General features: G+C 32.7%; 2 protein-coding genes and 1 long non-coding RNA gene across 5 annotated transcripts; 1 reads left to right on the forward strand and 2 right to left on the reverse strand.

Annotated features, from left to right (window-relative positions):
* The first annotated feature begins 6551 nt into the window (after positions 1 to 6551).
* LOC120131618 lies at positions 6552 to 7438 on the forward strand. Its single transcript, XR_005516932.1, has 3 exons — positions 6552 to 6580; positions 6686 to 6838; positions 7216 to 7438. It is a non-coding gene; the product is annotated as an uncharacterized LOC120131618 (long non-coding RNA).
* Positions 7439 to 21424: 13986 nt separating this feature from the next.
* LOC120131428 (dof zinc finger protein DOF1.4-like) lies at positions 21425 to 22758 on the reverse strand. Its single transcript, XM_039148417.1, has one exon. The coding sequence runs from the start codon at positions 22329 to 22331 to the stop codon at positions 21519 to 21521; it is 813 nt and encodes a 270-aa protein (XP_039004348.1). The 5' UTR covers positions 22332 to 22758; the 3' UTR covers positions 21425 to 21518.
* Positions 22759 to 61770: 39012 nt separating this feature from the next.
* LOC120131638 (E3 ubiquitin-protein ligase RMA1H1-like) lies at positions 61771 to 65000 on the reverse strand. Of its 3 annotated transcripts, none has more exons than XM_039148589.1 (2): positions 63047 to 63137; positions 61771 to 62590 (listed from the first exon to the last, which is right to left on the reverse strand). In XM_039148589.1, exons 1-2 carry the CDS (start codon positions 63111 to 63113, stop codon positions 61872 to 61874), a joined length of 786 nt encoding a protein of 261 aa, XP_039004520.1. In that variant the 5' UTR covers positions 63114 to 63137; the 3' UTR covers positions 61771 to 61871. The 3 variants fall into 3 exon arrangements, with proteins under 3 accessions (XP_039004520.1, XP_039004522.1, XP_039004521.1); XM_039148591.1 differs by lacking the exon at positions 63047 to 63137 and adding an exon at positions 64996 to 65000 and having other exon boundaries at positions 61774 to 62572; XM_039148590.1 differs by having other exon boundaries at positions 61774 to 62590; positions 62867 to 63085.
* Between the last annotated feature and the right edge of the window lie 7089 nt (positions 65001 to 72089).

The following is a 72089-nucleotide window of genomic DNA, read 5'->3' on the forward strand; positions in this document are numbered from 1 at the left end:
GACGAGACGTCCCAATCTTTCAAGTGGGTGCTACAGACCTATTTCAGTTGTCACCGATGGGGATAGGGCAATGCAGAGGGCTATCAAATCTGTTATCCCTAATGCTAAGCACATATTATGTTCTTGGCATATTTCTTGCAATGCACAAGCTAACATTGGTGACCCAAAATTTACAGCAGTATTCTCAAAATGCATTGTTTCCTGGTGGACAACCGACGAATTTGATATTCAATGGCGTTCAGTTGTTTCAGAGTTCAACGTTGAAAAGCATCCATGGGTGATTGAGAAGGGAAATACTCGGCACTTATGGGTACAAGCATATCTAACCGGTCATTTCTTTGCTAATATTCGCTTAACACAAAGGTGCGAGTCTATGAATGCTTCACTCGCAATTGCATTGAAACACAAGAAGACATATTTAGATGTTGTTCGTGCAATTGAAGATGGAATTAGTAGAATGCGTCTGAACGAGTTGAAAGCGGATTACTTAAGTTCCCAGACGAAGCCCTTCCTGATCACAAAACTGGTTGAATTTGAAAGTCATGCTTCTGAGATTTATACGCACGAATCTTTTCGTGCGTTCCAAGAAGAACTTCAACGGGAGACATTGTACCGGATTCAGGAAGAGATTGAGTCATTATCAGATGAATGTCAATATTTTTATTTGAAAAAGTACAAAGAAAAAAATAGGACATTTGAAATTAGTTTTGATTCTCATATGGAAACCCTAAATTGCTCATGCAGAAAATTCGAGACAGTTGGACTTCCATGTCACCATCAACTTCACGTTTTGAAGCACTTGGATTACACATATTTGCCCGGTCTTTGATTCAAATTAGGTGGACTAAGGATGCGAAGGCTTCTGCACCCAGTTTTGTTGATTTTAATGTGCCTCCAGAAATAATGCAAATGGCAAGGTTTGCTTCTCTACGTGCAACAACAAGTATATTATGCTATGCTGCATCAAAGACAGACGCGTCTTTTAAAACCGCAAGAAAAAGATTAACAGAAGAATTTGAGAACTCGCTTGGTTTGAATGATTCAGTCAATCAGAGCAGTGTATTAAACAACGTTCGCGACCCTCAACGAAAACAACGCAAGTGAAAAGAAGTAACAAAGAACAAGGTCGAGAAGAAAATTAGGCGATGTGGGTTCTGCAACGGTGAGGGACATAACAAACTAACATGTCCTCAAGTCAAGCTGGGTTTGAATACAAGCACGCAGCCTACTTCAACTGATTTTTTTGAAGATGAAATGGACTGGTCATTCAGTCCCGCACATGATGTTAGAGACATTTGGAATAATGCAGACAACGATCTCCATATATCCTAAGTATCAACATGACTCCTACTCTGTATAGGAAACATGTACAATAACCTATTGTTATTACAATTAACCACATCATTCAATCATGTTTGAACATTACAACTATATTCTTATAAAATTAAAAACAATTCTTCAACAACTGAATACAACTATTATATGTAATGTTCAAAAGAAAGCTTGTCTTACCAATTCGTAGCTTACCATTTGGACCCTGAAAGAGTGTTTTATTGGCTATGCAGTCAACATGATTATGAGCTTCCTTTATCATTTTGCATTCAGTCAAACTGTAGAGATTTGAAATTTGTAATGAATTAAAAGATCTTAAACACTTGAATCCAATTACCATTTCAAGAACAATTACATGAATACATTGATACTTACTGGTCGCTTTCGATTTTCTTTAATCTTGATACGATGGGGCTCTATTTGAAGGTCATCACCGTCGGAGTAGAAGAGTTATCTACCTTTAGGGTTTTTCGTTTTGGGTTTTGTATATATAAGAAAAAAACACGCGTAATTTTCAAAAGTATCGACACTAATTTAAAAAGTGTCGATACATTCTGTAGACCTATTTTCTCATAAAACCGGTAAATTTAAACCGGTTACATTGTAAAGTGACATATTACATTATAATTGCGGGTTTCGATGTTTTTAGGATCGACACTTTTTTAAATGTATCGACACTTTTTCGTGAACTTGTTTGGAAAATTTATTATGGACATAAAGTGTCGACACAAATGTATAAAGTATCGATACATTATGTATACCTTTTTTTAAATAACCAGTATATTTAGACCGGTTACATTGTTATGTTACCGATTACATTATAATTATGTGTTTCGATGTTTGTAGGATCAACACTTTTTATAAATGTATCGACACTTTGTTCGTGCACTTGGTTTGGAAATACATTCTGGACAACATGTATCGACATAAATGAATAAAGTGTCGACACATATTGTAGACCTATTTTCTCATAAAAACGGTAAATTTAAACCGCTTACATTGTAAAGTGACCTATTACATTATAGTTACGGGTTTCGATGTTTTTGGGATTGACACTTGATATAAATGTGTCGACACTTATTTGTGAACTTGTTTTGTTTAGAAAACACATTATGGACACAAAGTATCAGTACAAATTTATAAAGTGTCGATACTTTATGAATACCTCTTTTCTCATAAACCGGTATACTTAGACCGGTTACATTGTTATTTTACCTATTACATTATAATTACGGATTTCGATGTTTTTGGGATCGATACTTTTTATAAATGTATCGACACTTTTTTCGTGCACTTGGTTTGGAAATACATTCTGGACAACATGTATCGACACAAATGAATAAAGTATCAACACAAATTGTAGACCTATTTTCTCATAAAACCGGTAAATTTAAACCGGTTACATTGTAAAGTGACCTATTACATTATAGTTACGGGTTTCGATGTTTTTGGGATCGATACTTGATATAAATGTGTCGACACTTATTTGTGAACTTGTTTTGTTTGAAAACACATTATGGACACATTATGGACACTTTTGCCTTTGTTTTGTACCCCAAGACGGCTGCAGCAGTCGATACCCCCAGAGGGAATGAATAATCGACATATTTAGCAATACATTGTTTGACATCAAATTACTCCATCAAGGATCGACACAATTCCCTCCGAATTGGTCGATCCTTTACTCCTATCAATGATCCAAATCTCATTTCACTCAGCACATTCAACTGATCATTCTTTTAAGGTGTTCAATTAATGAATACACCATTTTTATGCTGCACCTTGTCGACGCATCCTACATTTTTTAACAATATATAATGTTATTGTTCTTATATATCTTGTATCAACGTATTTACAAGTTTAATGAATACCTTCTTTTCATGTGCTTTCCTCCGTTCTTTGTATTCTTTACTATCATTCCTTGACAGTGTGATGTAAGGTTCCTTTTGAGCATCACTCATCGAATTCCATTTCGACCTCACATCTTTTTTCACCTAATATTAAGCATAAACGTTTCTTAATCAATACATTAACGTTAAATAATACTCAATGTCAATTTCATTTTACATACCGAACCTCTGTGTGTGTCATCTTCCTTCATCCTTTTGCATTCGTCCATACTGTCAACATTTAAAATTTGTAATCAATTTAAAGTTCCTAAATACTTTAATCCAATTACCATTTCAACAATAATAACAAAAATAAATTGATACTTACTAGAAGTACATATATCCACCCTTTGGTTGCTTTCCACCCATTGACTTCATTTTTTCCTTCATATATCAGTTTACGCAAATCAAATCAAATACTTGTATACAAAAATCGATAACTACACTTGTGGTAAAACGGTTGGTCTTCAATAGAATTTGAATGGCCACTACAACAAGTATCGGCACATTTATACAAACCTCAAATATCATTTTCTACCTATAATATTATATACAGGTATCCATATTTATTTTCTACCTATAATATTATATAATAATCGGTCCCAAAACCTCCCTATTTCCTTCAAACGAATGGGAACACTCAATACTCAAAGTATCGGCACATTTATACAACTTATAATATCATTTTCTACCTATAATATTAAATAAAAATATCGATATTTATCATCTACCTAGAAGATCACTTTCTACATGTAATCGATCCCAAATGCTTCTTTACTTCGAAAACCCCAAACAACAACACATAAAAACCCTAATTACTGTAATAATAAAAAACTAGAGTTTCAACAACGTATCTTTCGATTTGAAATGCAGCAACAAACAAAACAAACTTCAACGTAGAAACGCCTTCTGAAATGCAGCAACAATTATGTTTCGATTTCAAAAATTCTATCTATTTTCAGAGGAAATTTAGCTATGCCTTTATATTTACACCGGATATGTTATTTATATTTAATCGATACAATTACATAAGTGTCGATACTTTTATGTGAAGTGTCGATACTTTCGAGAGGATATTTACCTATTTCTCTTAAAGTATCGATACTTGTTTACGCGTACTTATTAAAGTACCGACACTTTCAACATAACCGATAGCGTTTACCGGTTTTGTCATTTCGATACCGGTTTTATCATATTTTTACCTATTATATTGTTATGGATCGATACATTTTCTTAAAGTATCGACACTTTTTAGGCGCTATAATTTCTTCTCTTTTAAATTACGAAAGTGTCGATACTTATATTAATTTATCGACACTTTCAATATATCCGGTATCTTTTTACCGGCTTTATCATTTCGAGACATCTTTTGTCATATTATTACCGGATATATTACTATGGATCGATACATTTGTATAAAGTATCGACACTTTTCAGGCGCTATAACTTCTTCTCTTTTAAATTACAAAAGTGTCGATACTTATATTAATTTATCGACACTTTCAATATATCCAGTAGCTTTTTACCGGTTTTATCATTTCGAGACCTGTTTTGTCATATTATTACTGTTATATTACTATGATTGCCACATTTTTATAAAGTATCGACACCTTTTAAGCGATATAACTTCTTCTCTTTTAAATTACAAAAGTGTCGATACTTATATTAATTTATCGACACTTTCAATATATCCAGTAGCGCTTTACCGGTTTTATCATATTTTTACCTGTTATATTGCTATGGATCGATACATTTTTAATTTGTATCGACACAAACCGACAAACTAAGTTTGCCGGTTTCCAAATTTTTTAATATTTTCTTCATGATTTCCACCTACAACATTGTTATTACTCGATATTTCAGATATACTAAACTAAATTTATTAAATATATTATAATGTATCTATAACACTATATATTAATCGTATATTAACCTGACTTTCCTAAGACAATCCCCTTTCGATCCACCTCTCTCTCTTAGCTTTCTCTTTCATTCACGTTCATTTACGGTTGTTCGTCATCTTTTTCAAACAAAATCTACATCTTCGAGATTGTGACCAGCACTTCCATTAACTCTTCACTTTAAGCTTTACGCTTTTCCCAACACTTCCCCAATAAACACCAAAACCAAACCCAAAGCTTGGATTTTACTTCAAGAATATCGTTACCATGCTTTTTGTTTGAGTTCTCAATCAATGGACTCAACTACTATTTTTGATCATGCTTTATTTCAACTCACTCCAACTCGAACTAGGTAAGCTACGATTTTATATTTGCAGTTTCTTTTAATGAAATGACTGAACTGAACTGTGTTTTTTTGCTGTTGTTGAAGATTTGATCTGGTACTCTTCTACAAGGGGAAAATGAGAAATTGGCTTCTGGGCTTTTTGAATCCTTCATTTGTCATCTCAAATTTGCAAGAGATCAGATTTCAAAATGTGGGTATTCGATTAATTTGCAGCCACCTGCTCCTGGCTCATCCTGGTTCACCAAAGCTACTTTTGAGAGGTAATTTGCTACTGATTCATTTGAATTGGAATTTTATTTGAAATGAGTTGCATAGTTTATTAATCTGATTTCTCTGTATGTCCCATAATTATTATCTGCGCATTTAGTCTTGGGTCTCTTTCTATGAACAAAAATCAATTCTGATGCTAATTTATCTACAAAACTCAAGTGTTGGCTAATCTTCTGGGAATTCAAGCATTTAGTCCTTGCATTTCTTGGATTCTGATAATTCTTCCCAGCAGAGCAATCTGATGGCGGATTCTAATATGTTAGTTCATAAGGGGGTGCAAACTTTAAAAGGGAACAGTCTGAAAAGCATTTTTACTAAATTTATTTTTTGTTTATTTTGCAGATTTGTGCGCTTTGTTAGCACACCAGCAGTTCTTGAAAGGTTTGTCACCATAGAAACAGAAATCTTGCAAATTGAGAGATCTATTCTGGCTAATGAGTTAGCTAATGCCAGTGGGAGGCATGAGGAAGGTATGCTCGATGACTTCAATTTTTGCTACCAAAAGTTTCCATTTTGCTCAAATGTCTTTGTTGGTTCAAAATAAAAATTGCATAACAGACTCAGTTTAGTTTCAAATATCTGCTAGGTATCTCCTAATTGATTTTTTCTCTCATATGGTCAGATGCAAATGGTCATACAAAGAAATCAACTGATTTGACAAAGGTATTCCTTTTACTTTTTTTTGAATAATTCACAAGACTAAGTGCAATCTTTTTTTTTCCTCAGAAATTCACATCTTACGTTTTTTAAAGAGTTTTATAGTGTTCTTTTATGTTCGTTTGTCACCATGTGATGGGAGAACTCAAGATAAAAGATGAGATTAAACAGGAAGAGAACTCCAAGTAACTTATTTTATCCTTAAATGGCCTAACATTGGTCATACTAATTCATACTCCTAGTTCATTGGATGCCGTTGATTTGATTCATTCAGTCATTTTTGTGACTAGGGTTCAACTTCAACGGCTACTGGAAACTCGAAAAGCCCTGCTATGGAAAGAACACGCAATGACTTATACTCGTGGGCTGGTTGCTGGGTTTGCAATGGAAAATATGGAACATCTTATCTCGTTTGCAGATGCATTTGGAGCATCCAGGTTAAGGTAAGAAACATTAACTACAAGTATTATGGGATAGTTTTTATTTTTGAAAGCATAATCAAATACAACAATGGGTAAACAAGAAAGTGTTTTAAATTCATTAAATCAAATGACAGTATTTGAATAGAACCCTGCTTTAATAGTTGACTTCATATTCTTCTACTTTTACCACTAACTAGAAATTGAAGTTACATCTTCATCTGTTCATGCTGAACTCGTTTTCTGCACCTGAAGGCTGAAAATTTCTTTGAAGTAGCTTCAGATGCACTAAAGTTGTTTTAGCTATCATAAATGAGTTCCACGTAAACCCATAATTTTGTCCCTTTTGCCTGACATTCAGCCTTCTTAGGGTCTTATACTTGAGCATTGATTATTTTTAGGGAAGCATGCATTAATTTCAAGGAATTATGCAAGAAAAAGCATGTGGGACCGTCTTTGGATGGAAGAATTAGCTGCAGTTGAGGCATGCTCACCATCAGAACTGCCAGTGTTGGGAACATCTGGCATTGTGCTTACAAATGGAATTAGCATCTCTAATGATCACACTTCAAATGAATCTTCAGCAGGATCAACATCAGACACGTGCAGGAGCTGTGGATTCCAAGAAAGGTATTTCAGAGGCTTATAGCTTTTCCTTGCCTTTTCGTTACAGATTCTTAACAATCATACTTAAAGAATACATCTCATTATCATTATCATTACCGTTCCTGTTGAATCACCTTCTCTTGTCTGTGTAAATGCAAAACATTTACTTGATTGCCACTTCGGATATAGTCTTACTTCTTGCTTGACATATTGGATAGGCATCCATAAGTCCTCTCGAACTTAACTTAATGTAAAATATACTTTTGGATCAGAATCCATGCTTCTTAAAACATGCTAAGATGCCAAGCGTATCATCTCTTATTTGCACTAAATTTGATTTTTTTTATATTCCAATAGATAATATTTGGTTCCTTTGATGTACATTCATATGAGAATTTGCCTGCATCAGTTCAGACACCATCATCAACTACCTCAAAAACTCAAGTTTCAATGCAATGGCTATATCAGATGCCTCAGCATATGTATAATTTTCAAGGCCAGCTATCCCAGTATCAAGGATATCCCTTTCATCCTATGCAGCCTGTGCCACTTCCATATCCAATGAATATGCAGTGGCCTCCTAATTTGAATCAGAAATCAACTTCCAAGCTAAAGAATAAATTGTCAAATGGGAAAAAACTTGATTATTCAGGAGAGGAAATGGAAACCGAGTCCAGTGGCTCCGACTCTGGAAGTGAGCTGGATTCAGATGAATACTAGTTCCCTCCAAATGGAAATGAATGGGATCCGCATGAAGATGATGATGAACCTACTATACGGCTAGATTATACACTACGACGAAAAAAATCCAGTCGTCCATGGTCAACCCTGATTTTTTGTGACGAGGATTTGGTCGAACATCAAGAAAGAAGCAGACAACCGAATTATGCTTTATATGTAGGAATCCCGGACACACGAAGAACAAATGTCCCAAGCGCTCAGGTCCACGTATCAATTAAATGAGATTTTTGTATTATTTCTTTTTTAATTAACAACAAATATTACTTGGTTTTCAAATTCTTTTGATTTCTTCATGCACCAAATCATGCATTTCAACTTTTTCCAACATGATTTTTACCTCATTAAAATATCTCATATGTGACCAAATTAGCCTCAACATAAATATAAGTTGTAATACTATATCTCTAAGCATATAAATTCTGAAATCACTCCTATTTACAAGTCAGAAATAACACTCCAATATTTATCAAACCATTTTTTCTTATTTCACAAAACCATGATTTTTAACCATTTTCAATGTCATTTTTACCAAACTTAAAATGTCTCATATATGATGATATTATACTTACTTTAAAGATAGATTACAGCATTACGCGTTTATACTTAAAAATTAAAAAAATCAAAATATATTTTTTTCGTTAGTACCTCGCGGTTTGAAAGGCGTGAGATTGTTGTTTTCAAAAAATTAATATCAACTTGTCTTATAAATTTCAAAATATATTATAATTATAACATTATTAATTATTTGTTATATTTAATATATTATACACATAATTTTTCATTATTTCAAAATTTATAAAATATATATTTTAATTATATTTATTTATTATTATATTTAATAATCAATATTATTAATTATTATTATATTTATTTATTATTAATTTCAATTTGAAAGATCCTCGCGCGTTGCAGGCTGCGAGATCTTTTATAAATCTCGTAATATTTTGGTTTTTAGGCTATCTCGCGCTTCGCAATGCGCGAGGTCATTTTATCCAATTCTTTTATTGGCTTACCTAGGAAAGCCTGCACACGTCGGACGTATCTCGCGTGTTGAAAGGTGCGAGGATTTAAAACGATATTTACAGGAAGCGAGGTCATTCTATGTAGACGATTTGAGCGTTATTCTTCTAAATAATTCTTGAAGGGCCCTATTTATTTAAATAATTATTTATTTGAGGTTTTTAATATAAAATTTATTCAAACAACCGTATGATTACTTATTTGATTCATTTTTTTACCGAAACAACAGCCCCATCCACAAATGGGAAGTTCTACTGTACAGCGGTTAAAAAACGGCGTGACTGGTTAAACAAGTAACCGGTTAAAATGTAGTCCGGTTATGTTATATCATTTAACCGGAAATATTATCAAATACAATAACATATTAGGTAGCTCTTTTATAATGTAATAAGTAGCGTTTATATAATAAAATAGGTTAATTACTTAATTTGTTATTACAACATATTAGGTAAACGCCTAAAATGTTACCAAGGATAACATAGTCGGTTAATTATTGGAAACATTATCAAGCACAATAACATATTAGGTACGCTTATATAATGTAATAGGTAGCACTTATATAATAAAATAGGTTAATTATTTAATTTGTTATTACAACATATTAGGTAAACGCCTAAAAAATTACCAAGGATAACATAACCGGTTAATTACTGGAAACATTATCAAGCACAATAACATATTATGTAGTGCTTATGTAACAAAATAGGTAATTACTTAATTTGTTATCAGTTATGATAAACTTGCCTTAGGAATAAATGTTAACAAAATTTAAACTACCTATAACATTAAAATATCTACCGATTTTTTTTAAGGTTGTTAATAATGTAAACGGTAAAAAAATAGACTCTACCTATTACATTAAAATACCTAACGGTTTTTTGAAGTTTGCTAATAATGTAAACGGTAAAAAAATAGTGCTACCTATTACATTAAAATACCTACCGGATTTTTTTAAGGTTGTTAATAATGTAAACGGTAAAAAAAATAGTGTTACCTATTACATTAAACTACCTACCAGATATGTTGAAAGTATCGATTCAATTTAAATAAGTATCGACACTTTTAGAATTTAAAAGAAAAGCAGTAATCGCGCCTATAAAGTATCGATACTTTATAAAAATGTATCGATACATAACAATATAACAGATAAAAATATGACAAAACCAGTTTCATTATGACAAAACCGGTAAAGAGCTATTGGATATGTTGAAAGTATCGATACTTTATAAAAATGTATCGATACTTTACAACACAACAGATAAAAATATGACAACCGGTAAAGATCTACTAGATATGTTGGAAGTATCGATACTTTATAAAAATGTATTGATACTTCACAATATAACAGGTAAAAATATAACAAAATCAGTTTCATTATGACAAAACCGGTAAAGAGCTACCTAATATGTTGAAAGTATCGATACTTTACAATATAACATGTAAAAATATGACAAAACCAGATTCATTATGACAAAACCGGTAAGGAGCTACCTAATATGTTGAAAGTATCGATACTTTTTGTAAAAAAAATGTATTAATACTTTACAATATAACAGTAAAAATATGACAAAATCAGTTTCATTATGACAAAACCGGTAAAGAACTACATGCTATGTTGAAAATGTCAATACTTTTTGTAAAAATGTATCGATACTTTACAATATAACATGTAAAAATATGACAAAACCAGGTAAAAAGCTACCTAATATGTTGAAAGTGTCAATATTTTTTGTACATGTATCGATACTTTACAATATAACATGTAAAAATATGACAAAACTTGTTTCATTATGACAAAATCGGTAAAGAGCTACCAGATATGTTGAAAGTATTAATACTTTTTGTATATGTATTGATACTTTGTTGAAAGTTATGTAATTTATGTTTCAAAAATTTTTAATAGTGCTTCATGTTTTCCACCTATAATATTAATTTAATAATTTTATTTACACAAAAAATTATTGGATTGTTTAGATATTTTATAAAATATTATTTAAAATTTAAATTTAACAATTTTAACCAAAGATAATAATAAATATGTAATATCTATGTTTATTATTTTTAATTTAAAAATAATATATATAGTAACATAAAAATAAATCATTAGACACATATAATTACTAAATTAATATCTTAAAACTCACTTAAAAGATAACCTTAAATTAATTTTTTTCACAGTGAAATAAGTATAGACACTTATATATATGTATCGATACTTACCGATAACCAAAGTTTACCGGTTACCAAATTTTTAATAGTTTTTCATATTTTCTACCTACAACATTATTAGCCTGTCATCATAATAGGTAGAGCTAAATCGAATTTGTTAAATATCTTTTAATGTATCCGGTAACGCCGTATATTAACCGTATATTAATATGTATTTCCTGACCCCTCCACAAATAGACTGGTTGTTGTTCAACTGTTTCTGTCATTAATTTCAGTGCCCAATTAACCAAAATCTTTCTTTCTAATGAAAAGAAGGTACTAAACTTTTAGGATACTTTGATTTTTGTTGTTAAAAATTTTGAATTTTGTATTACAGCTATTAAACTTTTAATTTGTCTTTATTACAATTAATTTCGTTAGTTGTCATTAGATGCTGGCGTGGAGTCTTCTTAAGAAAATCTTAATTTTTTATTTATAAATCTTAATTCTAATTTTAATCTTACTTAGAGGGGACGGGAATGAGGAACTCCAAGGGAAGGGAAAAGAATGCTTGGGTCTATAACCCATGACCTAAGGAAAATATAAGAGAATAAAAATGAACAATTTGATCGACGGATGAAATGTCCTTGCTCAAAAATCCTATTTTTCTAAAATGGCAGTCATTATAAAAAGTTGATTTTTTTTAACAAAGCATTGTCGATTAATTTTAACAGTGTAAAGGTTTTATTTAGCCAAAAGATTAACATAATTTAATTTCAAGTAGACCTGAAAATTAACATTGATCAATCTAAAAGTTTTAACTTTCTATTAGATTGTCAATTCATTTCATTATTGTTTATGTCATTGTTCGACAGTTTCTTTGATAAAAAAATATCACAAAACTATTATTCTTCTCCTCCTCCTCTTTATTTCATTTGATTCAAACTCGTTAGAAAACCGTTTAATCTTATCGAATCCCAAGTAAATTTTAATTGAAACTAAAAGATTGTAACATCCCAAAATCAGGTCTAGTGACTAAAATGAAAGTTTTGAAACTTTGAGGTCTAATTTTGAAAGATTGAAAAGTTTAGGGATTTAATTGGAGAATTTTGATATTGGATTTAATAGTAAAGGTTGAAAGTAATCAGGGTATTATGGTCATTTTATAAGGAAATTTTTTATTTCCCTTTATATAAGACATATACACATGGAATGAGGGAAATGAGAGAGAGAAATCTGGAAGCTTGCTTCTTCATACGTGAGAGCCAAGCAAAGGTGAGATTTCTTGTTACTTAATTTCTTGTTGAATTTAAGGTTGATTTATGATCATTAGATGATAATTAAGCTTAAGGAAAGCTAAGTTATTTTAAAATCAAAGGATGAAGGAGTTAGGAGAGATTAAAGATTTGGAGTTTTTGAATGAAAACTTCAAATAGAGTTAATAAGTAGAATTAAAAGTTAAATTTGACTTGTCATCAGCAGAATTAAGAAATATGAAGTGTTAGAATTGAATTTAGAACAAGTATAAAATTTGGTATGATTCTTGAATTTCATATGGAGGATGAGAGTTTGAGGATAAAGATGTGTTAAAGGTTTAGAAATGTGTTTGAGTATTTATACTTGAGTTAAGTGGGTGAAAGGGGTTCAAACATGAGGTGTTTGAGTTGAAATGAAGTAATTTTCGGGCTTAAAAAGTGATTTATGGGCTAGGGGTATCGGTACATATTCATCAGGTACCGATACTTCAAGAGTAAAATTAAGGAAAGAATTCAAGTGCTATCGATACCAAGGGTACCGATACCTTAAGGAATGTATCGATATTATCTTTGAACGAAAAATTACAGAATGCAATATGGGTATCGATACCTAGGCATGGTACTGATACCTCAGTTAAGGGATGTATCGATACCCTATAGAGGGTACCAATACTAGTTTAAATAGAAAATGAAATTTAGACTTTCTATTAGTTTAAGAAATGAAGGATCAAAGTATGATATTTGGATTATTGATATGTATAAATATATGATTGTGTAGATATCGATCGAGAGCAACGTTCGGACAAGTCGACAAGTAATAGTCATTGAGAAGAGATAGGGGATCGATATTGGCTAGTGAGGCTAGGTGAGTGCATATTAGTTAGTATAAGATGGTCAAGGGAAATAAGACTTGCGACGAGTCTATTTCCTATATTAGAATGCATCAACTCATAAATGTAAGTATATGTTTATAAGAGTGTATGTGTTATATGCATGTGTTACATGATTTGTATGATTATATGCTAGTGTGATAAGACATATGAACTGGTATAAGTGATCTATGCGATATATGAACATAAGAGATTAATTAACATGAATTATGTGATCATATGAGATATATGATAATGAGATATGAAATTCCATGAAAATGTTATATGACATTTATGATAAGAAGCCATGAGCTTATATGCATATGTGATATGAATATGAAAAGTGATATATGAAATGTCATAAATGATATTACCCATGTTACGCGATAAGAGAGCTAGGGGTATTGTTGGCATGCCAAGACCCGAGGGTTCTACGTGGTCATTCGGGACATATATGTAATTATGTGGAACATATATGTGGTATTTCGGTACACTTATTTGGTCAATTGTATTATATATATGGTTCTTAAGGAGTGGTCCTTCGGGACATATGTGATATGTGGTCCTTCGGGACATAGTGGTCATTCGGGACAAATTCTAAGTACCCCTAGTGGGAATTATATGAGTTGTGGTGACAGCATAAGTGCACAACCTCAGTGAGCTCACATATCTTTAGTTCTCCAAAGTGTACATGGGCTAAACAAAGAAATAATATCAAGAAACTTGATATGATAATATATCAAGAAACTTGATATGATAATATGTGTGTTACTTGGTGAAATGATATATGTATTGTAGGATGTGTATAAATGATGAGTACATGATTATAAGATAAAAGAAAATAAATTATAATAATAAGAATGAAGATTATGTATGTGCATATGTGAATTATATATGAACTGGTATATGCTTGTGTATGATATAATAGTAGTAATTGTTCATGCATGATTATAAGTTAGAATTTCCTTTATATGTTTTTATGCCTCACTAAGTCATCGACTTAGCATGTGAGTGTTTCACACGTAGGTTCAGGAAACGAGAAGAGAAGCGAAGAGGAGTAAGACAGGTCAGATTCTCATTTCCACATATCAGATCAGAATTGTAATTGAGTATATGTATTTTGTTGTATAGAGTGTAGTTGGCATGTAGTCTAAAGTTTTAAATTGTACAAGCTCTGATATGTTTCGTAAAAACCAATGGATTTTTAAATAAATAAAAAATAATTATTTTCTTGAGTTGTGAATTTAACTTTTAGTCATTTTGTAAAGAAAATGTTGAAAAAGTCGATGTGACACCTTAGACTCGGATCCGGGTCAGATACGGGCTGGGGTGTTACATTTAATGGTATCAGAGCTAAGGTTTAACCGATTCTAGGCTTAAACCGAAGTTAAATGAGTTTAAAATGGTGTACATGCCAACATAAAGTGACAAATTTATGATCTGATAGTGTAAGGAGTATATTGTCTTGCTAATAGAATTAGATTGATAGAAGTAGGATAATGAGAGTTTCGAAAGAAGTGAAAAGTGATAGACCTGATGGTGATAGCAATTCACCTGCCCAAGCAGGATGAAGAGCGAACACCTCAGGAAGTGCCTCGTAAGATCAAATGTGGATTTCAAAAAGTTGAAATCATGTTAGAATAGCGTCAGAGGGTTTCTACTGTTTTGAATCGAAAAAGTAATAGGGAGTAGTTTCGTTATTTCGTAAATAAGATAGAATATGGTGAACAAGTGTCACCATAAGAACGTTAAAAGATCAAATGATGTGTTTAGAATTTGTAAAAGAATTCAAGAATAAGTGCATCAGTGACAAGTTTATAAGATAAATGAAACCAGAGATATGAATTTGAAACAAATGGATAATATTGTGTATAAGCAAGAGTGTGGATATGATAAGGGTTTGTATTTTATATGGAAAAGAGTTAGCGTTAGCTAACAAGATTATATGATGAAAAATATATTGGAATTATAAGATTTTACGATATTGTCAGGTTAAGACAACCAATATGAAGTGGATTTGGATACAATTGTATATTTGGATACAATTGTATATTTTGATCATATAAATGTGATATAGTAAAGGAGGTGATGATTCGTATGTTGAGTGAAGCTAAGGATTGATAAAAGAGTTTAAGAATGGGTACATCAGTAATCAGTTTATAAGACAAAGGAAGTTGGAATGTTGAGTTTGAACAACGAAAATTACATGGTGTATGAGAATGAATGTGGATTTGATAAGTTAAGTAAACTATTGTTGAGATAATTTCGATTGGAAATGATATATATGATTGGTTGATTAGGGCTTGTGCCCTAGATTAAACAGTTGCTATTGCTTAGCTGTAATAATAAATGTGATAGAGTTGTAAGAGTTGGGAAAGATATAAAGCTAAGTTAATCAAGTATGATGTGGATTTGGATATGGTGGTATATTCTGATTATGTAAAGGTGGTATAGCTAAGAAGATATAGATTTAAGAGTTATGAAGATGTAATAAAGATGGGTACTCAGAGATAGTGATATGAAAAGAGTATGAGAACACGAGGGAAAGATATGGTTTAGTTATGTTATAAGGAGATCTTGAATATGAAAGGATAAATGGAGAAAGAAATGAAAAATATGGAGTTTAAAGGATCAAGTAAGATAAAAGTAGATTATAAGTTTGTTATAGAAGTGAGAAAAAGTAAGTAAGGTTATTGTTTATATGATAAATGACAGTAGATGGATGTATAAAGGAGACAGGTAGTTGAAGAACTATAGGAAGGAAAAACAAGTTTCTGACAGTAACAAGAAAGATTAAGTAAAGGAAATAACATAAGAACATTATAAGATATGTTATTATCAATGTGTGTAATGAAAATTTGAGGACGAATTTTCTTAAAATGAGGGGATGATTGTAATATCCCAAAATCAGGGCTAGTGACTAAAATGAAAGTTTTGAAACTTTGAGGTCTAATTTTAAAAGATTGAAAAGTTTAGGGATTTAATTAGAGAATTTTGATGTTAGATTTAATAGTGAAGGTTGAAAGTAATAAGGGTATTATGGTCATTTTACACGGAAGATTTTTATTTCCCTTTATATAAGACATATACATGTGGAATGAGGGAAAGAAGAGAAAGAGAAATCTGGAAGCCTGTTTTTTCTTCTTCCTTCTTCATACGTGAGAGCCAAGCAAAGGTAAGATTTCTTGTTAGTTATTTCTTGCTGAATTTATGGTTGGTTTATGATCATTAGATGATAATTAAGCTTAAGGAAATCTTAAGTTATTTTAAAATCAAAGGATGAAGGAGTTAGGAGAGATTAAAGATTTTGAGTTTTTGAATGAAAACTTGGAATAGAGTTAATAAGTAGAATTAGAAGTTAAATTTGACTTGTCATCAGTATAATTAAAAGTATGAAGTGTTAGAATTGAATTTAGAACAAGTAAAAATTTGGTATGATTCTTGAATTTCATATGAATGATGAGAGTTTGAGGATAAAAATGTGTTAAAGGTTTAGAAATGTGTTTGACTATATATACTTAAGTTAAGTGGGTGAAAGGGGTTCAAACATGAGGTGTTTGAGTTGAAATGAAGTAATTTTTGGGCTAAAAGTGATTTCTGGGCTAGGGGTATCGGTACCTATTCATCAGGTACTGATACTTCAAGAGTAAAATAAAGGAAGGAATTCAAGGGGTATCGATACCTAAAGAACAATATCGATACCAAGGGTACCGATACCTTAAGGAAGGTATCGATACCATTTTTGAACGAAAAATTACAGAATGCAATATGGGTATTGATACTGAGGCATGGTATCGATACCTCAGTTAAGGGATGCATCGATACCTATAGGGGGTACCGATACTAGTTTAAATAGAAAATGAAATTTAGACTTTCTTTTAGTTTAAGAAATGAAGATCAGAGTATGATATTTGGAATATTGATATGTATAAATGTATGATTGTGTAAATATTGATCGAGAGCAATGTTCGGACAAGTCGACAAGTAATAGTCATTGAGAAGAGATAGGGGGTCAGTATTGGCTAGTGAGGCCATGTGAATGCATATTAGTTAGTATAAGATGGTTAAGAGAAATAAGACTTGCGACGAGTTTATTTCCTATATTAAATGCATGAACTCATAAATGTAAGTATATGTTTATAAGAGTGTATGTGTTATATGCATGTGTTACATGATTTGTATGATTATATGCTAGTGTGATAAGACATGTGAACTGGTATAAGTGATCTATGCGATATATGAACATAAGAGAGTAATTAACATGAATTATGTGATCATATGAGATATATGATAATGAGATATGAAATTCCATGAGAATGTTATATGACATATGTGATAAGAAGCCATGAGCTCATATGAATATGTGATATGAATATGAAAAAGGATATGTGAAATGTCATAAATGATATTGCCCATGTTACGTAATAAGAGAGCTAGGGGTATAGTTGGCATGCCAAGAGTCAAGGGTTCTACGTGGTCCTTCGGGACATATATGTAATTTTGTGGAACATATATGTGGTACTTCGGTACATTTATTTGGTCCATTGTATTATGTATATGGTTCTTAAGGAGTGGTCCTTCGAGACATATGTGATATGTGATCCTTCGAGACATATGTGATATGTGGTCCTTCGGGACAAATTCTAAGTGCCCCTAGTGGGAATTATATGAGCTGTGGTGATAGCATAAGTGCACAACCTCAGTGAACTCACATATCTTTAGTTCTCCAAAGTGTACATGGGCTAAACAAAGAGATAATATCAAGAAACTTGATATGATAATATGTGTGTTCCTTGGTGAAATGATATATGTATTATAGGATTTGTATAAATGATGAGTACAAGATTATAAGATAAAAGAAAATAAATGATAATATATGATAATAATAAGAATGAAGATAATTTATGTATGTGCATATGTGAATTTGATATATGAACTGATATATGCTTGTGTATGATATAATAATAGTAATTGTTCATGCATGATTATAAGTTAGAATTTCCTTTATATGTTTTTTATGCCTCACTAAGTCATCGACTTAGCATATGAGTGTTTCACACGTAGGTTTCGGAAATGAGAAGAGAAGCGAAGAGGAGCAAGACAGGTCAGATTCTCATTTTCACATATCATATCAGAATTGTAATTGAGTATATGTATTTTGTTATATAGAGTGTAGTTGGCATGTAGTCTAAAGTTTTAAATTGTACAAGCTCTAATATTTTGTAAAAACCAATGGATTTTTAAATAAATAAAAAGTAATTATTTTCTTGAATTGTGAATTTAACTTTTAGTAATTTTGTAAAGGAAATGTTTGAAAAGTCAATGTGACACTCGGACTTGGATCCGATCGGATACGGGCTAGGGGTGTTACAAAGATAAAACTTTACCATTTGTTATGGTAGACGTCAAATCAGTTTGAAATTAAATACTATTAATCTTTTACTCAAAAGTGGATACTTTTCACCTTTGAGATTGATCAACAACCACTTTATTCATCAAACTTGGTGATGATTGTAAATTTCAGACCTTAGGTTTGTTGTTGAAAAAAATTTAATGTGTCACATCAACATTTCCTAATGACAACCATCATATTGAAAGTGAAACAAAAATTTAGTGATTGTAATGTCAGTCTTAAAATTTTGGGGACTAAAGTGGAGGCTCCTTAAAATTTGAATGACCACAAATGTAATTTACCCTTCAAAAATATGACTAACTGTTTGCTTCGCTACACCCGTAGATAGAATACTATGAAAACAGATTAGGATTCGATTCAAATAACTCACAACTTTATCTACTCGAGTCAAAAATAGTGTGGATGTTTATTGTTTACATTTTAAGATCAACTTCAACACGCAACGGATGAGGGAAGTCATGCTGCCTCTCTAAGACCGTAACACTGTGGATCTAAGTGGATGGAAGGCCAGATCATATTGAAACAAAGATTTTGATGTCAACTAAAATACTGATAAACATCAATAAAATCCACATGCACATGGTTTTGGACAGGCCTGAAGTGAGGGGGGGGGGGACTAATACATGAAACAACTTTACAACCAGAATGGTGTCAGGACAAAGAAAAGAGAATGATTCAAACCAAGTGGTCATAAATTATGAAGAAACGAATCCATGTAAATCTTAGTTGTATTCAGATATCTAGAAATATGCATATCCAAGGAATCTTCAATCACATCCATTTTTGCCAACCATAGCTGGAAGAGACCCCATCACATCCCCTCTTATTCCCATCATAATATAATCAAGGGTAAACTATACTAGAGACTTACCAACTATAGCTTCTTTTCATTTTGATCACTATTTTTGAATTCTTGTTAATTAGACCATCCAACTATTTAAATACATTCAATCAGGTCACTTGCTGTTAACATTTAACGGAAGTGTTGATGTGGCAGTTAATAAAATTTGTATAATTATACATTTGGTCATTGTTACTTACATATTATCTCAATTTGGTCTTAAATTTAATATTCGAATCTGATCATGTCACATGTCACTACCCGATTGGAGGATTTAATTTATTTTAATTTAATATATTTAGTTTCCACCAATCAGAAGGTGACATGTGTCATCCTCTGGTGGAAAGAAAATTAAGAGTGGTAAAAAGGGCACAAGGGATTCAAACCAGAATCCATTAAGGGAGAAGACAGAAGCCCAACCATTAGGCCAAGTTTATTTTTTGGTTTAAAGATGACTACATATTATATATATTTTATTTCCAAATATAATCTTAAATGCTTAACTATAAAAATATATATTTTATTAATTTTTATTAATTTATCGAATATATTTTTTTGGTTTAAAGTAGGCCAAGTTTGTTATTTGAGGTAAGAATATATATTTAAAATATTTTAAAATATTTAAATTCATAACTATAAAATATATATTTTATTATTTTTTCTTAATTTATCGATTATATATATTTTTGGTTTAAAGTATGCTAAGTTTATTATTTAAGTTAAGAATATATATTTAAAATATTTAAATTCTTAACTATAAAAATATGTATTTTATTATTTTTTCTTAATTTATCGAATATTTTTTAATTTAAAGTAGTCCAAGTTTATTATTTAAGTTAAGAATATATGTTTAAATTCTTAACTATAAAAAATATTTTTTATTATTTTTTCTTAATTTATTGAATATATATTTTAAAATATTATAAAAATAAAATGTAAATATTTAAGTTAAGATAAAAAAATATTTTATAGTTAAGAATTTAAGATTATACAAGTAAACAAGATATATACAATATGTAGTCTACTTTAAATAAAAAAATGAACTTGGCCTAGTGGTTGGTCTTCTCCCTTCTCCCCCAATGGTTGTTAGTTCATATCCCTTGTACCCCTGTTACCACTTTTAATTTTCTTTCTATTAGAGGCCTCTGGTTGGTGGAAACTAAATATATTAAATTAAAATAAATTAAATCCTCCAATTGAGTGGTGACACGTGTCATGATATTTGGTATTAGTGACACGTGACATTATTTGATTCGAAGATTAAATTTATATTTTAATTTACTTAATTTAGGACCAAATTGAGATAATATATAAGTAACAGTGACTAAATATGTAATTATACTAATTTTATTAACTGCCACATCAACACTTCCGTTAAATGCTAACAACAAGTGGTCTAATTGAATGTATTTAAATAATTGGATGTCTGATTGACAAGAATTCAAAAATAGTTGTCAAAATGAAAAAGAGCTATAGTTGGATGGTATCTAGTATAGTTTACCCTATAATCAATAACCTAAAATACACATTCATACATTTATATTCTCGCATTATCTTATAAGAGGTAGAGTACAAAATGTACACCATCACCCTGAAGCTGAATTTAAAAAATATATATATGGCAGCTTCCTCATTTTTATCAGTTACAAGTTGAAAGGGGAGATTATAAATGGTAATGATCAATCTAAGAAAGAGAAAATAAACACCCAAATAAAATAATAAAAAAGAACGTCCTTTCATCGAACAAGAAAACCCAAATCAAGAAGAAGAAAAAACTATAGAGAATGGATATATGTTTAAAACTCCTCCTTCATGGTTTGATATCGGAATCATCCCATGGCATGTTGAGATCAGTAGAGACAAGTGCATCGATATCGTCCCAATTCCAGTAGTTTGCTATGTCCATGTCACTGCTCGTGATAGGTATTTGCCACGTGTGTGAAATAGTGGCACTTGGGGTTGGCATGATGAAGCTGGTGATGGTTGGATCCTCCATCGTTTCACCAGTGTAGTTGTAGATACTTGAAGAATGAAATGATGTTGACACCGTTTCAAAAGAACTTGAGTTTGAACTTGAAAACGGGAATTGTAAGCCGTGAGTTTGAGGCAGCGACGGGGCTGTTGAAGCCGAACCCAGAATCACACCATTGCTTGTACTGAAACTTTTGCTGTCCAAGTTGTTGCAATTGAGAGGATTCTGCAGCAACGACGAAGATGGTGGAACTAGATGACCCATCGCCGGAAATTGCATAGTGGATATGTTCTTTTGGTCAGCAAGTGGAAGCTGAAGATCCTGCCTTTGTTGCTGTGATAGTTGAAATGCCATGAAGTTATTGTCAACACCTGAAGCAGTTGAGGTATTGAAGGCAATACTTGTTTTGGTAGTTGTGGCAGCTGAAGCAGTGATAGAATTCGATTTCTTGAGGCGCTTGTTTTTACTGCCACGGCCAACAGGAACATTGCGGAGAGTGCCACCTTTAGTCCAGTGTCTTTTACAAGCCTTGCAGAAATGCCTAGGCTGAGACTTGTTATAGTTGTTGTAATAACAAAACTTGGTGTTGGTTGAATCACATCTGGGACACTTGAGCTGCTCAGATTGCTGCTGCTTTTGTGGATGCTTCATTGCCTTGGGCAACTCCAGAGTTTGAGCCTGCAACAAAGATTGTCTCCACCCACTGGAAACCTCTTTAGAACTCAAGCCCCATATTGATCTGCAATTGGAGGAATGATGAGGTGAAAAGTCAATGGAATTCTAGCCTTTGGATCGAAGAGGGGCGAGGATGATGAAATTGTTCCTTGTAAGCCAATTAACAGGGTGATGTTGTGAAGAAATTTGATATGGAAGTGTGTTATTGTGAAGCGCAAGGAAATTCCCCGGAAGGTGATGAGAAGGGAGCATGCTTTGACCCTCTATCTTTAATCTAAGCTCTCTCTTCAATATATGCCACCCTATTAACTATTATATTTAATCTAAAGAGCAAGTAATTATTAAATATTAGGGGGAAAATCAAAAACAAAATTTTAGTTGGGAATTTTGGTTTGCTTGATAAAATAGGGGGGCGGAGGGGGTTTCTTCAATGTAAATCTAATTCAAATAAATTTTATAGTGCGGAATGAGAATTCCCCTTAGTCCTCAAGGTGACTTGGATGACACGTGGGATTATCTGGACCCTTCATAGTGGACCGATAGTATCTAAGGCCTGTAAAGAGAAGATAGAGCCTCATGCTTGTACGTATACTTCGAGAAATTATTAGAGAGTCCAACCTCACCACGTTTACAACAACATTTATTTATGTCATTTTTTCTAAAGTGAATAACTCTTTTTTATATGTAAATAAAAGATATGTGATTATTTAAAAATTACTTTGAAATTTGTAATTATCATTCACTTAAATCATGAATGACGTAATAAATCGAATCTATAAAATAATTTCTCGTTCACTTATAAGAAAGAGGTTGCATGCACCATATAAATTTAAAAGTAATAATCTTTTACTTAATATAATATAATAAAAGAGTATTTAATTCATAATAAATAATTTATATCATAAGTGAATCACGTGATGATACGGCATGATTGAACTTTTAAATTTTAAAAAATATAAATATTAAAATTGATCAAATTAAAATATATAAACTAAATTTATAATTTGTATATAGAATAAATGCTAATTAAATAATTTTATTTTATTTAATGATTATATAAAAAAGTTAAAATAACTATTATAATAATATTTCTATTAATATCTTAAAATTTGTTTTTTCATTTTTTATAATTAAATGTATACTCAATTAACTAATAACATCAACTAAATCGATCTCTTAAATAATAATATAAATAAAATATATTAAAATTCCATATTAAATACAAATAATGTTTATATATATATGCACTTGAGTCATGTTCAATATTTATATACGTGAAATGTTAAAATATTAAAATATTGATCATAAAAATATAAAAATTAGTTTAATTCTACATTATTAGGAAGTAGGTAAAGAGAAAGCAGTAAATCATTTATTGATACACTGATTACAATATAGGGGCTGTTGTATTTATATACTGCAAAGGTAGCTTAACAGAATAACCTCTCTTAACAGCAAGCTTAACAGCTTCCTAACTGCCTAACTTCTTCTAAACGACTAGTGCCATCATGGCACGTTCATCATGGCAAGCAGGGCTTGCTTCATACTGCTAATATTCTCCTGCTCCTTCTTGTCTTCTGAATTAGGCTTGATGAACACATATTTTGGATCGAAATTCTTCAAATGCAGTTCTAGCCAGTGGCTCAGTGAATCCATCTGCTATTTGATGCATAGCTGGAACATAACTGACACTTAGCTGGTCTGCTACTACTTTCTCACGTACAAAGTGGACATCAAGATCAACATGCTTTCATTGAGCATGGTATACTGGATTCGCGCTCTTGGCCTCATCACTTGTGTTGTCACACCAGACTACTGGCTTGTGACTCTGATGAATGCCAAGATCAGATAGTAGTGCTTGAACCCACATTATATCAACAGATGTGTATGCTACACTCTTGTACTCGGCCTCCATTGTGGACCAGGAGACGGCTCTTTGTTTTTTTTAACACCAAGTAACGAGGCACTTGCCAAGGAAGACCCCATACCCGGTGATAGATCGCTTGTCATCAAGGTTGGCTTCCCAATCTGCATCAGCAAAGGCGATTATATCTAGTCCATGACCAGTTTGTGAGAACAATAACCTGAAATTAATTGTTGCTGATAGGTAACGAGTATTCTTTTCATCACAACAAAGTGTGTCTCTCTCGGTGCATGCATATGTTGAGCAACTTGTCTCACACTAAACGAAATATCAGGTCTTGTGTGGCAAATATATAGTAGTGAACCAACTACACTTTGTATTCACTAGCATTCTGAATTAAGTCACCTTCTTCATGAGAGAGTTTGGGAGATACAACCATAGGTGTAGCACAACTTGCTGCATTCGACATTCCAGTTTTCACCAGCAGCTCTAGGATGTATTTTTTTTGACTAAGTACAACTGAGTTATTGCAACGTTTGACTTCAATTCCTAGGAAGAAGCTTAACTCCCCTAGGTCCTTTAATGAGAAACAACTTTGTAACATCGAAACAACCTGCTCTATAGTATTGGGATTTCATCCTGTAATTACTATGTCATCCACATAGACTAGAGCATAGATGTAGTTACCATCAGCTTGCTGAATAAACAATGACGAGTCTGCTCGAGACGCTATAAACCCTATTTATAGCAAATTCTCTTAAGTTTGGCATGCCAGTTGCGGGGTGCTTGTCGAAGTCCATAGAGTGCCTTCTTGAGTTTACACACAGGGGCTGGTTGCAATCATCTTCTTGTGAGGTTTTTGCATGTACACCTCCTCACATAGATATCCATTGAGGAATGCATTATTGATGTCAATATGTCAAAGCTGTCATTCATTAGAAACTGCTATAACTAATATTGTATTGAACATTGAAAACCGAACTACATGACTGAAACTGTCCTTGAAGTCCTGGCCTGGAACCTGTGAAAACCCTTTTACCACCAGACGTGCTTTATATCTATCACTGATCCATCAGGGTTGTATTTGACTCGAAAAAGCCATTTACATCTTACAACCATTCTGTCTTTAGGAAGCCTAACTAATGTCCATGTACCGTTGTTAATCAAGGCTTTGTACTCTTCATGTACTGCTGCAGCCCAGTAAGGGGATCGAAGAGCATCACTAATTGTGTTAGGAACATCATCATTATTCATGGCACTTGAAAATACCTTAGGCTTGAAAATTCCACATCGACTACGAGTCATCATATGATGAACTCGAGTCTAAGCAGCATCATATGTTACCTTATGTGTCATTATCTGGTATGCTGCCAGCATCTGCACCCACATCGACCTCTGCATTAGGTGCAGTTTCTGCTGAGTAGTAGCATCAAAAGTATGTTGCAGGGTATCATTTGGAATATGCTGAGGTCCATCATTGTTTGTCTCTAGTGCATTGGGAACCACTGAATTGTCATCCTCTTCATGCACAGTGGTTGTATTAGGTAATTGTTGTGGATCTTGACAGCATGAGTTTCTGAACTTTGTAACAATTCGAAGCGGCTGAGCGTTTGGTTTATTGTTGACTACAGATTCCAAGGGAACACCGCTTCCTTTTCCTGCAAACGGAAAGATAGATTCGTTAAACATAACATGGCGAGAAATATAAACTCAACCATCGGGTGCTAAACATTGAAAGCCTTTGTGTTGCAGGCTAACTCCCAAGTAAGTGCATTCTTGTGATCTGAAGGATAATTTATGTTTTTGAAACATTCTTAGATGAGGGAAGCATTGGCAGCCAAATACCTTCATCACTGAATACTCGGGTTTCTTCCCAAATAGCTTCTAAAATGGTGACATATCTTGTAATACTCTTGTTGGCAGACGATTAATTAAATGTACTGCAAAAGTGATGGCGTATGACCAATACTTGATTGGTAAAGATGCCTGGGCCAACAGTACTAAAGGCAGCTCAACAATATGACAGTGTTTCCTCTCTACTACACCGTTTTGCTCAGAGGTGTGTGGACACGTGAGCCTATGCAGAATGCCATCTCGAGACAGCAATGATGAAATACTGCGGAATTCACCACCCCAGTCTGTCTGTAGTGCTTTGATGGTAGTCCCAAACTGGTTAGATACAAGTTTTTAAAATAGTTAGAATGCTAAGTATACTTCATCTTTATGTTTCAATATGTAAATCCATGTGTGGCGAGTGAATGTATCCACAAAAGAGATGTAAAACTTAAAACCATTGGAGGACACATGTGGAGGTCCCCATAAATCTGAGTACACAAGTTCAAACGAGGAAGTTACCATTGTACTTGATTCATTGAAAGGCAATTTATGGCTTTTGCCTACATGACATGCAACACATTCTTTGTTTACATGAGGACGAATTTTAACACCTAGTTCACAAGCTATTTTTGTGAGAGTCTTAACAGCTGGATAACTAAACCGTCGATGCCATAGCTTGTCTAATCGAATTGAAACTCCACTGACATTAGCTTGTGCAACATGAACTTCTAGGGGTTTATCCACGGCAAAAGAATACAGGCCATCAGTTTCTTCACCTTGAAGCAGCAGCATTCCAGTAACTTCATACCGAACACAATATCTATTTGCGTGAAACTCAATGAAGACATCATTGTCCTTAGCAAGCTTTGAAATCGAAAGCAGATTCTTGGTTATTTGAGGCACATGCAGCAAATCATTCAAGAACAGTATAGGTGACGAGGTATTTACATGAGCATGACCAACCAAATTAACACCAAGGGACATACCATTCCCAATTAAAAGCTTACATGGACCTCGATATTCAGATGAGTTCAGAACCTTATTGGCATCTGTAGTAATATGTTGCGTGGCTCCTGTGTCAACCACCCAACGCTCTGACTGCAGAGATGTGACATGAGCTTCTGGTTGATCTCCTGTAAATGAGCCACTTCTTTTCTTTGCACAACATTCATAGCCATCGTCAGCAGATGAACTTGTAAAATTGTTAGAAGAGGGAGCAGCTTTGTACTCATATTGATACTGGCCTTGATAAGCAGAAGTGACACAGGAGAAGTCTTTGTTAAATCTGTGTCAACATCTATCAACAAGGTGGCCAACTTTTCCACAGAGTTGACATTGAACTCTCGATCTGCCTCGACCTCTACCATTGGTTCGTGAATTGTAAGAATAGCCAGATCGTTGATTAGGATTATTAGAAGAGTTTCTTACTTCACTTTGTGCAACATTTGCACTCATCAAAAGATGAATTCCGACGGTGAAACTGATTCACATTCGAAACTGCCGACAGAAAAATCGATGTCAAGGAAGAATAAAGTAGCTTGTTGATGCATGAGTGACGCTTAATGATCGAAACAGCAGCACTGTCAATGACGGTGGAATAGCAATCTCACTGTGGCAGCAACTGCGTGAGAGAAAGGAGTCTGATGGTGCAACAGCGGAAAAAATGGTGTCAGAATCTTTTTAGCGAATGATACCATATTAGGAAGTAGGTAAAGAGAAAGCAGTAAATCGTTTATTGATACATTGATTACAATACAGGGGTTGTTGTGTTTATATATTGCAAAGGTAGCTTAACAGAATAACCTCTCTTAACAGCAAACTTAACAGCTTCCTAACAGCCTAACTTCTTCTAAACGACTAGTGCCAGCATGGCACGTTCATCATGGCAAGCAGGGCTTGCTTCATCCTGCTAATATACATTAGTATAAATAAATTTCTTCCCATATATATATATATATATATACATCCAATCCAGAAGATACGTAATTAATAATAAAAGAGCGGACATGCTGCAATAGCATGCTTTTCAAGGAATATATAAATATTACAATAGCTCATGCTTCACATCCTATGTTAATTAATTAAGTAGAGTCATTTAATTTAATAACGTTAAATTCAATTATCTTCTTTATTGATGACAAAAAATTCAATGATGATTATTTAAATTAAGGTTTTTATAAAATAATTATTTTGCTAATATTTTAATTACATCTATGTTTTGAAGATTAGTGGCATGATTAAAACTCAAATATTTTAATATATAAAAATCAATCAAGCATTTAACTATATATATATCCGTAAGAAGAAGAAAAATTAAAGAGAGGTCAATGGCAATAGGCCTTGTGGGCAGGGGGCGAACCTTCATGGTCAAGAACATCCTAGGTACACGCTAATTATTTTTTTAGATATTAATTAATATTGAAAAAATATATTTTTAAAAAATAAAAAATTATTAAACCCTTTTTATTAAAAAATTATATTTATAAAAATAAAAATATTTTAACCCGCTATAATGATTTTAAGTTCCATCCCTATTCGGGACCTGGAAGTTTTAAGTTAAAAGGAGTTGGCAGCACGTGACGAGTGGTTGGTGATGCAGCCCTAGAGGAGAGGTCTGTGATGATCCTTACATGAGATTTTGCACTTGTGGGATCACCCATCCATATATGTCAATGATCAGGTCCAAGTTGCGTCTACAAATTCCCTAAATTATGGCTATTTACAGTTCAACAATAAAGTATGATTATGTGTTATAACTACCGATTAATTTAATAGAATATAATATTATACTTTTTTACTAGTATAATTACATCAAAATTTAATTTAACTACAACTAAAATTTAAATTAGTATATAAAAATATTAAATAGTTATATATCCATATATGGTTGCAGGGTCCATCTGGTGTCATATTAGCAGTCACCGACCATGAAATATTGGGTGGTGTTGGTTTCTCGAAAATTATGGCGTGTATCTAAAGTCAACCACTCATTCCATATCTGTTCCTCATATACTGAACACGCCTAGGTGTAGCGCTAGCGCTAAATAAATCATCATATACGCCGAGAGAAAATCAAACAACTTTATTATATCCAGTGATTAATTAATTTTAACGCTCTCAAGTGCTGAATGTTAGGAATACCCAAACTCTGACTTTAACCAGTAAATATAAATATACAAGTTTTGATTCTGCATAAAGCTCGCGGCTAGCCTCCATCAAAGTCTCTTGAGAATATGAAACTATTATTATCATTCCTGCAAGTTGGCCGTCGCATAAATTTGGACCATGAAAAGCCACGTGCAAATAATTAATCCACGAGTGAAGCATAAAAAATAAATTTAGTATCTCTGAACTTCAAGTGAGAATGTGAATGGGAAATGGAACTTTTGGTCGGTTAGGTTAGGTCAGGTAAAGTTGATGTGTATGCACATCTTCAACACTTTTCCAAAACGACAAAACACCGAATGTCTCGAGGTTAGCCTCACGATTAAGCTTTAAAATTATTAATATAAATCACACGGATTGTAAGCTGTACACCTACGATGTTAATAGTTCATATTAAAAATAGTTTCAAAAGAAATGAACCCGTTTTCTTAATATAAAAGATGATTAATGTTTAAATGTGAGATACGAGGAGTGGGGACGTTGACGGCACGTATCTGAACTGAACAGAACATAACGAGGGAGTGGGCTACCTTGGTGGACCACTTGAGCACTTGATGATGATAGTTGGAAACATGAATGTTCAAAGGTTGGTGCAAATTTGTTTGAGAATTGAAATCATTTAGAATATTGACAGGGAATAGTGACTCATCAGCAACCAGCCAGCCGTGTTGATCACGAGAACAAGAAGTTAAGGGCCAAATCCCTATGAATTTTTGGTTATCGGGAAATAGCTGGAAAGTGACGCACGATCGCAAGAATCATCAAGTTGATCGTTCGTATGGATTTATTATTACCATGTTGATGGCTAAATTCGGCAAAAGGATGAGACTTGTTGGGAACAACAATGTTAGTCGAAAGGATATCTGGCAAAAACTGTCGAGATTAAGCAAAACCTAAAGCCAGTTTTCATTATGAGAAACGTAGCCGAAAGTGACAAATTTGCAGAACGTTCTCGCTTGGGGATTGTCTCATGAAAGGCAGATTAATATACGGTTAATATACGCGTTATCGATACATTAAAAGATATTTAATAAATTCGGTTTAGCGCTACCGGAAATGTTGACTAATAATAATGTAGTAGGTCTAAGTCATGAAGAAACATTAAAAAATTGTGCAACCGGCAAACTTAACTTGTCGGTTCGTGTCGATCCAAATTAAAAATGTGTCGATCCAAAACGATATAACAGGTAAAACTATGACAAAACCGGTATTGAAATGATAAAACTGATAAAGCGCTACCAGATACATTTAAAGTGTCGGTACTTTATTATAAGGATTGACACTTCGTGAATTTAAAAGGGAATCAGTTTTAAATTCTATAAAGTGTCGATACTTTTAAAAAAAATGTATCGATCCAAAATGATATACCAGGTAAAAATATGATAAAACCGGTATCAAATGATAAAACCGGTAAAACGTTACCGGATATATTGAAAGTGTCGATACTTTATATAAGGATCGACACTTTGTGAATTTAAAAGAGAAGCAGTTTTAGCGCCTATAATGTGTCGATTCTTTAAAAAAATATATCGATCCACAACGATATAACAGGTAAAAATATGATAAAACCGGTATCAAAATGATAAAACCGTAAACGATACCGGATATATTGAAAGTGTCGATACTTTCGTAAGTACATGTAATAAATTATCGACACTTTCAAAGAAATAGGTAAATATCCTTTCGAAAGTATCGACACCTGACATAAAAGTATCGACACTTTTGTATTTGTATCGATTAAATATAAATAACATATCCGATGAAAATATAAAGACCATATCTAAATATCCTCTAAAAATAGATAGAACGGACGAGTTTTTGAAATCGAAGCGTAATTGTTGCTGCATATCAGAAGGCGTTTCTAAAGCGAAGTTTATTTGTTTGTTGCTGCAGTCGAATCGAAAAGTATGTTATCGAAACCCTAGTTTTTAATTATTACAGTAATAGGAAATAGGGTTTTTATGTGTTGTTTGGGGTTTTAGAGCAAAGAAGCATTTGAGAAAGATTACAGGTAGAAAGTGATATTCAAGGTAAAATATAAATGTCGATACTTTTATTAAATATTATATGTAAAAATGATATTATAGGTTGTATAAATGTGCCGACACATTTTGTAGTGGCCATTCAAATTCTTTTGAAGAAAACCGTTTTACCACAAGAGTAGTTATCTATATTTGTATATTGAATAAAGTGTATGTAACAAGTATTTGATTTGATTTGCGTAAACTGGTATATGAAGGAAAAATGGAGTCAATGGGTGGAAAAATTGTTGGTGGCGCAGATGACTTTGAAATTGAGACCGAGACTCGAAAGCAACAAAAGGGTGGATATATGTACTTCTAGTAAGTATCAATGTCTTTTTGTTATTATTGTTGAAATGGTAATTGGATTAAAGTATCGATAAACTTTAAATTGATTACAAATTTTAAATGTTGACAGTATGGCCGAATGCAAAAGGATGAAGGAAGATGGCACACAGAGCGGTTCGGTATGTAAAATGAATTTGACATTGAGTAGTATTTAGTGTTAATGTATTGATTAAGAAACGTTTATGTTTAATATTAGGTGACAAAAGATGTGAGATCCAAATGGAATTCAATGAGTGATGCTGAAAAGGAAGCTTACATCACACAGTCAATGAATGATAGTAAAGAATACAAAGAACGGAGGAAAGCACATGAAAATAAGGTATTCATTAAACTTGTAAATACGTTGATACAAAATATATAAAAACTATAACATATATATTGTTAAAAAATGTAGGAAGTGTCGACAAGATGCAGCATTAAAAGGGTGAATTCATTAATTAAACACCTTAAGGATAAGGGTCAGTTGAATGTGCTGGGAGAAATAGGTTTTGGATCGTTGGTAGGAGTAAGGGATCGACTTATTCGAAGGAATTGTGTCATCCTTGATGGCGCAATTTGATGTCAGACAATGTATTGCTAAGTATGGTGATTTTTCATTTCCTCTCGGGATCCCATGTGCTGCAGCCGTATTGGGGGTAGAAAATGAAGGCAAAAATGTTGTAGAAGTCTGTAAGAGTAAGGACTGGAAAGCATTGCCTCCAAATATGGTTTGAAGCAGAAGGTGACATATGTTGAAATTGAAGAGGAAATAAAAGTAGATCTTACGTTGGGGATGAGTGAAGGCCAGAGTTCTATTATACCTTGTCGGTATCTTTCTTTGTCCAACGGGTCATACGTCAACGAACAAGGAACATATGAAGCTCATTTGCGATGAAGGCTTGAAGGGTGAATTCAATTGGGCTGAATATATCCATTCAGATTGATTGAATCAATAATCACCTTTAAAAAGGGCAGCCAGAGATACCTCAAAGGGTGCATAGCAATCTTAGAGGTAAATGAGTTGAAGAACTTTTTTGTGTTTTTATATAAAAATATAAATTTTATTATAAATGCAGGTTGCACTGTTCGATTTTTGGTCGGGCTGTGAGGCAGTGACGGCTTATGAAAGAACCGGAGTGGCACGCATCCGTGCATGGGGGAAGGAAGAGGTGGTTAGAGTGATGGTGAAGTTGAAGTTGGATAGAGCGAAGAAGCAAGAAAGGGTAATAAATGTAATTAAATAATATTAAGAATATAATCAATGTCTTAATATTGTAATTTAATTTTGAAGGTTATTGGCAAGGATGTAGAGGAGGCAGAGAGAGAAGAAAGGAGAGATGGTTGTATTGGGGGATGACGTGAGTGGGACGACGGTGAGGGAAAACATAGTAACTTCGACATTTTGATGTATGAATTGGCTGATATCAAAACAAATCCAATTTGATATCATGCAAAGACAATCAAGAGTCGAAGAGAAACTTGATAGAGTCGAAGAAAACTTGAGAGAGTCGAAGATACACTTGAAGGCATAAGGGGGTAGTGGAAGGAAAAATAGATGGAGTGGTGAAAGAAGTAGAGGTGTTGAGGGGTGAAGTGGTGAAAGAAGTTGGGGTGTTAAGGGGTGATATTAAGATGGTGATGGTTGAAACATTTGAGGGAGTGGTGAAGGAGGTTGTGGAATTGAGGAGTGAACTTACGGGGGTGAAGGGGGTGGTTGATAAATACTTGGATGAAGGAGATCAATTGAAGGGTGAAATAAAAGAGATGAAGAGCTATGTAGAAAAAAAATACGATGAACTGAAAAATATGAAGAAGAAAAGAGGGAGAAGGAAGAAGAAGAGATGGAAGAAATGAGGAGGAAGGAAGTCGATGTCGTTTATACACGGAGAGTGTTATAGCAGCATTTGGATTCAAAATGTCCTGCACCCCAGAAGAAGAAGCAGAACGTAAGTTGAATAAAAGAAAACTTAATTTGTTTTTATTATGTTGTTGTGACAAAAATTTGTATGCAAAATTGTAGGTTGAAAAAGCGGATATTACAAGAGGAATTGATGACATCGAAGCTGCAATTTGTGATTATTTATGGAATAGTGAGTTAGAATCGGAGTAAGTGAAATATATTGCTTTGTGAGTTATATTTAAATATTTCATGACAACATATTAATCCTAATGATTCATACAGATTTCTGTAATCTCAATGGGAAATCAATTCGCTAGTGTATACGACGTTGCAACGTTGAAGCCTACGGAATGGGTTGGCGGTGTGGTAAGTAGAAAGTAGAAAATGTTAAAACTTATTGAATATGTTATGATTGTGTAATTAATTTTGTTAGGTTATTGATTTGCTCGCCTGGACAGTATGCTATGATTCTCAGAAGTCACTTCGGAGGATTGGCTACCTTCATACCACTTAGCGGTGAGTTAAATTAATAAATGGAGATAAGTAGTGTTATAGACGGTAAATTAATAATGTTTGCGTAATTGCAGCAGCAGGCGTTGGATGCCAACACAAAGAAAGTGTTGACAGTATTGCTACCTTCTGGGGTCCCATATTGAATAACTATGTGAAATTCACCGACTGTGAGAAGGTAAGACACCATACCAATTGCAAATGATGTTTTCGGATATAGAATGTTGAATTTTGTCAAATTGGGTGTGAAATTTGTTGCAGATCATGATCACAATAAACTACCATAATTCACATTGGTATCTGTTGGTGTTGGATATGGTAGATCGTGTTGCAACAATATATGATAGTATGTTTACAACTGAAGCAGCTAAACAGAGAGTGAATGATGCTAAGAGATTGGTATGTATGTATGTATGAAAGGACATTATGTAAATTATAATGCATAATTTTTTTGGATCATAACTTCTTCTATTTTAATACAGATTAAAATATTAGATTTTTATAATAAGAAACGCATTTGGGTTGAATCCTGTAGATCTCTAGGAAAGTATCCCTTGAAAAATTTCAAATTTGTGGAGCATAAGAAGAATAAGCAATTGAATGGGTATGAGATGTTATCACAAATAGAAAGCTTAATTTATGCAGTATTCATCATAATTGACATGTGTGGTTTTCAAATTTTGTAACAGACATGATTGCGGCATGTATGTGATGATGTGGATGGAATCGATCGGTTCTACAGGGGCAACTGGTGATTTTGTAAATGGAAAGAAAAATTCGTTTGTGGTAAAATTGTTAAAAGTCGTAGATTGAATGATGTAGTTTACAATACTTAATGTTCTGACAATTTGAATATAGGTTGTTGGAGAGTGGGATCGATCGCGAATATTAAACGATCTCGTAAGCCACAATCAAAATCAATGAAGACAGGAGATAACAAAAGCTGCCATGATACATAAGAATAATAAAATGATGCAATGATGTAAATGTAAGGTTAATTTTATATAAGATTTATAATTTTGTATACGATTTATAATTTTGTATGTGAATATAATTATGAATGAGATGAGAAAAGTTAGCAATATGTTGTTTTACATGTTTCTTATACACATTAAGGGTCATGTTGATACTTACGATAAATGGAGATTGTTGTCTGTATTATACCAAATATCATCATAATTGTCATCATGTGCGAGAATGAATGGTCATTCCATATATATTGAAGGTATGTACAATAACTACAAAATTCACTTTAAAGTAAAAGGCAAATTTACAATATGGCAAACAGGGTGCAACCATAAAGTGTCGATCCATATATAAAGAGTGTCGATCCCATAAACATCGAAACCCAAAAGTATAATGTAATAGGTAATTTTTCAATCTAATCGGTACAAGTATACCGGTTTTATGAGAGAATAGGTCTAAATAATGTATCGACACTTTTGTAGTTTGTGTCGATATTTTTGGTCCAGAATGAATGGCAAACAGAGTGCAACCATAAAGTGTCGATCCATATATAAAGAATGTCGATCCCATAAACATCGAAACCCAAAAGTATAATGTAATAGGTAATTTTTCAATCTAATCGGTACAAGTATACCTGTTTTATGAGAGAATAGGTCTAAATAATATATCGACACTTTTGTAGTTTGTGTCGATATTTTTGGTCCAGAATGAATGGCAAACAGGGTGCAACAATAAAGTGTCGATCCGATAAACATCGAAACCCATAAGTATAATGTAATAGGTAATTTTTCAATCTAACCGGTACAAGTATACCGGTTTTATGAGAGAATAGGTCTAAATAATGTATCGACACTTTTGTAGTTTGTGTCGATATTTTTAGTCCAGAATGAATGGCAAACAGGGTGCAACAATAAAGTGTCGATCCATATATAAAAAGTGTCGATCCGATAAACATCGAAACCCATAAGTATAATGTAATAGGTAATTTTTCAATCTAACCGGTACAAGTATACCGGTTTTATGAGAGAATAGATCTAAATAATGTTTCGACACTTTTTTAGTTTGTGTCGATATTTTTGGTCCAGAATGAATGGCAAACAGGGTGCAACAATAAAGTGTCGATCCATATATAAAAAGTGTCGATCCCATAAACATCGAAACCCATAAGTATAATGTAATAGGTAATTTTTCAATCTAACCGGTACAAGTATACCGGTTTTATGAGAGAATAGGTCTAAATAATATGTCGACACTTTTGTAGTTTGTTTCGATATTTTTGGTCCAGATTGAATGGCAAACAGGGTGCAACCATAAAGTGTCGATCCATATATAAAAAGTGTCGATCCCATAAACATCTAAACCCATAAGTATAATGTATTAGGTAATTTTTCAATCTAACCGGTACAAGTATATCGGATTTATGAGAGAATAGGTCTAAATAATGTATCGACACTGTTTAATGTTTTGTCGATACTAATTTAAATATCAAGTGTTTTTCCACCGTTCATTATATATAGTACTCTAAAATCGAAAAACCCTAAACATAAAGGCAAGCAGGCAGAAGATAACTCTTCCTCTCCGAAGAATACTAGCGTTATCATAACAGTGACGATCAGATATTCAGGTAAATTTATCGATATTTTATGGGTTTGATTGATTTCTATATTGGACGTTTTTTCCTGAATGTGTTTGTGTTCCATTGTAATAGCATCCAACCAAAATGGCTCTAAAATGTCAGCGTCAGAAGCGTTGTCTTTCTCAAAGCTCTTCTCAACCCAGTTCTTCTCAACCACAACCTCCTTCTGAAACAAACGATTCTTCTGAGGAAATCAGGTCCTTCGAAACTCTGAACTTTAGATCCGATATGGAGAAACAAAGATGGCATACGAGTTTTAAAGTAAGGAAGATTCATCCCAAACGTGTCATTGACATGGGATTCTTGTTTGATGATAAATATGCATTTAGTTTTAAATCTACATTTATATCTTGGGGTTGGCTTGAATTCCTTGGTGTAGAACCAAGATATTATCCCAACCTAGTTAGAGTCTTCTACAACAATGCTTCCTTACAGCACGAGCCTAATAAGACTAATATAATAGGAATTAATACACATGTCATGGGGAAGGATATATATATATCTCCGGAACTATTGCGGGGGTTTAGGTGTAGCGAATAAAGGGGATTCAGATGAAAATGGTGTAGATTGGTCTACAATTAAACGGGTTGCTAGAAATAGCCCAATTCACCTCGATGTAGAGTCGAGAGTGTTTCACAAAATGCTCACATGGTATATCCGGCCTAGTGGGGGAAAACATTCAACGCTTTGAGACAGCGATTATTGGTGGATAGCAAAGTAAAAATCCAAATCCAAAACGGCTCCAAACATTGCAAAACTCATATTTAATACAATTGTATATATGGTCACAAAGGGAGCAACAATTTCAACTACACTACCATATGGATGTGTCATCACCCATCTGTTGAAGAAGAAGGAAGTTGATTTTTCGCATGATGCCCTTGTTCGATTAACCCGCAAGATTGACATGGTATTTATTAAAAAACGGGATATGATTTTATTAAAAAACTCGGTTGAAAGCATGTCAAGGAGGTCGGATTAGATCAAGAGATGGAGGAAATGGACCCCGTTGGCCATGAAGAAGAGTAACCAAGTGGAGACGCAATGATGGAAGAAGCTCCAGTTGCAGAGGATGTCACAATTAAGACAGTGATGGAATACATGGTCAATTTTCGGGAGCATATTGATTCCCTTGTGAGTGGAATGCGATCCGATATTTCATCATTGCAACATGAAGTCTCCATGTTTCGTGACGAATTACGTCAATGACATCAAACGAGTTAGGTAATTCATTATTTATGTTTCTAAACATTTACACGTTCTGAACTGTATTTTATTTTCTTTTAACAGATGTGGACAACCAAGCGGTCAATGAAGATGAAGATGACGATGAAGATGACGATGATGATGATGATGATGATCCAAACAAGTATATCGTGTCTGCAACGCCGCCTTCAAGAAAACTTTTAATTTTTGATCTCAATGGTGTCCTTGCCTACATCCCAAAACGGCCTACAGGTTTTAATTATATTCTTTTGTATCCATTATTTTAACATATAAGCGTAGAACTTTAATCTCATTTTCTTCATGTTGTAGATGTTGTCCTCAGAACAAGATTATTTGAATTTATGCAATTTTGTGTCGACAATTTTGTTGTTGCCCTTTGGTCTTCAAAGCTGAGGTTAGAACATGTTTGGAGCAATTGAATTACTGTAGTCAAAATCGTTAATATATATTTGAATGTTAACATTCAAACTTGATTACAATATCAGGCATAACGTCGACCGTGTACTTGAGAAACTACCTTTATTTTCTGAGCATTTTCTATTCGTGTGGGTAAGATGAATGTCATTACAGTTTGCTGACTTTTCGTTGTCTATGATTCCTACATATTTATGTTTGACTGTTTGTGAACAGGATCAAGCAAAATACAAAACATACGATACTGTTACCTACTGTAAAGATCTCAATGATGTTTGGAACGGGTGTCCAGATTTTAACGAGCTAAATACACTTTTGGTCGATGATTCAGCAGAAAAAATGATTTATAATCCGGTAAGTTGCATTTATGCAATATGTTTTTCCAATTGAACAGGTGTTCAGACATTGATTATTTTAACAACTTATGTGTTTATATAGAAATACAATTACATATGTCCGCATACCTTTGACGCTGCTTCCCATTCGAACGACAATGCTCTAGGTATGACACAAATTTATTCATGCTTATGCGAATTTAGTTTATTGTTAGTAAAATTGCACCTCATTAGTTTGATAATTGAAATTATTTATGTATGTCCTCAGAAAAAGGCGGAAACATACGAGAGTATTTGGAAAATTTGTTGAAGGCCTCTAATGTTCCGGACTTCGTTAGAAATAACCCTTTTTCATCAGATTAATTTCGTTTATCGGTACATTATTTGAACATTCTTGTGTATGTATATTTTGGTGTGATTATATTGTGTGTATATTTTCATTAATTATTCCATATTTGCTTCTCTGTATACATATACATTTGAGGATTGTTGAAATATCAATACTAGTTATTAATGTATTTTACATCTGCTTGCAAATGTCTCGAAACACATTACTATATCATTGTTTTCCATGATATCCACAACAAATTTTTCACACTTTTTAATATTGTGTCGGTACTTTATGTCTAGAATGGAAGAAAAATGTGTCGATACCTTGTCAAAAAGTGTCGACATTTACACATCGGAACCCAGAATTATAATGTAATAGATAATTTTGTAATATAACCGGTATAAATATATCGGTTTTATGAGCGAATAGGTCTACAACCTATATCGACACTTTTTAATATTGTGTCGGTACTTTATGTCCATAATGGAAGAAAAATGTGTCGATACCTTGTCAAAAAGTTTCGACATTTACACATCGGAACCCATAATTATAATGTAATAGATAATTTTGTAATATAACCGGTATAAATATACCGATTTTATGAGCGAATAGGTCTACAACCTATATCGACACTTTTTAATATTGTATCGGTACTTTATGTTCAGAATAGAAGAAAAATGTGTCGATACCTTGTCAAAAAGTGTCGACATTTACACATCGGAATCGAGAATTATAATGTAATAGATAATTTTGTAATATAACCGGTATAAATATACCGGTTTTATGAGCGAATAGGTCTACAACCTATATCGATACTTTTTAATTTTGTGTCGGTACTTTATGTCCAGAATTATAATATACTAGATAATTTTGTAATATAACCGGTATAAGTATACCGGTTTTATTAGCGAATAGGTCTACAACCTATGTCGACACTTTTTAATAGAGAAAATAACCTCAGTGACCAAAAATCCTAGATAATATACGATTTTGACCAACTTTTTTTGGATTTGCGAAAATGACCAACAAAATCGCAATGCGATCTCTAATTCGCATTGCGATCTCCACTATCGCAAATTCGCGTTGCATTTCGCGTTGCGATAGTTGAAAATCGCAACGCGATTTTCCATTTCGCGTTGCGATTTTCCATTTCGCGTTGCGATTTTCCATTTCGCGTTGCGATAGTCTACAGTTGTTGTTGCGATAGTCTACAGTTGTCGTTGCGATTTTCCAAATTCGTTGCGAAAATTCGTTGTGATAGTTAAAAAAAAGATTTTGTTTCTTGAGAATTTTCTCTAAAAAGATAGTATTCGCGTGGACGTGTCGAAGACACGTATTACCACGACCACGACCACGACCCGACCCGACCCGAGACGGACGACGGCGGCGGCGGCGTGCAAGAGTCCCCCTTGTTCTCTATCACTCAACAAGGAAGTGGGAAAGCCAAGCCTTAAATACCATTCCCAATAGTGTTTCCAATACTATGTGGGATTGAGCATTAACAACACTTGTTTCCAATACAATGTGATTATTCAGGAAACAATTAACAATCATGCACCTTAAAACAACTGAATTAGCAACCAATTGCATTAGTATTATACGATTAAATATATCATAATTAAAAGTCAATCTACAATCAATCGCGATTATTATAATTTTAAGCAAAACATTCAAAAATAATATCACTATTTAAGGCTCAATCCCACATAGTATTGGGAACAAGTGTTGGTAATGCTCAAATCCCACATAGTATTGGAAACACTATTGGGAATAGTATTTAAGGCTTGGCTTTCTCACTTTCTTGTTGAGTGATAGAGAACAAGGGGGACTCTCGCGCGCCGCCGCCGCCGTCTGTCTCGTCTCGGGTCGGGTCGTGGTCATACGTGTCTTCGACACGTCCACGCGGATACTATCTTTTTAGAGAAACAAAATATTTTTTTTTAACTATCACAACGAATTTTCGCAACGAATTTAAAAAATCGCAACGACAACTGTAGACTATCGCAACAACAACTGTAGACCATCGCAACGAATTTGGAAAATCGCAACGAATTTGGAAAATCGCAACGACAATTGTAGACTATCGCAACGCGAAATGGAAAATCGCAACGCGATTTTCAACTATCGCAACGCGAACTGGAAAATCGCAACGCGATTATCGCTACGCGAAATGAAAAATCGCAACGCGAATTTGCGATAGTGGAGATCGCAATGCGAATTAGAGATCGCATTGCGATTTTGTTGGTCATTTTCGCAAATCCAAAAAAAGTTGGTCAAAATCGTATATTATCTAGGATTTTTGGTCACTGAGGTTATTTTCTCCTTTTTAATATTGTGTCGGTACTTTATGTCCAGAATAGAAGAAAAATGTGTCGATACCTTGTCAAAAAGTGTCGACATTTACACATCGGAACCCAGAATTATAATGTAATAGATAATTTTGTAATATAACCGGTATAAATATACCGGTTTTATGAGCGAATAGGTCTACAACCTATATCGACACTTTTTAATTTTGTGTCGGTACTTTATGTCCAGAATTATAATGTACTAGATAATTTTGTAATATAACCGGTATAAGTATACCGGTTTTATTAGCGAATAGGTCTACAACCTATGTCGACACTTTTTAATATTGTGTCGGTACTTTATGTCCAGAATGGAAGAAAAATGTGTTGATACCTTGTCAAAAAGTGTCGACATTTACACATCGGAACCCATAATTATAATGTAATAGATAATTTTGTAATATAACTGGTATAAATATACCAGTTTTATGAGCGAATAGGTCTACAACCTATATCGACACTTTTTAATTTTGTGTCGGTACTTTATGTCCAGAATTATAATATAATAGATAATTTTGTAATATAACCGTTATAAGTATACCGGTTTTATTAGCGAATAGGTCTACAACCTATGTCGACACTTTTTAATATTGTGTCGGTACTTTATGTCCAGAATGGAAGAAAAATGTGTCGATACCTTGTCAAAAAGTGTCGACATTTACACATCGGAACCGATAATTATAATGTAATAGATAATTTTGTAATATAACCGGTATAAATATACCGGTTTTATGAGCGAATAGGTCTACAACCTATATCGACACTTTTTAATATTGTGTCGGTACTTTATGTCCAGAATTATAATGTACTAGATAATTTTGTAATATAACCGGTATAAGTATACCGGTTTTATTAGCGAATAGGTCTACAACCTATGTCGACACTTTTTAATATTATGTCGGTACTTTATGTCCAGAATAGAAGAAAAATGTGTCGATACCTTGTCAAAAAGTGTCGACATTTACACATCGGAACCGAGAATTATAATGTAATAGATAATTTTGTAATATAACCGGTATAAATATACCGGTTTTATGAGCGAATAGGTCTACAACCTATATCGACACTTTTTAATATTGTGTCGCTAATTTTAAGTAACGCGATTTTTCTTCCTTCATTTAAAATATTTATATGTACATGTTTCTTATACACAATAGGAGTCATGTTGATATTTACGATATATGGAGATCGTTGTTATTTCATTCCGTCTTCGAAAAAATCAGTTGATGTAGGCTGTGTGCTTGTACTCAAACTGAGCTTGACTTGAGGACATGTTAGTTTGTTATGTCCCTCACCGTTGCAGTACCCACATCGCCTAATTTTCTTCTCGACCTTGTTCTTCGGCACTTCTTTTCGCTTGCGTTGTTTTCGTTGAGGGTCACGAACGTTGTTTACTACAATGCTCTGGTTGACTGAATCATTCAAACCAAACGAGTTTTCTAATTCTTCTATTAGTTTTTTCATCTCATCTCTTGCGGTTTTGAAAGACTCGTCTGTCTTTGATGCAATGTAGCATAACCTACTTGACGTTGAACGTAGAGTAGCGAACCTTGCCATTTGCATCACTTCTGGAGACACATTCAAATCAACATAACTGGGTGCAGAAGCATTCGCATCATTAGTCCACCTACTTTGAATCAAAGTCCCGGGCAAATATGTGTAGTCCAAGTGCTTCAAAATGTGAAGTTGATGGCGACACGGAAGTCCAACGGTCTCGAATTTTTTGCAGGAGCAAATTAGAGTTTTCGTACGAGAATCAAAACTAATTTCAAATTTTCTATTTTTTCTGCGTACTTTGACAAAATATAATGTTGACATTCATCTGATAAGGACTTAATCTCTGTCTCAATCCGGTATAATGTCTCCTGTATAAGTTCATCTTGGAACACACGAAAAGATTCGCGGGTAAAAATCGCAGCAGCATGGCTTTCAAGGTCGACCAGTTTTGTGATCTGGAAGGGCTTCGTATGGGAACTTAAGTAATCCGCTTTCAACTTGTTCATACGCATTCTACTAATTCCATCTTCAATTGCACGAACAACATCTAAATATGTCTTCTTGTGTTTCAGTACAATAGCTAGTGAAGCATTCATAGACTCGCACATTTGTGTTGAGCGAATATTGGCAAAGAAATGACCGGTTAGATATGCTTGTGCCCATAAGTGTCGTGTATGCTTTTGGACGTTGAATTCTGAAACAACCGAACGCCATTGAATATCAAATTCCTTGGTTGTCCACCAGGAAGCCATGCATTTTGAGAATGCTGCTGTAAACTTTGGGTCACCAATGTTAGCTTGTGCATTGCGAGAAAGATGCCAAGAACATAATATGTGCTTAGCATAAGGGATAACAGATTTGATAGCCCTCTGCATTGCCCTATCCCCATCGGTGACAACTGAAATAGGTGATTTATTCATCATGGCTTCTAAAAAATTCTGTAGCACCCACTCGAAAGATTGAGACGTCTCGTTAGCGATTATGGCAGTGGCAAACACAATTGTTTTATGGTGATGATTGACACCAACAATAGGCATAATTGGTCGACCATACAAATTATCTTTGTACGTTGTGTCGAACGCAATTACATCACCGAAACATGTGTAATCCGATCTCGATGTAGAATCCGACCAAATAATTATAATGCAATAGGTAAATTAACAATGTAACAAGTATCGACCCAAATTAATATTATTTTATAAAATATCAAAACAATCAAATAATTTTTTGTGTAAATGAAATTATTAAATTAATATTGTAGGTGGAAAACATGAAACACTATTAAAAAAATTGAAACATAAATTACATAACTTTAAAAAAAGTATCGATCATTTTTATAAAAAGTATGGACACTTTCAATATAATAAGTAAAAATATGATGTAATAGGTAGCGCTTATATAATGTAATAGGTAGCGTTTATATAATGTAATAGGTAGTGTTTATATTGTAAAATATCTATCATTTTTATAAAAGTGTCCATACTTTATAATATTTCTGGTTAAATAATATAACATAACCGATTTAAATTTTAACCGATCACATCATATATTAACCATTTTTTAAGCGCCGCACCGCATAACTACCCTTTGGCTTGAGATCTAAAGCTGAGGTTCGACATCATATTTGTTAATTGATGGGGGGACCCAAAGGCCAATTTTTCAAGCTTTGGTCGGAAAAAAGGGCCAAAATAAAAACCCTGGCTGTCTAATCAGTGATGTCTTACAACATATTAATTTAGCATATGTAACGATTATTTTGGAACTCAAAACCGAACTGTTTCTTACTCGAAAGATAAGATTTCGAGATGAACTCAGAAATCAAATTCGGAGAAAAAAACATAAACTGTCATAGAAAATAAAAAAAGAATTAAAATAAATAAACAATCATATATATTAATTAGTTTTAATATAAAAATAAATGTCTAAATTATACTCAAAATTAATTTTTGGTGTTTAAAATTTTTTCCTTTAAAAATAGATGACTAAAGTTTTATCCGTTACACTTTTAGGTACCTATCGTTAAAAAATCGTTAAGTGACACGTGTTATGTTCAAATTTTTTAAAATATTTTTAATTAATATTTTTTTTAAAAAAATCTGAACGTGTCATGTGTCACTTAATGATAAACACCTAAAAATATAATAGAAAAAATTTTAAACACATATTTTTAACAAAAAAAAAAAAAGTTATTTAGATACTATAACAATTTTTGAGACGTTCATTAATGATTTATTTTTATATCAAGTCTAATAGTTGGTGTAAAAATTTTGAAGATACAACGGCCCTCCAACTATAACAAAAATATGCCCCAGTTCTTGAAAATCAGACATTTGATATGACCTTTGGCGCTGAGGATCATTATTGCAGGGTTGCTTGTATGAACAAAGGTTTAATTTTTGGAGTCCATAACAGGTAGGACAGTTTATCTTGATTAAACCCCTTTTTTCTTTTTTCATGAAAAAAATATAAAAATGAAAAATCAGAGAGGTGATGTAAGCAAAAGTAGAACCGTAAGTCAACAATGGGGTTTCATGTGAGAAAAGAAAAACAAGCAGCCGGTCATTGTTTTGGAGACGGCAGTGAGGGAGCGGTGGTTGGTTAAAGAAGAATCAATGACAGGTATGGTGTAAAATAATACTAGTTTGCCCACTTGAATTCGGTCATATCAACATAGAAATAGAGTCATAGTAGGCTTGGACATAAAGCATCCGTTATCTGCCATTATTTTAGCTATTAGGGCAACTTGGCACTGGCCGTCCCCGGCCATTGCGATTTCTCTAAATTATAATCTAGTTCCCATTAGAATGATAAGAATTGCTACATATTCTTATACCTACTGTCAAAATATAGGGTTAGTATTTGTTGTAATCATGCACTTTGAAGATTTGTTTAGATATATATTTTTGGGGAAATTCTTGTCCTATCTTGTAGAGGCATGAATATATGCAAGACTAGGGAGGTCAAGTGATGGTTGAGGATGAGTGCAAAAAAGAAGAAAAAACCAAACTACAAACAAAATTCACTCGTGTTATCAATTGCAAAATTAGACTAGTAACATCACAAGACAACAAAATGTGTAGACTTTAGATTGAAATTAAAAATTATCATATAATTTAAAAAGAGAAAATAACCTCAGTGATCAAAAATCCCAGATAATATACGATTTTGATCAACTTTTTTTGGATTTGCGAAAATGACCAACAAAATCGCAATGCGATCTTTAATTCGCATTGCGATCTCCACTATCGCAAATTCGCGTTGCATTTCGCGTTGCGATAGTTAAAAATCGCAACGCGATTTTCCATTTCACGTTGCGATTTTCCATTTCGCGTTGCGATAGTCTACAATGTCGTTGCGATTTTTTAAATTCGTTGCGATAGTTAAAAAAAAAGATTTTGTTTCTTAAGAATTTTATCTAAAAAGATAGTATCCGCGCGGACGTATCGAAGACACGTATTACCACGACCTGACCTGACCAGACCAGACCCGAGACGAGACGGACGGCGGCGGCGGCGGCGCGCGAGAGTCCCCCTTGTTCTCTATCACTCAACAAGGAAGTGGGAAAGCCAAGCCTTAAATACCATTCCCAATAGTGTTTCCAATACTATGTGGGATTTGAGCATTACCAACACTTGTTCCCAATACTATGTGGGATTGAGCCTTAAATAGTGATATTATTTTTGAATGTTTTGCTTAAAATTGCAATAATCACGATTGATTGTAGATTGACTTTTAATTATGACATATTTAATCGTATAATACTAATGCAATTGGTTGCTGATTCAATTGTTTTAAGGTGCATGATTGTTAATTATTTCCTGAATAATCACATTGTATTGGAAACAAGTGTTGGTAATGCTCAATCCCACATAGTATTGGAAACACTATTGGGACGCCGCCGCCGCCGTCCGTCTCGGGTCGTGGTCGTGGTAATACGTGTCTTCGACACGTCCGCGCGGATACTATCTTTTTAGAGAAAATTCTTAAGAAACAAAATCTTTTTTTTTTTAACTATCACAACGAATTTTCACAACGAATTTGGAAAATCGCAACGACAACTGTAGACTATCGCAACGAATTTGGAAAATCGCAACGACAACTGTAGACTATCGCAACGCGATTTTCAACTATCGCAACTCGAAATGGAAAATCGCAACGCGATTTTCAATTATCGCAACGCGAATTTGCGATAGTGGAGATCACAATGCGAATTAGAGATCGCATTGCGATTTTGTTGGTCATTTTCGCAAATCCAAAAAAAGTTGGTCAAAATCGTATATTATATGGGATTTTTTGTCACTGAGGTTATTTTCTCATTTAAAAAATTTCTATGTATTCACTACAACAAAACTGATATGTAGCAGCGTTTTTAGCGGCGTTTGGAGAGAAAACGCCACAAAAGTTAAACATATAACATCGTTTACAATCGTAGCGCCACAAATTGATACTTTAGCGGCGTTTGTTGTAAAAAAGCCGCTATATATATCTGACCTTTTGTGGCATTTTTGGAAAAAATGCCACTATATATCTAACCTTTTGCTGCGTTTGTTCTAAAAAGCCGCTATAGATCTCAACTTTTTGCGGCGTTTGTTCCAATACACGCCGCTATAGATCTGACCTTTTGCGGCGTTTGTTCCAAAAACACCGCTATAGATCTCGACCTTCTGTGGCATTTGTTACAAAAACGTCGCTATAGATCTTGACCTATGGCAGCGTTTTTGGTTCTCAAACGCCGCTAACTTTAGCGACGTTGGTTTTAGCGACGCTTCTTGCGGCATTTTTTCAATCGTCGCTATAGGTAAAAAAAGCCGTAAATGTACATTTTTGCTGTAGTGATTTTTTATTGAAAATTGTTTAGCCCTCTGAAATTTTAGTTTATCTCTTTAAGTTTAAATTCACCCCTAACATAAAAGCTTACTTCCGTCCCTGAATATAGTAACACATTATTTATTTTATTTTTGGTTTCATGTTGGTTAACATAAAAGATCCTATTCAAAGGATAACAGGAAAACGATCTTAAGCACCTTTTGTATATTAAAAGACCAGTTGGAAAAGAATTCAATGAAGCCGCAGCCGGATGTTGTTATTGATATTTATTTTTCTTAAAATCGGTATTATTAACTAATAATTAAATGAAATTAAAATATGCGTACGAAGTTTCTGGCCCATAGAATAGATAACGCAGCAGCAGGATATGATAAAGAAATGGTAAGCAATTGACGTTGGTTCCATCTTCCGTGAGGTAAGCCTGTCGGGCTGGCATGTTTTGCTTCCCGTCCATTTCTCCAATTTATTACCATCCCTTCCCCTCAATCACGTTCCTTGATGGCCAAATTCACACCACAATCATTTTTTAAACGGCTGCCTATTTATCAGTTTTTTTAAGAGTTTTCTTTATTTTCACAAAAGACTACTATTTACTACAGACTACAATATTTACATAGAAAGGTACTAGCCTAAAAAATAACGCCACCCTTATATCATATGTCTCGTACATTTTAACGGGTCTAATCCAATCGTAGGACGAAGGCCATTTCATCTAGGTATGAAACCCGTTTCTTATATAATAAAATAGGGTGAACTGCCTATATAGGCACCGACTATTATTTTATTATTAGTTGAGTCATTTAACTCTAAAATATCCATAAAATAATCACTCAAGCTATAAAAAAATATAAATTAATTTAATTCTCACCACATACTCAATATTTTAATTTAGTCACAATTTTTGGAAAAGAGCCATGGATGGGAATAATATTAATTAAATGATAGAGTTAATTAAATGTCGGCTCTGATTTTCGTGTAATCTTAACTAGAATATGCTTTAATTCCCATATTTCGGATAAGTTCACTTACACCTTCTTCAAAATTATAATGGTGTAGTATTCAAACGTAAAAAGAGCCATGGATGGGAACAATGCTAGTCTTTATTAAAATTATAATAAGGATACAAGGAGTCGGTCAACAATCCGTTGTAGTCTAGTTGGTTAGGAGCAACGGAAATCTTTTCTTTCATTTTTCTTTTGTGGAGCATGACCTTTTCTACACAAAGCTTAAACTACTACTTAGCATGCCGGTACGTGTATTAGGATCCCCAAAATAGTAGGAAAAAAGATAAGGAAAGATGTGATAATAGAATATGACAGTTCCAGGGTTTGTACAAAATCTTACTTCATGTCAGTCTTACATTCCCCAGTTCAATCCTCAGCAGCAGCATTGTCTTCTTACTCAATTCCACATAAAATGAATCGTTCCTTCAAATATTAAGAGATGCTCTTACAATTTCTCTTAATTATTAGATAAGGATTCATATATTAAAGAAAATGGGCTGTGCTTATCAAAATCATGCTTTGCTAAATCCCATCATATTAACCGGGAAAATAAAATGAGCAAAGGAGATATTTGTACAAGAAAATTTATAACTGAACTAATTATGTCAAAAAAAAAACTAATTAAATTATGGATTTTTCGTTTAATCGGTTCAATAATAATTATATAATTAACAATAATAATAATTTAAAACTAAATTTTAACAATTTTAATCCATTTTTTTAGAGGAAGAGAAAAATAAACGTAAGGATCCATCCTAAAGCATCAACATATAGTACACACTCCTCTTGAACATCACAGCAAAACAGGTTTTTTACGGTGTTTTTTTTACCTTTAGCGGCGTTTATAAGCGCCGCTAAAAACACATGCGGCGTTAAGACAAACGCCGCGAAAACCGTCATTAAAAATAGCGCCGTTAAAGTTCGCGGTGTTTTAAAAAACACCGAAATAGGTATTGATATTTAGCGGCGTTACACAAACGCCGCAATAGGTGTTGATATTTAGCGGCGTTTGTCAGAAAAATGTCGTAATAGGTGTTGATATTTAGCGGTGTTTTTTAGATAAACGCCGCAATAGGTAATGATATTTAGCGACGTTTTTCTCTAAAACGCCGCAGTAGGTGTTGATGTTTTGCGGCGTTTTCCCATAAATACTGCAGTAGATGTTGATGTTTTGCGGCGTTGTCCCACAAACGTCGCAGTAGATTTTGATGTTTTGCGGCGTTTATTCCACAAACGCCGCAGTAGGTTTTGATGTTTTGCGGCGTTTTTCTCACAAACGCCGCAATATGTATTGATTTTGTGCGACGTTTTTGCTAAAAATACCGGTAAAATTTTGTATATAGCGGTATTTCTAGGATACAAACGCCACTAAATGTATGGTATATTGCGGCGTTTTTTGTTACATACGTCGCTAAATAACACATAATTAACATTCCTAAAAATTATGCTTGATTACCCCAAAACTGTTTTTTCAATCTGTTCCATTATCCAACAAACAAAACAATAATAACATCAAACTCTATATCCATAACAAACAACATCAAATCCAATATAATAAATAAAAGTTTTCATTAACGTAATATAAGTTCAGTTATACAAGGTTCAGTAGAATGCTTGTAACATAAATGAGACTACGATGGTGGATTCTGAGGTTGCGTTTTCTGAATCATCAGCATCATATCATTGAGTCGTTTTTCAAATTCTTCACATCTCTGCTGATACGTTTCTTCTCTTTGTGTTGCCGCTGCTTCTCTCTGTGTTGCCGTTGCTTCTCTCTGTGTTGCCGCTGCTTCTTTCTCTGCTTCCGCTGCTGCTTTAGCTGCTTCTACTGCTGCTCTCTCTGCTTCCCTTGCTTCATTTTCCACTTTCAAGTTAGTCATTTGTTGATCCATCTCAGCCAACTTTTCTTTTAAACGACAAACTTCTTGGTGGGAAGATCGAGACTGTGATGACATGTACTGTGATGAATTGGATCCAAAATATTTGGTGGAAGTAATGAATGATCCTTGAAAGTGCACCCGACCATATCTTTCAGGACCCAGAACGTCATTAATAGCTTGGTTTTCAATGTCCTCATCATTAACAATACCTTGACTCGAAGCAGTAACATGATACTCCGCCTTTTTCTCCCTCAAATTTTCCTAATAAAGTGAATAATTAATTAAAATAAAAAATGTCATTCTACAAATATAAATAAAGTCAGGTAAATTTAAAACATCTACCCAAAAAATGTACCATAATTTCTGCAGCGTCAGCAGTCATAGGAGTACCATCCTTCTTCGTATGTATCATGTCGAAGAGTTGGATTCGACCAACTTTAGAACCATATGTATTTTCCTATAATATATAATAATATAATTACTATGAGTTAGTATGTACATGGAAAATATCGCAAAAACTATTTCAATAATCTATAATACCTCCTCATGAGCTATACAAGCAAAACTCTTCGATCCAACCGTGTGCGTAAACTTTTGTTGTTGCCTGCTAGCAACACCAATATGCAAATAACAAAGGTTCAGTAGCCAATACAGAAAGAGGAATTTATAGCATGTGCATGCATATATATATATTTGTATTTCTAGCATGTGCTTCACATACAAAGAACATACACACATGCAACTGGAAACAACAACAAAGTATTAAAAATCTAAAATACAAGCATACCTTGTTTTCTGTCGCTTTGATTTTTGTGTTTTTAGCACAGTGAGAAAACTTCAACGTATTGTGTGTCTCTTATATGTTACTTGATGATGGAGTGATAGTGCAAATGAGCTGAAATTATAGACAGAAAATAGAAATAATAAAATGAAAAGGGATAATCGTACGTTGTAGCCAAACAGGAACATAGGTGAAAGCATATAATTGCTCCAAAAAGCAAGAAAAAGCAAGAAAAAGCTGTGAATAAATACTTCATAAATAATTTATGATTGCATCCAAAAATCAAAGAGAGATGTTGAACTTGTATAGTGCAAACCATAATGAAAATCCAGCAGTTTAGTCCATACTTAGTTAGAAAGAGATGTTGAACTTGTACAGTGCAAACCATGATTTTGCATATCAATCACAATGCCAAAATCGACCAAATACTAGAAGACATTACAATAATATTATGTTATCAGACAATAAGAAAATTTTTAATTTGAATTTATCTCATCATTAAGAGACACGAAATGAAAGAGCGAATAATGCAAAGCAGGCCTAAAATATTGAATTAATATGTGTAAGGCTGTTAGGACAATATATATGATATGATACAACAAGGGTTTTAAGCATATCTAGTGTTGTTTAGGGAGAAATAGTAGCAAATCAACCAAACTAAGGCTAAAAAGAAGATAAGAAGTTGGAACTCTTGGAAAATGTAGGACTAGACTTTAAAACCTATTAAAACAGAATAAACAAATAAAGTAGAACAATAATGGAGAGTTAAATACCAGAAAGGTTGGAAGTAGAACACAACGATGCTCTTGTTATAGAACTACTTGCGAATGCGATGCTCAAAATCTGAATGGCCTACTTGCGAATGCGATGCTCTTGCTGGGAACGGAAAAATAACCTGATACAAATTGTGAAAGAATCCTTTATCATACACATTTAGCACATCGAGTTGGGACCTTGAACTGATTGCATACACACAATGATATATAATAATCGAATACATCAGATGAGCATCAACAATCAAATGGCAATGCAATGGTTCAGTTGTTACTCAACAAGGAAATAAGATTTTTTTTTAAAAATAAGCTAAGGCAAAGTGTTCTTACTATATGATGCAGTCGAATCACTGGAAACAACATGATTAGGAAAAAGTTTTTAACATATGTAATGGAAAAAAATAATAAATAAACATATGCGACTAGAAACAATACATGTAACAAGAAAGGCCAGTAAATTGAAGTAACTGGTCGAGCAGCATGTATACGCTGGAAACAAATAGTGCAATGACAGCTCAAACCCCATTATATAGGATTAGAAAATCTGGTTAACTGAGAGGTAAAATATACTAATGTGGAAAGGCAAACATACCACAACCAGATGTTCAGGAATAAATCCTGAAAACCCACTCTCAATATCCCCTCTAGTCCATCGGAAAACAAAAATAATTATTGCAGAAAAACAGGAATTCCACTAGTCTAAAAGGCAGCAAATACAAACAAATTCTTCTCTTGGAACCTCTAAAATCCTATGATATTACAAAAAGTGAATACTGTTACAAGTCATTATAGTCAAACAAAACACATATAGCAAGTAAATCATGCTTAACAAAAATGAAATTTACTCAATTGGAGAACTAACCGATGGAACGAGTGTGGATTATAGCTTCGAGTGCACCGGGGTTGGACCCTTGCTCAATGAAGCCATTGAATCCACAAAACTGGTGAGTAAATCGGTATTAAATATATGCTAATGGACTAATGGAGGTAATGAAACTACATCACACGAATTGCTTGAGATTAGGTAATGACTGTACATACCTTGTTTCAAAGCTGAGCTTGAGATGGTCGGAAATTTGTGACTAGAAACTGACGACAACAGCTTGATGCGCCGCGATGTTGATGATTGGTGGCATAATGGTGGTCACCCACGGCGTGATGGTGGCGACTGGTGCACCGATTTGTCAAGTATGCACTGCTAATTTGAGGAAGAAGATTTGGGGATAAAATAAATAAGGGATTCAGGCTTCAGAATTGGGGATATATGATAAATTAAAGGACATTTGCAATGTTTATATTACAAACGCCACAAAAGAACTATTCTATTGTGACGTTTATTACGAAAACGCCACTAAGGGATACACTATTGCGGCGTTTATTATAAAAAGCCACTAAATTACAACTCTATTGCGCCGTTTATGTCAAAAACACCACTAAAGTATAACTTTTTAGCAGCGTTTGGTAACAAACGCCACTAAATTTAGAGTATTTTATGGCGTTTTCTTAAAAAATGCCGTTATAAATAACAATATACAACTCTATTACGGCGTTTATATCAAAAATGCCTTTAAAGTATAACTTTTTAGCGGCGTTTGTTACCAAACGCTACTAAATTAATAGTATTTTGCGGCGTTTGATTGAAAAACGCCGCTATAAATGACAATATGCAACCATTTTACGGCGCTTGTTTGAAAAATACCACTAAGTATTACTATTTAGCGGCATTTTTGGATACAAACGCCGCAAAATGTCATATTTATAGCGGCATTTATGGATACAAACACGCTAATTACCTTTTATTTAGATAATATTAGTTGATTTTACATATTTCATTTCTGTTGTGCATCAACTAAATTGACTGATATATATATAAACAATATATGGAGAAACATTAGTTGATTTTACATATTAACAACAACCATATATTTTAATTAAGACATAAGTTATGCATAAAAATACTTAACAACAAAATACATTACAATTTAGAAACATTAAAGTTATGCATAAACAGTCTTCACCATATTGTTCAATAGAATTTAGTTGTGCTCATTCGTGGGGAAAGGACGTAGGAAAGTTGTTTTCCTTGTTTGACGACGTATTGTTAAGATTTTCCACCGTGTAAACTCTATATGGAGACACTCTTCATCCATTTCACTAAATAAATCTCCTAACTCCGGTTCACCAAGAAGAGTCCTTGCGCGCTTCAGTGCTTCACTTGAAACAGATAATGACCTTTCACCTACAGTATGAAACTTGATTGTAGGTGGCTTGCAAACTAAATAAAAATTAAAATAAATTTAAATAGATGATATAAATGTTTACTTGGAGTAACAGTAGAGGCAACTTCATCTTCATTGAGGATAGATACTGCTTTTGCAATTGAAGATTCTTTCAACGCCACAGAGTTACCAAATTCAGTTCTAAACATCGGGTATTTATCCACTCCTCTATCATCGTTCTCAATAAGCTTCGAAGATCCTATATGCATACAATCTATGAAATTTGACTGAGCGTAGAAAAATAAATTATAGCGGCTGAAAGATTCATAGATTATTACCTTCAAGAAGGAGATCGGCCATGGAAGGGTATGGAGCAATAGGAGTTCCTTTCGGGTCATCATCCAGTTTCGACAGCGAGACCGGACCGATATCCTCCCAATGATAATTTGATCCATCATCAGAGCAAATACGCCACTTAGACATTCCGTCGACGATAATTTCTCTTACTCAAGGCAACACTTGCTCTCTTTTTCTCAAATACGTTAGTTTTTTGGGTTTTCCCCATTTTCAGAAGACCAAAAAAATAAAAAAAGATCATTAATGATAAGAGGGATCAAACCGTGCAGTTGTGTTATAGTTCGTCGGTGAGAAGCCCGATTTGGTCGTCGGGACATACAAACGACGACGTCGGTATGAATCGTTTGAGAGCTATTGTTGTTTCAGAGAAGAAACTTTGAGGGAAGAAGAGTTTAAATGATTTTAGGGTTTGGGTAAGAGAAAAGGAGGACTATATATTTAACATTTTGCGGCGTTTATAAAAAAAACGCCACTATTGATTACACTATTGTGGCATTTGTTAAAAAACGCCACTATTGATTAAAACTATTGCGGCTTTTTTCTAAAAACACCACTATTGATTAACACTATTGCGGCGTTTGTCTAAAAATGCCACTATTTATTATCACTATTGCGGCGTTTTAAGAATAAATGCCACTATATGTGTAACTATTACGGCGTTTGTGGTATACACGTCGCTAATTTATCGATCTATTACGCCGTTTTGGCTAAAACGCCACTATATGTTAATATATTGCGGCGTTTGTGGTATAAACGCCGCTAATTTACCACTTTATTGCGGCATTTGGTAAAAAATGCCGCAATAAACCACCCTATATGTCAACTCTATTGCAACGTTTTTACAACAAACGCTGTTAAAGTATCAATTTGTGGTGCTACGATTGTAAACGCTGCTATATGTTTAACTTTTGTGGCGTTTTCTCTTCAAACGCCGCTACATATCAGTTTTGCTGTAGTGGAACCAATCTCTCTACTTCGCATTTTTTTATTAGATTACAACGGTTTATTTTGTATTTTATTTTTATATTACTAGTTTAATCAATTGGACCTCTAATTTTTAATTAAATTAGTTAATATAAGTTTTGACAATCAAGGGAAATATCAAAGAAAATAAATAACTTTATTGTTTCTCTATGCATTAAATAATTGATGCGTAAGTATAAAAATGTATAAATTGATCTAATTTTTCGTTTTCCTTTTATCCTTTTGATTTGTCCCAATTTAAAATGGAAAATGATATGGTTATATTGCTTTAATTTTTTTTATTCACTCTACCAGTGGCGGAACATAATGGGAGTCCTGGGAAGCCTTGGACCTTATCAATTATTTTTTAAGTATTAATTAATATTATATATATATATATATATATATATATATATATATATATATATATTTGAAAAATAAATAAAGAAAATTTACCAGGCACCCCTCAATTATAAAAATTATATTTATGAAAAATAAAAAAATATTTTAACCCTGTTATAATTACTTTTTAGTTTTACCTCTGCAATCGAACAAGTATATTTGATCGATTAGCCAAATTATTTATCTTAGTTTCCTCATGTCCATTTAAATAATGGATTATAGGCTTATTAAGAGTATTTTTTTTTTTGTTAGAGTCTATCTTCTCTCTCTTCTCTAAATAGAATTGGATTAAATTTAAAATTTATAAATAAATAAAAAACCCTTTTCTCTCCATGTTTATAAAATTTATAAAAAAAATTAAAATTTATAATAAAAAAAAACCTTTTCTCTCCACGTTTATTTTTCTTACCATATACAAAATTCAATATTCCTTTTTTTTTCTTTCCAAAACATGAAAATATGGTCATTTAGCATGCTTTCCTTGTGTCGGGGAAAATAATAAAAAAATATAATAAAATTACCATTTAAAAAAGGATTTATTTTTCACCTTTTTTTCGAAAAAAAAAATTGATTACATAAATCTATAGAATCTTTAAAAAGAGAACACAACAAAGTAACCTAAATGTTCATGTCTTAAAGATGCGTTTGGTTCACGGAATGTAAGATTATCAATGGGAATAAAAGATTAACAGGGAATAGGATTACTGAAAATGTTGTATTTTGTGTTTGATTAGTTTAGTAGGAATGTAAGATTATCGTGTTTGGTTAAAGGAATAAAAGATTATTAGAATATATATTTTACTAAATTGTCTTTATTATATATTTATTTTTTAACAAGTTTAATTCTACTATAATATTATTATAATTAATTTATATATTTTCTTTAAAAAATTTAAATTTATAAAATTTATATAATTTTTTTTATAAAATTGAAAAGGTAAAAAGGTTTAATGGGTAAAACTTTATTTTAACCCTTGAATTTGATATAAAATTATAATTACGGATTTTTTTGTAAATCTAAAATAGTTTAAAAATAAATTTATAATTTAACCTTCGTAGAATTTTTATTATTCAACGACAGAAGAAGGATAATTTTGAAAGAAATTAAAGACATTTTATTTCAAAACGCTAATCCAACAATACCTAGAGGAAGAGTGTAATTACATTCCTAGCAATATATTCTTAAAAATCCACTATTAATAATAAAAAATTATCAAGAATAATATTATAGGTCAATAAAACGGAAGAATGATGATTTCATTCTCAGATGCCATGAACCAAACGGCTGCTAAAGGTTGACACGACTTATTTAATTATTTGTGTTCTGTCACTCGTATGAAAACAGGAAGGGAAGCAGAAAAAAATTAAAAGAAATGTTCTTTTTTATTTGTCCAATGTGTTTGGAGTATTAGAAGTTTATTATCAGGAATTTAAAATTATATATTTTAATTGGGTTAATGTATTTATATGGAGGTCATTTTTAGATATAAAATCTATTTACATAATGTTTACAGAATCAATTATTTTCCTTTATTGTTTTTTTGGTCGTGTTACAATTCCTAATATTTTTTTGGTTGCATTTAATTTTAAGATTTCGTCTTGACTAATCTTATCTAACCCGGGTCGCATACCTAGTTTTGGTGGATGATTCTCTTAACAGAGATTTTCTACGTATACAATGACTCGAACCTGAGACATTTCTTAAGCGATGTCAAGTTGCTTACCAATTGAACTAATCCCGTTAATACAATTACTCAATATTAATTGCCATAATTTAATATATTAATTTTAAAAAATATTGTTTTATTTTAAGATAAATTATACATAGGATCATTTAATTAAGGGATTTAGATTTGATTAATGACATTTCAATTTCATCAATAAGATTATTTAATTATTTATTTAAATGATATCAATCAAATTATTCATCATTAATATTTAATGAATTAATGTAATAGTTAATAAAATTTATCTAATTGCATATTTAATTATTATTTTTTATACATTATATCAATTTGATTATTTTTTAAATGAAAGTTTAGGCACAATCTAATCACCTTATTAAATCTTACATAGGTAATGTTGATTATATTTATATTACAATTAATATAAAAATATAAGTGACTAATATATAATAATATAAATAACATTTAAAACTTAATAATATTAATAAAATAAAATAAATTAAAAGAATTAACTCGCATAATAATATTTTACCTAAATATCCTAAGTTAAAACAATAATAAATTAATTAGTAATAATAATATATAAATAATACTTTAAATAAAAGCGGAGGCGGGCTTTCGTGATAATGCCCCTCCACTCTTCCCTCGAGATATTTATGAAAGAAAAAGATTGTAATAAAAAAATATTAGGCTTAAATGTAAAAAATATGTCCAACGTATGTCTTTTTTTTAGTTTGATGCTTAATATTTGTTTTAATTTGATATCTAATATTTTATTCTATAATTCAGTTTGTGTCTAGCCGTAAAGAAACGTTAATTTTGGTCGTTAAATATCACCTGATATTTATTTAATATTAAAAAAGGAATTTTATAATTATAATATTAATTAATTAATTAATTCCCTCTCTTCCCCGTCACTCTACAACATCCCTCCATGGCTCAACTTCCCCGACTGTTATTTCTCCTTTTCATACTCCAATACTCTACGATTGAACCCCGAAACCTCCATAAACAATAAACCATTTTATTGCAGTAATCCTGAAACCTTTTCATACACACAAAGCTTTGATGGTCTAGTTACGAGTTGTCAGTTTGACCATGATCAGTTTGTCGACGACACAACCATGATTACCAGAAATGATGTGCGGCCATAACTGGTCAGTTCGACCTCTCACACATGAGCCCCGACGATGAGAACGAATTAAACAGCCAGCGGTAGCGTAGCAAGAATAACAACAACCCACATGTGTGAAACCGGTGTTGTCGAACGATGGTAGTAGCACCACAACAAGAGAAAACACATCGGTTTAACTCTTCCTTACAAAGCCACAGACGAACGGCCACAAGGTCAAAGTATGGCAGCATCGTAACTCACGATTTTATTACCGAGGAAAAAGTGAACAATGATCGAACGACCAAACGAGGGGAGATCGCAACGTGGGAACAACGGGCGATAGATGGCTTCACCGATAATGAACCACGACGTGAACGAAGTTAACCCTTAACAGAGATGACCCTTTTAAAAGATGTGAACGATGCACGATGGAAAAAAAAAACAAAAAATGGTTTCACCAATGATAAACAATTGTTACTCCATTAATGAACTTTAGTGCCTCTTTAGTGGAGTTTAAGCTCTTCTTCCATGCTAATAAAGCTTAGCCTTGGTCATCAATTGAGTTAAAAGCTTCACCGGTGATGAACCATTGTTACTCCAAGGCTTCTCATGGACGTCCAATTATCAACCGGATTTTAACCCCCGACGAATACTGGATCGATTGTATGAGAAGAGAATGAAGGGGAAGAGAAGGAAGAGGAGAAACAAAGGGAAGATGAGAGGGAAAATCATTTTTTGTTCTGGTTTGGGGGAAGATGAGAAGATGGGAGCGAAAAGAAGAAAGAGATGGAAAAATAATTTTTATATTATACCTATGACTGGTGGCATTTAATGCCCAAAATTAATGACCCGTCATGGTCTAACCCAAAATGAATTATGGAATAAAACTTAAACACCAAATTAAAACGAAAAAAAAAATATTAAACACCAAAAGTGAAAAAAATGCAGGTAACCTTTTAACGTTTAAGCTAAAATATTATTAAAAAGAACATAGTTGTCAACCAATCCAACAACACCTACCCCACCATTTATTGTTGTCTTCTTATCTTTATATTCTTCTCCACCTTCTTTGTCTTTTTATGTAATGATTTCAGTCTTTTTTTTTCTTTCTTAATGAAAGGAGTATAGATGATAATATACAAAAGACAGATATAAGATTTTATGTTAATTGTGAATTTGAATTTATAAAGTTTTAGGGGATGAAAATAAATTTCAATAAAAATATATAGATAAAATCTAAAATATATTGTAATTTTAAATTTTTAGAGGACGATTGTGTTAGACATGCTTTCACAGAATGTAAAACATGCTTTCACATATTGAGCATAAATGCAATGAAATAGAGATCGGTATAAATACCTCCAACCATTGCTTAACACTTAAGTTGAAATATGGGATTTGATTACACCACTATCAATTGCGTCGGATCACCGTGAACCACCACGAACCACCATCGAACACTTTAAACTTGGCTGCACAAAAGCTAGAACCGTAAATGATCTTCTAAGCACTCAAAACCTCACTTAGATGGAATATTTCCAAATGCCTTTAAAAGGAATGCTTTGGAATAAATGAATGAATTATAATTAGAATAAAATATTATAATACATAGCTATACAAAAATTTATAATATATTAAATTATAAATAATAATAAATTTAAATATAATCTACATAATATGAAATAATATTTTAATACATTCAGCATATTGAGATTTGAACATGAGATCTTACCATTCACGAGGTTTTACTATTGGCATTACACGTGGTTGACTCTAACTTTTCTTTTATAAAAATATTTATTTATTTAAATTTATAATTTTTTAACGAAATAAATAAAGATATAAAAAGTTGTAATATGTTTCCAAATATAACATTAAAATAATATTCTAAATTCATAATTTGAACCAAAGTTTATTTTGAAGTGGTAATTAATCCAGTCATGTCCCACCTTAACTACACTTAATTAAAGCCAACTGAAATGATGTTTGATGTGACATTCCAATTAGTGTTGTGGCACCTAATTATACTTTTTCTAAAGCTAAACTTTGATGGGAGAAGTAGCAAGTTGATTTAGATTTTAACGTACTAATTATGCTTTTTATTCAACCAGATTTTGCTTAGATTGTGCTTCCTTTCACATTAGAATATCACATGTTCAATAGTCACATTTATAATTTAATTTTTTAAAGATTATTTTCATTTTTTTAAATCAAATTAAGAGTTCTAATCTTAAAGTTATGAATGAAACACATTAAATTAGAATGACATCTCATAATAGACTTCGCATTAACAATGATTGAATAATCCAAAAGAAAAATAATTTATTTACATTCATTACATAGTAGAATTGAAAAAAAATTAAAAATACATATTTTAAACTAACTGTAGTCTATTTCTCATTTTATATTATAAATTGAAGTAATTTGTTTATACATACGATTATCCTCTCTTTTTTTCTACTCACATTTATTTTTTATCAATCCACTCAAAACCTGTCTTTACATATAAACTAAAATTGAAGTTAATTATAAATACAAGTTTATGAGTTGAAATATCATTTAATCCATAAGGTTATATTCTTGGTCAAGTATAAATTATTGTCTATCGAAAACAACTCCAATTAGGTAATTTAGGTTTGTTCCAATGGGTCACCATGTGTAATGGAAATTGATCCGTTTATTAGGGATTATTAAAATCAACTAAAGTGTCATTTTGCCCTCGGTTATCTGACAACGATAACAAAATAGAAATTCCCCAGGTACAGATGATAGTGGAGCAATCTTTTAAAATATTTTTAACTTTTCCTTCTATTTTAAAGAGTACATTATAAGATTCCATCACTTGTTATTTTTATTTAGGTCTTTAAAATTTAAACCTTTTTCCCTTAATTCCTCTATATTTTTTTTTACTTAATGGTACAAAACAATCATAATTTTCCGTTTTTCTTTAAAGAGTTCCGCTCAAAATGACTTCCAAAACATTGTTTGAAGAGTTCCCGGTGCGTATTGGACGAAAAGGCAGACCAAATTCAGATAATATCCAACATTTTAACACATATCTCGTCTACCTACAAGGAAATACCGTAAGTTGAACATCCTGGTCATGCTTGTTTACAAAATACAAACAAAGAAACTCAAAATACGATAAGGCACAAAAGGAGACAACAGAAGAGGAAAATCGAGATTCTATTTAGAGACCGGTCAGCCTGCATCTCCAGCCTTCTCAACCTGGGGCTCCCAATTCCCATCGCCCGATATGAGTTTGGATTAGGGTATAAGCTTTCCGAATTCCCAAACACCCTAGCATATACCATCTCTCCAAACATCCCCACTACCGGATGATGAAAGCCGGTCACGGTGTTGAGGGTCGGCGGTGCGGATAAATCGTCTTGGTGGTAGTCATGGTTATGGTAAGGATTCCGGTAAGTAAGTTGCTGACTATTGGGAGATGTAGGAGGCAGAAGAGGTTTGTTGGCACAAGCCGGAGGTCTAGGGGGAATAACCATGCCCCTATAAAGTGCATGCTTGCCTTGAAGCTGGGTTTCGGATTGGCCTCGACCATAAAGGGGAACCATTGTGGTGTGGGATATATCAGCTTTGCATACCGGGCATGGAGGGTGCTCATCTGGGGCGAGGGAGGGGCTCTGGACATGAAGCCACTTATAGATGCAGGGCCAGCAGTAGAGGTGGCCGCAGTGAGTGACAATCGGCTCATGCGCTACGTCTAAGCATATATTGCAGTCAAAGCTACCGTTAAAATTCTCAGATGTTGGAGCACTGGGGACCGTCTTCCATTCCTGAGCATAATATTGCTCAAAGGCCATGGATTTGTACACTCCGACACTAATGATATCTGAGACAACAAAATTGAAAGAGGATCAGCATCGGAATATGAATTTAGCAACAAATCTAGCAAATAAGGCAACAGTTGAAAACAGAACAATGGCTATAAGTATGGTGCAGTGCACTTCAATAAGAGAATACACGGAAGACGTAGTCGTAGTTGATGACTTGGGGTTTCCAAGTCACATTAATTGAAACCAATTTGCAAATCCAATAAACCCCAAAAGCTCGCTGGTGATGGTGAAAAAAGTTTCGTTTTTTTAAAACAAAAAAAACTGCGTCGTACCCCTTTTTCTAACTTTGCAATTATCAAGTTAGAACTTAGAAACGAAACAGTAAACTCCGAAGAACACAAAAATTATCAGCTTTTCTCAAAATTTGAAGAAAAAGAAATCCTGAGCTAAAATTTATGAGAAGAGGGTAAATAAAAAGAGTCCACTAAGCTTCAATTTAATGGTTGTCTTACCAAATAAAAGAAGAAGAGAAATGGAGGAGGATGAAGGCGAAAGATTTTGAAGAGAGATCTGCTTCATAAAAGGGATGGGAGAGCGCGTGTATAGAGGAGACCGCTTTTTTACAGAGGAATCCCATCCCCACTCTTTCAATGTTTCCTACTTTTTTCTTTTTAGGGTAAATTACCTATTTACTCACTAAACTTTATTTTCTCTCTAATTTCACTCACTATACTTTTAATTTTTTAATTTGCTCTCTAAACTTTAGATATTGAACTTTTTTAGTCATTCGACCGTTTTCTCAGTAGGGTTTCTCATGTGGTTTATTTTAATAATAAAACATGTCACTTAGGAATTATAATTAAAAAGATAAATTACACGTTTTCTCATTAAACTTATTCTCTCTCTCCTATTTTATTCACTATACTTCTAATTTTTTCAATTAATATAGAAACTTCATAAAACCATTATAAGTTTAACGTTCGAGTGACCAAAAAAGTTCAATATCTAAAGTTGAGTGAGAAAATTGAAAATTTTAAAAATATGGTGAGTGAAATAGAAGATATGTAAAGTTTAGCGAGAAAACATGTAATTTACCCTTATTTTTAATAATACTATAATTTTCTTCAATTTGCTAGAAAAATACAAACTCTGGTGGTTCGCCTGTCTGGGCCAAACGAAGTGAAATCATCCTATGTGGAATCGACACGTGGGTAACCTTTGCGAGCTTTTCAAAAAAATAGTTTTTTAAAAGACGAGCCTTTCACTGTTGTTAACTTCTTTTTTCAAAGTTATAGGTGGCTAGTTAATTGGACAAATTTCACTACTACAATTCAATTTAAATACTAATTCCAATAACTCCTTCAAAACAATATAATAATTTCAATAATACCATCTTGAAATACAAATAGAATTCTTTAATGTTAGGATAAAAACCCACAACGTTTGGAGGTTTTGTAACATAAATGATATATTTAAAACCCGTTATAGAATTATGGCAAGTGGCAATTTATAGAATAGTTGTCGGATCATAGAATTTTAGAAGTTTGTTTGTTGAGTCTGCAGATTTATTGTTGTTGTAATAATTGTATGTCATCCTTTTCTCTAAAAAATGAATTATAATATCTAAATTATTTCTAATTCATAATATTTAAATCAATCAAATAATTATATTTAGATATATGGGCTTATCCATGATAGTTTTCTTTTAAGCATATAAATTTCTTTAATTTGAATTTGAGAGATAATCGATTACTCATGCATTATACATGAAAATTAAGAAATTAAAACTATTCAATAAAAGAATTAGCTTACCCTATTCCCATATATGATGGGGTAAAGGGAGGTAGGATAGTAGGTTACCCTCAACGCCAGGTTGAGAGCACTTTCTATGGGAGAACTCCAGCATTATGAATTGATTTTATATATATATTGTAGTTTAAATTGATCCATTTAATTCAACCAATTAAATTATTAATTGATCGACATGTCAATTTGGTTTGACATATAAAAATAAATGATTAGTGAAGCCATCAAAATATGTAAAGAAAATAAAAATCTTCAAAGTAAAACTGGAAGGTAAAAAAAATTTAACTGGAATAAGCTTGTTAACAATGGAGGAAAAGATTATTGTGGAAAATGCTCAATCTGCTATGTTCTACCTATATATTTTTATTTTTCCCACATATTTTTACGTTTTTACAATTATACTTTATACTAATACAATATGTAAATATTAAGAGTTAAATTTAAAAAAAAAGATGATCAAATTTATATAACAGATGAATATTTATTATTTATAGATAAAACTGTTAATATATTAATTTTAAAACCGGGTACCTTTAATGATAGAATTCGATTTGTTAAATGATTACTATTTCTATAATTTAGTGACCAAAATATAAACATATTAATAGATGAATGATCATGAGCGTGATTTATTCTAAAATTGTTTATAATTGACAAAAAACACACTTTTTCCCTCCAATTATCTTTCTCTGTAGTTCAGGGTAAACTAAATTTGAATAGACTAAAAAATGATCTTTTCTACTTAAATTAATTAAAAAAAATTCAATTCAAATTGACTTCGAGTTATACTTTTATAAATTTGACACGAGTAAAAAAATTCGAGTTATAAAATAGAACCAGAATTTTGAAATTATTAGTAACTAGTAGATTAGTTTTTAAGTTTTAGTCAATCCTATCGACTGATAAGTAGTTTATTAACTGATTAAACGGAGATTTTGTCTGGGTGCAGTTATGTTTTTACTTTCCTGGTAATAAAGGAATATATATTTTATAATTGAAATAACTTACTATTTTATGAAATATAACAATTAATGATTAATTTAATGAATTTTAATATATTAATAAAACAACTTTACCTAACATTTTTTTTAAGAAAAATTAGAAACAATATGTGGAATCTGATATTATTACAATTATATTCAAGTATCTCTCAAGCATTAACATGCCTGAATTCCATGTAGAGGATAAGACGACATGGGTCATTCAGAACAGTGACAAGAAAAAGAAAGTAACAAACAATAAAAACCACTTGAAACTATTAGAGAGCAATGTTCAAAAAAAGAAAAGATATTCACATTCACAGGCTTCACATCGAAAGGGTAAGGGATACATGATTGGTAAGGATCACATTCCATGGTTAAACATTAAAACCAGTGGAAGACATTTATCGGTACAACATGTTGAAAAAAATAATGCTCCTACTAAACCAAGGATAAAGGCTTAAAAGTTCAACCCTCCATGAAATTTGAATATTTAAAAAACTTTTAATTCAGTTGATAGTTAAAGAACTTCGAGATCAAAATCTGTCCATTGTTCATAATTTCATAAAGTAACATTTTATTTGATATGTTTACAATCATCAAATCATGTAAAGAAATGTGAAAGAAAGAATGAAAACGCGTTCAAACAAGATGAACTTTTTTCATGCAAGTGCGAAAGAATTCTGTGGTAGATGAATATCGATTTCTCTTGGATCTACCCTCATCACTCATTAAATGTCCATGAATCAAAATCGATTAAATTCTAGACCTTGAGGTTTAATACCCCATCAGTAGATGTAAAAGGCAATAGAAACTTGAATATAGTAACATTTGGAGGTTCAAACTATGAATTTGACCGGTGTGGACGTATTGCTTTGGAACTTGATAAAAGAAAGTAAATAAAGCGGAATATAAATAAGTTAGGTCAGCGCTAGCACAAGACCTGAAGGCCCAAAGCCCGCCTGAACTGAAATTATTGGAAGCCGCCGTACACTTTCAGAACGGTAGTTGAACTGATTTACATGGTTTTTAAAACCGGACCGGTTAGTGAATCAGTCATATTATCGGTTCACTGGTTTAACTAGTCCGATCGATCGGAAGAATCAGATGATGTTATAATTATTTAAAAATTAAATAAAAATACCAAAAATTTAATAAAAATTAATTTTTATATCACAAGTCATATTCAAAGCAAGTCATAACATATAAGTTAAAAATCATAAAATCAAGTGAAACAAAATGATTCAAATTAATTACAACATAATATTTAAGGTAAAATATATTAAATAATAAATATAATTATATAACTATAATTAAAAAATAAATTTGGGGCTAAAAAAATCATAACAAAATGATATTTGTTTGGTTTAATTTTTTTTTTAAAAACAATCTCACATGGCTAAGAAACATAGAAGAGCATCCCAAAAGTATAAAAAGTAAAAATATGAGAACAAAACAATCCCACATGGCTAAGAAACATAGAAGAACATCACAACTGACTTCTATAAATAATAGAGGTAATTTGGCATTCAAAATCATGGAGCCTTTTGGTGAGCATTGAGTGAACTATTCTTTCACTTCAATCAAGCTCGAATTTTAGGCTTCAATCGAGCTTCTAATTTTTTTTTGAGTTAAAGCATTTTTTAGTTCAAGTTTCAATATTATATTTCGAGTTTGAGTTGAACTTGATAATTTTTAGCTCGTGAGTTTGAGTTTAGCTTACTTTTAAAGTTTTCAAGTTCGAGTCGAGCTCAGCAATACTCGAATTTGACTTGGTTCGTTTAACAAACAACGTCGTTTGATTTAATTTTTTTTTAAAAAAAAACAAAATTGGCGGTTTTTTTCAATTTTTTTTGGGTTTTCCCAGTTTTCAGCCGGTCCAGTTCGAACGGTTCAACGGTTTTGACCGGTTCACTAATAACGATTCAATCGGACTAGACAATGATTTCCGGTTAGACCGATTGAACCGGTCGATCCGGTCCGATTTTCAAAACACTGCTTATTTAGCTTGAATAAATGTCCCCCAACTCCAATCAACCTTTAAACCTTCTACATTTGTTATATAAAATTACCCAATACTTTTGATTTGAGAGCCTTCTCTCGTTTAAAATTATTAGATGGACTTACCGACTACTTTATCCGTAATACTAATCAATAACATTTCTCATCTCAGTTTTTTATAAGGTGAATCTTAATTTATTTTCCACAAGTAAATAACAAGTGGATATTTATTTGAAAGTTATTTTAAAATTGATGAACGTGATTTATTGAGATTATAGATGACGTGGTGAGTCGGGACCGTAAAATAATTTATGCTCTGGTTGATTTCATGACAAATCTCATTCTTTGGCAGCTTACCAAATCATTCTTTTCATCTTCAAAGAAATGTTGACGAGCATCACATTATTCAAATCTGTAACGACCTGCATCTATATATATTGTTTCATCCCCCATTAAACGCCTTTGAAGACAAACTCATTTGATTCTTGATGGCCAAAACCAAGACAATTATCACCATTCTCCTGAAGCTTCTAGCTTTTGGTGCAACTCTTTCTGCTACAGTTGCCATGGTTACAAGCCACGACACTGCTGAGGTTTTGAACCTAAAATTATCGGCAAAATATAGCAACACCCCTGTGCATTCAAGTAAGATTTTTTTTTCTTGAGGGGACAATCACCATGTATTAAGACTCCTTTTAAGCATATTCATGATTTTTATATAAGCAATTTAATTGATAGAAATGATTTATGTTTCAGATGCAAGACAAATTGAGGAAGAAACAGAATAAAATTTTGCACACAAAGACTAGTTCCGGGAGACCCATAAAAGTAACGCTCAATAAGTAAATTCATGAATCTTTACTATAGTTTCTGCACAGTTGTTGAAATGAGTTTAGAAATCGGACTGTGTACAAGGAAACGAGAAAGATTTCAATACAGATACTTTTTATTGTCGGGGCATAATATTCGATTACTAATTGTTTATCGTCGAATCCAAATTTGTCTTGATCTTTCTGTGGTTTCTCTATATTTGATATGATTTCAAAATTCAAACTCTGATCTTCTTATATTGTTTGTTCATCTCATAAAATTTGTTATTTTGTTTAATCAGTTTTTATTTGCCCAATGATAAACGGTAAGAAAGTTTTTATTCAATAAAAACAATGATTTAATTGAAAAATAATAATATATAGAGAAATATTATTATAATTATTCTTAAATATATAAGGTAAAATTATATTTTTTTCGGGTCGGGTATTTTTTTATCCTAAACCCGAATCCGACCCGATCCGAACATCACATTTAAAAAATTCAACCCGACCCTAACTTGATTTTTTTTAAAAATCCAACCCGATCTAATCGGGTCAGGTCATAACCTATCGGGTTTGGGTCTCATGCCCATCCCTAGACATGCACGATGTGGGTAACGTGAATGTCCGAACCGGTCTGGTTGTTTGTGGGCTTACATATTTTAACCCAAAGGTATAAATAATTTTTCCAAAAAAAAATGGAATTAAAATGATAAATATTAAATGGATCCTTTAATCAAAACAATAATTTTGGAAATTGCTTGATTACTTGATTCTCATTAATGCTTCATTAGGTCATCAATTTCCAATTGTTTACAATGTGAAATCGCTATAAATACCGTATAAAACTTATAGGTTAAACACAATTCAAAACAACTCAAAACCATTTAAAAAAGTTCTCTCTAGTTTTTCGGTGATAGACAAATGCAAGTAATAGTTCGTGATCTCGATAGTTGTGCTACTGTGCGATGATCATCTCGTTGTTGTATCTCAGGAGACAAACGACCAAAGTTCTCGAGCACAAAGTAATAACCGAAAATTTATCTTAAAAAAACTGTGTAGTTGCAGGCTTCAATCCATTTCGAATCAATTGTTCTGTAAAAATTATGTATTCAATTATATATTGTTCTTTTGATTATTTAATAGAATACTTTTCTCATGTTATTAATCATTTTTCTACGTTTTATTCTTGATTCATATATATGAACTTTGTGAGGATAGCCTGCCTGGCATGGAATCGTTTGTACTTTGCCGCAATTCGGAAAGAACTTATGAATTGGCTTATGGGATTTGTTTGGTTTTATCATCGCATACGGGTTACTTGATTTTGTCCATAGCATAGCACTTAACTAGTACTGCATGCGGTGTGAGGTGGCCATGGTGCCAACTAAATTTGTTTTATATATATATTATTGTTGTTGTATCGTCTTGAATTGTTATACCACTAACAACTGGGAGAGTGGATTTTTGTTTTTGTTTTTTTTTTTGATATGGTTAACCAAAAGACCAGAGAGAATTGATGGAAGCAAAGGATTTTGGGCCACCATCCATTTCTAGTTAGATGTGGACAGTAGGGCTGTATCCTCCAATAATTTCCCTTGCGGAAACAGATGCAGATGCGTTCAATTTCCACCCATTTCACTTTTATTTTGGGATCCCATATCACTTGAGCCGTAAGAAAGGGTACACACGATCATTCAAATTCATTGTATTTTATTAATTTTTATTATTCGTAAATTATATATTTTTTATTTTCAAATATCAATTTTAATCCAATCATTCAATTGTTAATAAAATTGTCAGGTTAAATTTCACTATTAGTTTTGTATAAATTAGTGGTTTGATTTCATAAGTGTATCTTATAATGAATAATATTTTTTTATAAAATTCGTAGAAGAAATCATTAATTACACTTTATTTCTCTATTGTATTTTTTGCAATGTCACTAGACATTAGTTAATATTCTTAAAATATTTTCTTAAAATTTGTGAAATAAAAGCGCTATAAACATGGCATTGATTAAAATTATGTGGATAGTAGCTTGACGGCAAATAACATAACGTATAGTTTTTTTGTCGGGGAAACTATAAGATTAATATCTTTCGTTTAAGTTTTGTAGATTTTTTTATTGATTTCAAAAAATATAATTTTTATCATTTTTATTTTTATTTAATTAAAATATAGTCATTGAAAATTTACTGTTATTAGACCTTTAAAAAATTACCGACATTACATAATGAATTTATAAAATTAAAAAAAACAAATTATACAAATAATCACTATTATTTAAATAAAAATGGCTCTCCCTTTTTCTCATATGTATGGAGTAAGGGGATGTAAGATAGTAGGCTACCCCCAACATCAGGTTGAGAGCAGCTTCCGTAAGAGACCTCCGAATTATGAAATGCTCTCCGTGAGACTCGATCCCACGACTTCAAGATTAAGAACCTTGTGCTCTACCAACTGAGCTGGATGGTCATTAAAACATTAAATGTTTTACTGTGTTTGGTAACATAAAATAGAATGGGCCAATGTCAAAGGAAAAAGAAGCGTGTTTTGCAGTAAAATGACTTGCCACAGAATTTTCGGTAGTCATTTTACGAAAATCTCACTTTCCTTTGTCACTTTCAGGACCCTGCCTTCTCTCTCCCTCACTGACGGTAAGATCAAGATTTTCTTTAATCGGCGGCACAATAGGTAAGGTTTCACTTTTGATTCATTATCTTTCTCTATTTTTCTTCTCTTTTGCACGAGTGGAACAAACCCCCCATCTGTATTTCTCATTCATTCCCTAATTTCAGTAGAAGAAAAAAGAAAACGTCCATTTTTTCTTCTTCGTTTTATATAGGTAAGAGGTGAGGGAAGCTTGTTAATTTTTTTTAATGAAAGTCAGAGTAAGTTCTAATGATTTTTTACTTAAACTTTTATAGGCTAATTTATTCATGTGAAACAATCATAAATTAGAGAATAGAATATGATAAAGATGAGTTTTCTTAAATCTACTCCTGTTGATTTACAGGTAAGAAATGTTAAATCTTTTGTGTATTATTTCTTTGAAATTTAAATTTTAAATAAAATATTTTATATTGAAATTTCATGGGTATTGAGTTTTTCTTTTCCTTCCGCTATAGATTTAAAAATGATTCATTTTTCTAAAAAAAATTATATATAAATTCGGGGATTGGCAGTAAAATCATATGAAACACATTATCGGAAGGAACTGCAGTGGTAGTAATCACAACTTTATATAAACAAGGATACCGAAATGATGCTAACGTGTCTTAGGTGAACTTAAATGTTTAAGGCACTAACCATGAAACTAAGACATATACAAATGAATGTAGCATGTACAAAGCCATTCATAGATAAAGATAAATTTTACCTTGTGCATCCATTTGAAGTCTTTGTAAGAGTGCTTATGTCGTAGTAACCTGTACTTGATCGTTCAGTTGTTATGGTAATTAAATTGTTTATTTGTCCATGCTTTCCGCTTCTGTCGAAGCAGCCTGTATTTGATTTCTGGTGTTCTATCTGAAGCAATACATGTTTGGTTTTTCTGCCTAATTGCTTCAAGGTTTTCAGGCTTGCTCTTATACCATGGTTATTCATTGCAGAAGGATGAAAGAGTGTCAAATCATTTTGATTTTAAGTGGCCTGTCACTGCTGAGGTTGAATGTTTGGCATGGAACCCTCACACAGAGTACTCATTTGTGGTTTGCGCTTCAGCTTTTACTTGGGTCTAATTTCTTGGTGTCGTATCACTTATCTATTTGTTCCATTTGAAAATAGAGAAGAAAACCATGCTTGTTAATTGGGTGCATATAAGAATATTTAAGTTCAGGTAAGTCTTGATGATGATACAATAAAAAATTATGACATTTTAACTGTCAAAGTGGGATTCATATTCTGAGTCAAAACCTAATTTTAATCTCCATGCTCGTTGCAAATCTGCTTGCACC

The sequence above is a fragment of the Hibiscus syriacus genome, unplaced genomic scaffold (genome assembly GCF_006381635.1).
Source record: "Hibiscus syriacus cultivar Baekdansim isolate YM2019G1 unplaced genomic scaffold, ASM638163v2 tig00110556_pilon, whole genome shotgun sequence".
Classification (NCBI taxonomy): Eukaryota; Viridiplantae; Streptophyta; class Magnoliopsida; order Malvales; family Malvaceae; genus Hibiscus; species Hibiscus syriacus.

Bases quoted from the DNA above. Each gene is read 5' to 3' on its own strand.
- LOC120131638 (XM_039148589.1), bottom strand. From the start codon at position 63,113: ATGAAGCAGATCTCTCTTCAAAATCTTTCGCCTTCATCCTCCTCCATT. The intron at 62,591-63,046 runs GTAAGACAACCA...TTGTTGTCTCAG, and splicing joins TTCTCTTCTTCTTTTATTTG to ATATCATTAGTGTCGGAGTG.
- LOC120131428 (XM_039148417.1), bottom strand. From the start codon at position 22,331: ATGAAGCATCCACAAAAGCAGCAGCAATCTGAGCAGCTCAAGTGTCCC.